The sequence below is a fragment of the Prunus avium genome, chromosome 3 (assembly GCF_965620075.1).
Source record: "Prunus avium chromosome 3, drPruAviu1.hap1.1, whole genome shotgun sequence".
In the NCBI taxonomy this organism is placed as follows: Eukaryota; Viridiplantae; Streptophyta; class Magnoliopsida; order Rosales; family Rosaceae; genus Prunus; species Prunus avium.
The window spans coordinates 5541013-5613101 of NC_142286.1; the positions used below are offsets into that span (position 1 = coordinate 5541013).

General features: G+C 39.4%; 3 protein-coding genes across 10 annotated transcripts in view; 1 reads left to right on the plus strand and 2 right to left on the minus strand.

Moving 5' to 3' along the window:
* The window catches only part of LOC148295500 (glucan endo-1,3-beta-glucosidase 2-like), a 12868-nt gene extending 3612 nt beyond the window's left edge, over positions 1-9256 (plus strand). The window contains exons 5-8 of the mRNA XM_088250496.1: positions 5324-5332; positions 8690-8715; positions 8857-9088; positions 9186-9256. Coding sequence (XP_088106622.1) covers positions 5324-5332; positions 8690-8715; positions 8857-9088; positions 9186-9256 — 338 coding nt within the window. The remainder of the gene's footprint in view (positions 1-5323; positions 5333-8689; positions 8716-8856; positions 9089-9185) is intronic.
* Positions 9257-14958: 5702 nt separating this feature from the next.
* On the minus strand, positions 14959-15763 carry LOC148295501 (uncharacterized). Its single transcript, XM_088250497.1, has 3 exons — positions 15683-15763; positions 15163-15609; positions 14959-15132 (listed from the first exon to the last, which is right to left on the minus strand). Exons 1-3 carry the CDS (start codon positions 15761-15763, stop codon positions 14959-14961), a joined length of 702 nt encoding a protein of 233 aa, XP_088106623.1.
* Positions 15764-31596: 15833 nt separating this feature from the next.
* LOC110760712 (uncharacterized) lies at positions 31597-54128 on the minus strand. Of its 8 annotated transcripts, XR_015834342.1 has the most exons (12): positions 53710-54127; positions 53351-53420; positions 52705-52975; positions 52487-52598; positions 52250-52343; positions 51625-51731; positions 51376-51529; positions 51138-51281; positions 50939-51013; positions 50229-50344; positions 33144-33539; positions 31605-31908 (listed from the first exon to the last, which is right to left on the minus strand). XR_015834342.1 is itself a non-coding variant. In XM_088249914.1 (10 exons), the coding sequence occupies exons 7-10, from the start codon at positions 51228-51230 to the stop codon at positions 33290-33292; spliced, it is 534 nt and encodes a 177-aa protein (XP_088106040.1). In that variant the 5' UTR covers positions 51231-51281; positions 51376-51529; positions 52250-52343; positions 52487-52598; positions 52705-52975; positions 53351-53420; positions 53710-54125; the 3' UTR covers positions 32669-33289. The 8 variants fall into 8 exon arrangements, 4 of the variants coding, with proteins under 4 accessions (XP_088106040.1, XP_088106041.1, XP_088106042.1 ...); XR_015834344.1 differs by lacking the exon at positions 51625-51731 and having other exon boundaries at positions 31597-31908; positions 51138-51243; positions 51396-51529; positions 53710-54128; XR_015834343.1 differs by lacking the exon at positions 51625-51731 and having other exon boundaries at positions 31598-31908; positions 51138-51243; positions 53710-54128.
* Positions 54129-72089: the final 17961 nt, after the last annotated feature.

The window sequence follows — 72089 nt, forward strand, 5'->3', positions numbered from 1 at the left end:
CGTGTCGATGAGTGTGGCCTGTTTGGCCTACGTCCGGAGACGTGTCGATGAGTGTGGCCCGTTTGGCCTACGTCCGGAGACGTGTCAATGAGAGTGGCCTGTTTGGCCTACGTCCGGAGACGTGTCGATCAGTGTGGCCCGTTTGGCCTACGTCCGGAGACGTGTCGATGAGAGTGACCCGTTTGGCCTACGTCCGGAGACGTGTCGATGAGTGTGGCCCGTTTGGCCTACGTCCGGAGACGTGTCGATGAGAGTGGCCCGTTTGGCCTACGTCCGTAGACGTGTCGATGAGAGTGACCCGTTTGGCCTACGTCCGGAGACGTGTCGATCAGTGTGGCCCGTTTGGCCTACGTCCGGAGACGTGTCGATGAGAATGACCCGTTTGGCCTACGTCCAGAGACGTGTCGATGAGAGTGGCCCGTTTGTCCTACGTCCGGAGACATGTCGATCAGTGTGGCCCGTTTGGCCTACGTCCGGAGACGTGTCGATGAGAGTGGCCCGCTTGGCCTACGTCCGGAGACGTGTCGATGAGAGTGACCCGTTTAGCCTACGTCCGGAGACGTGTCGATGAGAGTGGCCCGTTTGGCCTACGTCCGAAGACGTGTCGATTGCATTTGTGAACACTCCATTAGAGAGAAAAGCTTGAACTTGTATTGATGTATGCATGACTTCATTTCTTTATTGAATAAAAGAGATGAGTTGCTGGGGTAACATCAAAAGTAACTTGTCTTCAATTGAGGTAAGGGAGGCTTGGTCGCCTGCTTGGTGCCGAGCTGATAGGCGAGGAGCTTCGCGGATAGTACCTCCGGAGATGATGGGCATTTTATTGTCTTGGAATTTCCTTCTCTTAAAAGATGATGCCAGGATCGTTTTCCATGACTAGGTAGCTGGTGACAGCTTGGGAGGCAAAAGTCGCTTGCTTGATCCTTCTCTGTTGCTCACGGGTGGTCAACTCGGGCTCTTAGAGTCAGGATCGTGCTGATCCGTATGACTTTTTTTGTGGAGGCTCGTTGGCAGTTACGTCACGATCCTTGATTTGCTAGACGACCCCCCTTGCGATGAATTCCATGCAAGCGAAAAAATGAGCTTCTCCACTTTCAGATAGCGAGTCTCTGCACCGAGGAGAGCTTTTTAAGTGTAGAATACAGGATGTTGTGCCCCCAGCTCTTCTCGGATGAGAGCTAAGCTGACAGCTGAGTCAGACACCGCTAGGTAGATGTACAAGTCTTTGCCTGGTATCGGTTTTGAGAGCATGGGAGGTGAAGTGAGGTAAGTCTTCAGATTCTGAAAAGCTACTTCGCACTCCTCATCCCACTTGTCTCTTTGTCCTTTTTTCAAAGCTTTGAAAAATGGTCTGCACTTGTCGGTAGATCTCGAGAGGAATCGGTTGAGGGCTGCTGCTCTGCCCGTCAGACTTTGTATTTCCTTCATTGTGGAAGGTGACTTCATCTCGAGAATGGCCTTGATTTGTCGTGGGTGTGCCTCGATACCTCGTTGCGTGACTAGGTATCCCAAGAATCGACCGGAGGATACACCAAATGTGCATTTACTTGGGTTCAACTTCATGCGGTACTGGCGTAGCACGCTGAATGCCTCGGTGAGGTTTTTGATGTGATCTGCATGTTTTGGGGCTTTGACCAGCATGTCGTCCACGTAGACTTCCATAGTCTTGCCGATCTGCTCCTTGAAGATTTTATTCACGAGCCTTTGGTATGTTGCTCCGGCGTTCTTTAGCCCAAAGGGCATGACCTTGTAGCAGTATGTCCCTCTCTCGATGATGAAAGAGGTTTTCGCTTTGTCATCCTCGTGCATCATGATTTGATTGTAGCCGGAGTAGGAGTCCATGAAACTGAGCAGCTGATTGCCGGAAATGGAATCCACGAGTTGGTCGACTCTCGGCAATGGGAAGTTGTCTTTTGGACATGCCTTGTTGAGGTCAGTGTAGTCGACGCAAACTCTCCATTTGCCCTTTTCTTGTTTCGCTACCAGAACAACGTTGGCCAACCACTTCGAGTAGGAGACCTCTTCAATGAAGCCGGCTGCTAGAAGTTTGTCGATCTCGGCTTCAATGATTGCGACCCGCTCTTCTGTGCCACTGGCTTGCTGGCAGGGTTGACGTGGAGGCGATGGCAGATGATGTTTGGGTCGATGCCTGGCATGTTTGACGGCGACCATGCGAACATGTCCTTGTTGTTCTGGAGGAAGGTGGTCAGCTCCGCCTTCTCATCTGCGCTTAGGCGCGAGCCGATCCGCGCTTTTCTGTATGGCTGGTCAGGATCCAAGGGTATTAGCTCGACGTCCTCTTCGGGTTTCCATCCTTCTTCAGGAGAGACCTCCGGACGGATTTCCTCGACTTGGTCCTGATGCTTTGATTGCTATAAGGGGATAGCTATTCCCTTCCCCTTCCCCTTCTGGCTTGCTCGGTTGCTAGGAACGGGGTCTGGCTGTTCTGCTCCCTCCAGGTCTGCTTGATTCACAGGGAGGAACTGTGTTGGCTTGCTTTTCTTCAGCCCTTGAGCTGAGCATTTCCTCGCCATTGCCTGGTCGCTGTTGATCTGGCCGACACCGCCCCCAGGAATTGGGTAGCGGATTTTCTGATGAGTGGCGGAGGTGATGGTGTTGATCTTACCAATCCATGGTCTGCCCAGGATGCCATTGTAGGGTGAGACTTCATCAATAACCATGAATGTTTGTGAGCTGATTACATGCAGGGAGTAGACATCGAGATCTATTGTGCCCACAGTAACCGTCGTTGCGTCATTGAAGCCGGTCAGCGACCTGGTTGATTTGTTGATCTTTGCTTCCAAGCCCATCTGCTGGATGACAGTCAACTGCAGGATATTGGCTGCGCTGCCTTCGTCTACATGGATTCGGTCGACCATGGCCTGAGCGATTTGAATGCTGACGACAAGGGCGTCGTTGTGTGGCATGTCGAGGCCGATCAAATCTTTCTTCTTGAAGCCGATCACTGGGTCGTCTTCCGCCGGTGGAAGGTCGGTCGAGACTTGGGAGACCACCGTGGCCTGCTTGATCTTCCTCTTCTTCTCTTTGCTGGTTAGCCCAGACTCTTCGGAGTCGGCTAGGATCGTGTTAATCCTTATGACTTTCTGAGATGGCTCCTTAGCGATGTCGCGATCCTCCGCTGGATGGCCTGCTTCGCAATGAATTCCGTGCAGTGTCCTTCCCTCACGAGTTCTTCAAGGTGCGTTTTCCAAGCAAAGCAGTTGTTTGTGGTGTGCCCGTGCGCCCCATGGAAGGTGCAATATTTTCTGGTATCCCTTTTGTCCGGATCTCCCTTCAAGGGTGGCGACCTTCTTACCCAAGGTTTGTCCTTCACTTGGGCCAAGATCTGGTTTATGGGGATGGAGAACTTAGTGTAGTTCTCTCCTACCGTGGCACCCTCCTTTGGGTGTGACCTGCGCTTGTTGTTGTGCCTCAAAAGAGGTTTCTTTTAAAAGTTATAAACTCGCAAGCGCACGAATCGAATATAACATAAGCGTGTAAGACCGAGATCGTACCCAAGGGATTGCGTGTAAAGATAGAAAACCAATTATACCCAAGTTAATTTCATTGCCAACCTAGTTGATTCAAATGGTGATTTGTTTGTTCATAAAGAAAATTAAATAAGGCATAAAACAAATATGGAAATGACAATAAACTGAAATTAAGATTTACATTTATAAGAAAAATAACTAAGGTATTAGAATCCACACCATTATTCCATAAGATCCTAATTATTTATCTTTCAATTCCCATGGAGTAGCAATCTAGAAATCAATCTACTGCTTTCTCAAGATTTATCAATTAAGCTTGTAATTTATATCATAAGTAAATTTTCCTTCCCTTCATAAGTACAAATTCTAAGCATAATATGTAAACAAAATTATTTAACTACAAAGGATCAAAGTTTCCTAAGCATCCTATGTGAAAAAGTTCATTTGAATAACAAAATATCAAAGAAATTTGTAAATTAGAAATAAAAACCAAGGGTGAATTAATAGATTAATCCAAACTCTTAACTACCACAAATACATGTTATATGTCACAATACATGATAGAAGTGGTGAAAAGAAGATTAATCTATTAATCACGTGAAGTGAAAATTATAATCATTGAACACCACAATATTTGAGAATTGATAATAAAAACTAGAACTTTATTTAATAATGGTATTTCATCCAACCTTAGTTAGGTAATTTAAATAGACATAATTAATATTTAAAACAAAACAAAGAAACTAATATACATAAATTAAATGAGAACTAGGAAAGGAAGAACAAGTTTAAAAGAGTTATTAGCTCTTGGTTCTTTCCTTTCCATCATTGTTCTCTCTCTTCCTCACTCTTTCTCTCTTTGCCGTGTATCTCTCTTGAATTTCTCCACGCACTCTCTGAGAACAATCTGAAAATATATATAGCCTACAAGTGCCAACAAGTGCTGGCTGCCACCTCCATTTGTTTCCAAAGTGGTAATTCAATTCCAACTTGAATTGGTTTCCACCTTCCAACTCCATCACGTGAGTCCAACCAAGTTTGGCAGCCAACTTTTAATTCTTTAATGAGTTCTATCTTTATGAAAGATTGGGGTGGCAAAGTATCTACAAATATCTCATAACCTGAAGATATCTTGACAGTTGTTCCAGCAACTCCTTTGCTGCAACTATTTTTCTCACTTCACATTGCATCATTGGTGAGCTGTTGTAACATGCAGATCAGTTGGATAGGCTACACTTGTTCAATGGAGCTCAAATTTGGATATATTCTAGTCAACATCCATTGGAACAAGTTTCATGAAGATCTTCACCTCATTCGAGCAACGGAGCATGCTGATCCAAGGCCAAGATGGTGACCTACGAAAATGAACAAAAACAGAATTCATTCTAACCAAAGTAAAACTTATTAAAACACAAAAAAGAAGTAAAAAGCTATAAAATGTCAAGAACTAACTCAAAATATTGGGTGAATAACATGATAAATCATGTGTCAAAATGAACCTAACACTTGTCCTTGTTTCTGTTGCTGAACTCGTCGTTCTTTTGGCCTGCCCTCTTGGTTGGTTGATCTTCCTGCTTAGTAGACTTCTTTGCGGTGATTCGATCGTCATCCCAGAGCGCATAACGTTCCGCGATTGCGAAGACCTCTGCCAGAGTCTGGCTGGGAGCGATAGTCAGCTCGCGGTATAAGTCGTGTTCAGCTGGAAGGCCCTTCTTGAAAGCAGAGGACGCGATCCGATCGTCACATCCTACGATGTTGGCCTTTTCTGCTTTGAATCTCTTGATGTAATCTCGAAGGGATTCGTCGGACTTCTTGCTTAGGTTGAACAGGTGGTCGGGGTTCTTCTTGATTGTCCGGTAAGACGTGTATTCTTTCGCGAAGACGTATGCCAACTCCTTGAAGCTGCTGATCGACCCAGATGGTAGGGTGTGGAACCAGTCCTGAGCTGCTCCCCGCAGGGTCATCACAAACACCTTGCACATTAACGCGTCGTCGGCTTTGTGGAGGATCATGACATTTTTGAAGTGTTTTAGGTGGCTCTCGGGATCGGAGTCTCCCTTGAAGGGTGTAAACGAAGGCGTCGAGAACCGCTTTGGGGGAGCTGCCTGCTCAATTTCGACGGTGAAAGGTGTGGAGTTTGCTTGATCCATCTCCTTGCGCAGGGCATCTTCGAAGTTCCTGCCAGTTTTCAAGTCTCGTAGTTGGTCACTCACAAGCTTCTTGATGTCCTCTGTACGCATTGCTGGTTGGACACGTCGGCGACCCTCGCGATTTGGACGACGCTGATTGACCTCCTCATTGATCCGCAAGGTTCGAGCTTCTTGGCTGTGTTGCCTAGGCGGCGTGTTGGTAGACTGCGCTTGCGAGTGATTCTCCGCAGCTTGTCGACGAGAATCGGTCCTTCGAGAGTGAGCAGCGGAGCGCCTTTCCTCGCGGTTCTCACCGTGAAGGTTGTCAGGTTGACCTCCTTGGGAGCCTAGCCTTTGAAGAATGTTCCTCGACGAGTGAACAACAGAGCGCCTTTCTTCACGGTCCTCATTGTGATGGTCGTCAGGCTGATCTCTCTGGGAGCCTAGCCCTCGAGGAGCACTCCTTTGCGGGCCTAGGCGGTCGCGGACGTGGAGTCGTGGGCCCTGCCTTCCTCGCACGTCGCTCTGAGTGTGGCTTGCGGATGCTTGCGACATGTTGGCGAGCTGATCACGTTGTTGTCCCTCTCCTTGTCTGCTCATGCCTGCTTGACCTGCTCGGCGCCCGTCGATCTGCATGTTGGCGCAGTCGTCCATCCTTCTCTCTTCGCCCAGTGGTCCAAGGCCAAGGTTTCGAGCTAGATTGATTTGGTTGAGAAGCTGCCTCATCAAATTGCTTTGGTCGTCCATTCTCAGAGCTAGCTGGTCAACTCTCAAATTGAGGTCTGCTTGACTTCGTGGATCGGGAGGAGAGAAGTGTGTGGAGCCCAACTGCATACGGGCTAGGGTTTCATTGGAGGTGTACGCGGGAGCGTGCGTCAAGCAAGGAGGGAATGGAGGGAATGGATAGAGTTGCTCCAAGATCGGGCCTAAGTCGGCGGTGGTGACGAGTCCACTTTGATGGGAGGTTCCAGCATGCTCGGCGGTGGTACCATGAGGATGGCTAAATCCGGCCAAGGGGCCTTGGGTGGCTGCGGTGACCGGCGCGGTGGTGAGAGGTGGTGGCGCCACCATGTCGATCGCGGGATCATGGGTGGAGTGGCTTTGGGCCGTCGCGGATTGAGCCATGGCGGCGGCCTTGCCTCTCGTCATCTTGCTTCCAACCATGGTTGTTTGGAAGGCTTCGGTGGATTGGAAAATAGGAGGAACGGATTCCTTGAGCACGCGTTGAGTATAACTCGTGCTCTTAATGAAAGCACCAATTTGTGGGAGCAAATTTCCTCCCGCGGGAATATTCGTCTAAAGATTCCTTCGTCTTCTCCGCCTCTCTTTCTCCCTGCAAAACGAATAACAATAAGAGGACCACACCCGGGGGGTGTTGGCCAAAGGCCCTCCGATGCCTAAGTCAGTTCAATCGATCTGAAGAGAAACGATAGCTAAAATAGGGTACAGAGTTATATGTGTTTATGGGGTAAACCGGGCGGCCGGAGCCTTATGTAAAAGAGGGAGAGAAAGGAGGTGGCTAGGGTTTCTGAGAGATAATTTCTGTAGAGTTTCAGTAGGAGTTTAGACGTACCTCAACCCTTGTATGTGGCCATCCTTTTATAGAGTGTTTGTGCTTAATAAATCACGGCCATAAGCTGGCCGAAGGAACCCTTTCTCTCGGCCCTGGCACTTGTTCTTAAAACTGAAACGCGGCGTTTCGCCAGGGTACTTCGCCTTTCTAAAGACAAAAGAAGAAATGCTAAGGCATGATCATCTCAGCCTTAAGTGCAGGCCGAGGTCGAGGCCGGGCAAATTCACGGCCAGAGGCATTAAAAGCAAATCATCACGTGACAACAGGGTCCCAGGCTTCATTTAATGAAGTAGTGCCTGTTTAATGCAGCAAACCCACTGGCCACAAAGGAGCATTTAATGCACGAGGGAAGGTGGGAAGTGATTGAAGTCAGGATTTGGTGATGAGGATCAGAGTGATTAGACGTGGACATTCTCACAAAGAATTCTGACAGCTTGAGATATTGGTTCACCAGCTATCCAGGCCATAAATGCGTCTCCACGGCCAGAAGCTCAGAACCCACGATCAGGAGCGGCGGCAGAGATTCACCAGGATTTCTGGGGTCACACCACCATACTTCACGATCCCAAATGTCGATTGGACTGCCCACTTGCTCTAATCAAGCTCCACCATGCAGATTTTCAGCCTCGATTACTCCTCCAGGGACCCTTCCTATAAATACAAGGCTCGAGCTACATTCAAAGGGTTCAACACCAAAACAAAGCCTCCCACGGAGCAACTTATTTTTTCCTATAATGCACTTTCAATATCTTTACTTGCTTTCCTAGGAGTAGCGTTAGGTTGTAAGGAAAATCCATTCATCAATATATCATACGACCCTTGATTTTCAAGGCGCCGGAGCACCATCCTTGTTGTTCGTTCACTCACCTCATATATCACACGACCGCCGCTCCTTGAGCAGCGCGCCGGAGCACCGCCCAAAACCCACCACCAACACCATCCTCTCTCGGCTACAATCGTTTGATTAAGAAGACGAGTTCAAACAGGCACACCACTTATCCATCCAACACTCATCAACATCTCGACGCACGATAGACCGTGCTGGCACGCCCGCGCACAACCGCACCTCATCCAAAAGCAGGAAACCGCGTGTCAACGCACATCCCCTCGGCCCGGAACTCTAGGCCGTGAGATTTGCGCGGCAGACATAGAGGTCTTGGGAGCTAGGGTTTCAGAGGAATAATTCCGTAGATGGAAGGGAATTATTCCTCCCCAATTTGGCGAAATTTGACTAATTAGGGATTTGATTTATTTGATTTAAATCAAATCCCTAATCAGGATAGCAATCAAATCAATACCTAATTTAATTAGGTAACTCCTCCATTAATTGAGAATATTCGTAGGAATCAAATCAATCCTCAACCTAATTAGGTAACATTCTATTTAATTGGGTAACCCCCAATTAAATTGAATAATTCCCAATTAGGTCAAATAATCCCCAAATGGAAGGAATTATTTGACCTAGGGTTATGAATTAATTCGATTCCCACAAGGACCTCCACAGCCACAGAAAAAGGAGGTAACTCAAATCAATTTCTCCCTCACAATAGTATAATTTAAACCAAGATTTCAAATCATCTTAATTATATCAAAATCATTCGAAATGCTTAATTAAACTTAATTAATTACTATTATGCTGTGTTGGGTTTGCCCCTTGCAGGATACTTGGTGTGTGCCTAAGTCAGGAACCCCAAACTCTGCATTACAGAACATCATAATCTTCACTTATGGAATATTAAAAGAATGCAGTGAAATACAAGAACATGGTTCATGCTACTTTCCAAATACCCTCATAAACCATGCCTCATTTGCCATGAATCTTTACTATAAGACCGATGGACGCTACAATTGTGATTTCAATGGCGTTGGCCTTATCGTTGTCACTAATCCAAGTAAGCCAATGTGTTTGATATAATGCACTGCAAAATCTTATGTTTTCTTAACATGAATTTAGCTAACAAAGTGTGCTTATTCTTGTATATGTTGCAGGTTTTGGTGATTGTATCTATGTACGAGTCTGCCCAAAAGGAAGATGCATCAGAATAATAAGTTTATTGTAATGTAATTTCCATCTGATGGATGATGGAGAAGGTCCATTTTCTTGTGTTATCTAATCTAACAAATTGAGACTGTGGACTATAGCTTGCCTAGGTCTGATGGGTTTGTGTTGAGTTAGCTTTGTATGAGACAAGCTTATGTAAGATTCGGTTTGACTTGACCTAATAATGAGTATTTAAAAACAAGATATAAATATATAAAACAAAATTTAAAGGTAAACATGTAACAAAGAATCTGAGTACATAAACAAATGGAAGCATCATAAATATTAGGGAAATATAGTCTCTTCGATATAAAAGGCAACATAGGATAGTTAAAGTAGGAGTTAAGAACAAAGAATGAAAGCTAAAAAATAAATAGAAAATTTGGCATAAGTCCAATAATGAGGAGAGATTTTGGGTGCAATCCACGCAGAAATTGTTGTTGATCCAAGTCCTTTGACCTTTGCGCTACATAAGATTACATGCCTATTTCAATTTATTGATATTTACTTTTTTTTTTTTTTTTTTTTTTTTTTGTTCTAGTTATGCACCTAAAACATAAATAAGGTAAATTATGAATTCCTAAAACTGGTAAGTTATTGATTTGTGTTTGTACCATATCTGACCCTCCGCTCATACAACGACACGTGGATCTTAGAAACTCACCCAAGTGCCCAAGGCTCCGAACAATCAGCGTCGGCTACCGATGATATTGTCTCAAGTGGGCAAAAGGTCGCTACAGGCCCAACATAGACTACAATCGGTATCTCCTACCGATTCTGCAGAATCAACCTCGAAGCACTCGCCCGAAATATCTAAGGACTCGTGTCGACCTCATAGGGCCCTCCCACGAGTCCCACATCGAAATTAAGTACTAAGAGCATACAAAATGCCCTCTATAAATAGGCCCCTTCACCACAATACAGGGGTAAGACTTTCCAGCTTGACCTTTGCACTCATCTCTATCTGTTCAGTTTTAGTGCCAACAGATTGGCGCCGTCTGTGGGAAACGCTTATCGATTAACCCATATCTCAAACAAAGAAAACCCTGAGACCAAAAAATGAATCCATCTTCGGTCCTCCCTGCCAATGGCCCTATTCTCGGCATCGATGGCGAGCCCAACCTCGTTCCTCTGCTCCACACACCGCGAACAGATCCCCCTGCTCAGCCAAACACTCTGGAGGCTCGCATGGAGACTCTACAGCACGACATGGCCAGAATGCAGGAGCACAACAATATCCTCGCCTCTAAACTGGATGACAGCCAGAGGCAATTGCACGATCAGCAAACACACTCCACCCAGCTGCAGAACGGCTTGGAACAGACCATGCATCCACGGCAGGAGAAGTCTTTTAAAAGCATACGAAAACCCAACGCTTAGGATAAGGAGAAGCGGCATGCATCGGACAAACCACCGAATCGGCAGATCAATATGATTAGTGGGGGGACACCCATCGCCGAAACTAGCAACCGATCTGTCAAAGATTATGTCCGTGCCGTTCGGTACCCCCAGATCCTCAGCGTAGATGAAGGCCGCAACAACAAGGTCCAGCGAATCGGTTGGGAACCTATTACCTTTTCTGAAGAAGAAGAGCGTGGCATCATCTTCCCCCATTCTGACCCCATGATTATACGAGCCGACATTTCAGACTTCGACGTAGGCCGAATCCTCATCGACACAGGCAGTTCGGTCAACGTCCTCTTTGCCGATGCTTTCGAGGCCCTCGGCATAGACCCTCAGTACCTAAATAAGGATATCACCCCCCTCTTAAGCTTCTCTGGTGACGTGGTTGAACCTATCGGCAGTGTTCAGCTCCCATTCGCTGTCGGCGCTATCCCCAGACGAACGATCATCTACACCCATTTTCTAGTAGTCGATTGTCCAACGGCATACAACTCCATCATCGGCAGGACATCACTCACCAAGATGAAGGCCATGCTGTCGCCACACATGCTCCTCCTCAAGTTCCCCACGCACGCTGGTGTTGGCCAAGTGCGAGGGGATCAGTTGAGTGCACGGACGTGTTACGTTGCAGCAACCAAGGAATCGGCACGAGCGACGCTTCGCGAAACATATTCAGTTTCTGCCAGAATGACTGTGCCGAACGGCAGGGGGACAGAAAAACCGGATGATCCCCGAGATGAGGCCGTCATCCCACAAGCACAACCCATTGAGGATCTAGAATCGGTCGCCCTCTCCGACGCACAGCCTGACCGACAAGTACAGATCGGCACCACCTTGAGTTCGGCACTACGGGCCGATTTCATTGCCTTCCTGCGCGCCAATACAGAGGTTTTCGCCTGGTCCTATGACGACATGCCTGGCATCGCCCCAAACGTCATCAGTCACAAGCTCAGCATTTGCCCCACTGCCATACCCATCAGACAGAAACGGCAGGCCTACGATGCCGAACGATACGAAGCGATGAGAATTGAGGTGGAGAAATTGCGCACAATCGGCTTCATCCAAGAAGTCGCCTACACAATTTGGCTGGCCAATTCGGTGCTGGTCAAAAAGTCGAGCGGTGCATGGCGAATGTGTCAGGACTATACCGATCTGAACAAGGCTTGCCCCAAAGACAGTTTTCCTTTGCCAAGGATCGATCAGATGGTAGACGCAACGGCAGGCCATGAACTTCTCAGCTTCATGGACGCATACTCAGGCTACAATCAGATATTCATGAGCCCTGCCGATCGCGAACATACGACATTCATCACCGACAAAGGACTTTACTGTTACAACGTTATGCCATTCGGCCTGAAGAACGCTGGGGCAACCTACCAGCGCTTGGTCAACAAAGTCTTCTCTGAACTCATCGGCACCTCGATGGAGGTTTATGTGGACGACATGCTGGTCAAGAGCAAAACGGCCGATTCTCACCTCCACAACCTCTCCCTCATGTTCAGCGTTCTAAAGAAATACAATATGCGGCTCAACCCAAGCAAATGTGCCTTCGGTGTCTCCTCAGGCAAATTCCTTGGCTTCATGATCAGCCAACGAGGCATTGAGGCCAACCCTGAAAAAATTAAGGCACCGCTCGACATGCAGATACCAAAGACGCAGAAGGATATCCAGAGCCTCACGGGGCGTGTTGCCGCCCTAGCCCGATTCATATCCAAGGCCACCGATCGGTGCGCTCCATTCTTTAAAGCCCTCAAAGGAAGCAAGCGGCAGATTTTCTGGACTGCCGAATGTGACCGCGCCTTCCAAGACCTCAAGGCCTATATGAGCAGGGCGCCCTTGTTATCCACCCCTCTTCCCGGCGAAGAATTAATTCTCTACCTATCGGTATTGGCCACGGCATTAAGTTCCGTACTCCTCCGCAAGCCGGACGGCATAGAGCTTCCAATTTTCTATACTAGCCACGCTCTACAGGATGCCAAGATTCGATACCCTGAGCTGGAAAAGCTTGCCTATGCTCTTGTTCTCTCAACACGCAAGCTTCGGCCATATTTTCAGGCTCACAGTCTTACCATTCTCACCAATCAGCCCCTACGCCAAATACTGCAAAAACCAGAAACATCAGGTCGGCTAGTGAAATGGGCCATTGAACTCAGCGAATTCAACATCCACTATCACCCTCGGCCTGCCGAGAAGAGTCAAGCCGTAGCTGATTTCATCTCTGAAATGACCACATCTGAAGGATCCAATCCACACGACGCCGTTCCGAAATCGGCCGCGCCAGTCGCCCATCCGACCGAAGGAACGTTTAACCCTTCAATTCCCCTGTGGACTCTCTATGTGGACGGCTCATCCAATCGACAAGGCAGTGGGGCCGGCTTAGTGCTCAAAGCCCCTGATCAAACGATCATCGAGTATGCCATCCGATTCCAATTCCAAACTTCCAACAACGAAGCCGAATATGAAGCTATCTTGGTAGGCCTTCGGCTCGCCAAGGGAATGGGCACTCGACAACTGAAGATATGCAGCGACTCACAACTTATCGTCAATCAGGTGTTGACTGAATTCGAAGCCAAAGATACTTCGATGGCTGCCTACTTGGCGCATGCCCGCCGATTGCTACACCACTTTGACGCGTATCAGGTCCAAAGGATCCCCATATCTGAGAACAGCCACGCCGATGCCCTGTCGCACCTGGCATCGGCAATTGACGACGACGTAGGTCGCCACGTGCCGATCGAAATCCTCGCTCGGCGCAGCACCACCGACGGCGAGGTACATGCCGTTCGGCAGGATTCAAGCTGGATGGATCCAATATATGCTTACCTCTTAAGCGGAACGCTGCCAGACGGCAAAACCGAGGCCAAGACTCTCTGTCGCCGATCGGCACGCTACTTAATCTTGAATCAGATTCTCTATCGGCGTGGCCATTCCTTACCATTGCTTCGGTGCATGACCCCGCAGCAGGGAAACTACGTCTTACGAGAGATTCACGAAGGAGCCTGCGGAGACCATTATGGGGCCCGATCTCTGGCATTCAATACCATTCGGCAGGGGTATTACTGGCCGATCCTCCATACCGATGCCACCGCACTCGTCCAGAAGTGCGATCAATGCCAGCGTTTCGGCTCAGTTCCAAAACTGCCTGCCGAACCACTCACTCCGATTGTTAGCCCATGGCCCTTCGCTCAATGGGGTTTAGACCTCATCGGCCCCATGCCCCAAGGAAAGGGACAGCTCAAGTACGCCATCGTCGCTGTCGACTACTTTACACGGTGGACCAAAGCCGAAGCTTTGGCAACAATCACCGCAGCCAGGGTCGAACATTTCGTCTGGAAGAATATTATTTGTCGGTTCGGCCTCCCGAACTCAATCATCACCGACAACGGTAAACAATTCGACTCCTCTCAGTTCCGGCACCTATGCCACCGATTCGGCATCAACTTGTTCTTCGCATCTCCGGCACACCCACAATCAAATGGCCAGGTAGAAGCCATCAACAAGATCATCAAGAGGACACTGAAGAAGAAGCTTGGGGCAGCTAAGGGAGCCTGGCCCGACTTGCTCCCGGAGGCGTTATGGGCCACCAACACCTTCTACCGACGATCGACTGGCGAAACACCGTTTTCTCTTGCTTTCGGTACCGAAGCTGTTGTCCCAGTCGAAATCAATGCACCCTCATGCCGAACGGCATCTTACACACCAGCGCAAAATGAGACACTACTTGCACTCAACCTTGACCTCGTTGACGAACACCGTTTCCAGGCTCAGAGGACCTCTCGCTACTACGACTCGCGCGTCAGACGCTGCCTACAAAAGTCTCTCTCGCCACCAAAGACTCCAACGACGGCACCCTTGGCCCTTCATGGGAAGGTCCTTATGAGTTCGTCACTGTCTGCCGATCGGGAACCTACCGATTGCGCGGCACCGATGGTCAAACCCTCGGCCACCCTTGGAATATAGAGCATCTCAAATACTACTACAACTGATCGCACCTTCGGTTATCACCTTCGGTCGTCACCTTCGTACAAGTGATCGCACCTTCGGCTGTCACCTTCGGTCATCACCTTTGTAATCGGTTTATTTCAATACAATCCCTACTCTATACATACGGCATTACTACATACGGCAATATTATGTCAAGGATATTCTACATACGGCATGCCCACATACAGAATTAAGGAACTTAGCATATTAAACCGAAGCAAAGTTAACATAGATAAAAAAAGGCCACATAAGGGCCATCTGTCTTTACACATTGCCATTCGGCGTGTTCAAAAATCGAATCCATTTAAAAATAAAACAACATCACTAAGGGGCTTAGGGTTCGGCATCAGCAGTTGCACCTTCAGGATCGGGATCGGCATTCACATCCTCGGCAACAGTCAAAGCTTTGGCGATCGGCACGCTTGCCGCGTTCGGTGCAGGATGGTTCTCTTCCTCCTCGCTGCTCGATTCGGTGTCATCGGCTTCCACGGGCTCGGCATCCTCGCCCTTGTAAGCCTCCACCATCTCTTCGGTCACCCCTTCTGGCAACGGCGGCGGGTCCCGGAGGAAGTTTAGGTTCAGCTTCTTGTCAGCATTATACCGTTTGAATCGGTAGACAAAGTCGTCACATTGCTCCATGACTTCTTTGTCCACCAGAAGCGTGAACTCCTTCGACGCTCGGTAGTTGGCAACGGCTTTCGCCTTCGTCTCTTCCAGCTCCTTGGCATGCGACCGTTCGGCCGCATCCATGGCCACCTCCACCGCTGCCTTGGCCTCATGAGCGTCCACCACCTCCAGCTCAGTCGCCGCCAGCTTCGACTCAAGCTCGGCAATCTTAGCAGCATTCTCCTCGGCGCGCCGATCCGCCTCCTGGAGCATCTTTCCGGCATCGGCGATCTTCGAACGGCCCTCCTCAAACCTCTTCTGGTACCGTTCGGCAGCATTCACAGCTCGCTTTGCGCAGAGCCACATTTTCATATCAGCCTGCAACACAAACCGACACATTAGTACATGCCGAATCAAAATACACTTGAAATTCAAATCTCTACGAACTTACTGCAGCCTGAAGCCGGAAGGCGCGTCCGGTCTGCTCACGCAATGTCTTCATCAACAACTGCTCGATCTCTGACAGCTCCATCTGAGCGCCATCGATCATGCAATCGATGAACGGCACCGCCTTCCGAGGGCAAGCTATGTTGACCGGCCCCTCCTCTCCCTCTCCTTCATCATCGGGAATCAGCACCGATGTCCCTTCATTCGGCCACCTTGGCCGCTTCGGCAACGGTGTTGCATCGAGGGCACCCTCGATCATCCTTTTGCCTGTCACTTGGAGGTGGACCTCCCGAACAGCCTTAGCTTCGGCCGCCCTCTTCTCGCGACGGCGATCAGCCACCGTCATCTCATCCGCCGAAGCCCCTCCAACAGCTCTTGCCGTCTTCTTCTTCTTCGGCCTGGGGGACTGCCCCTTCTTCTGCTTCGACGCCCCTTGCCCCTCCAGCCGGCGCCTGGTTGCCTCACTCATCGTCCTCCCACCTGCCACTGCAAAACACACGAAGTCAGAAAGGGAACGGTAGCTTTAGAAAGTAGCCAAGACCGACCCTGCCAAACGGCATCTCTTACTCTGCCTTTTTTCTTCTTCCTCTTCCTCCCTCACTCTTCGGTCGTGTTCGACCCTACCGATCAGACCAGCCTTGAACAAATTCTTGAAGTAGAGCAGCTCCTTAAAGAACCGATCTTCTTCGGCAATTTTCGTCCTCACCCTCTCGATTGCTTCAACCTCTCTGATCGGTGCAGCAAGCCGTTTCAAGGACACTGAAACAAAAACGCAAACGGTAAAAAAAAAACAACACACAACACTCCTGCCGAACGGCAGGCCTTCACCTACCGACTGTCTGGAAGGTTGTAGGGATCCGCCTCTCTACAATCACCCCCGGTGCCGATTCCCAGTCACCAGAGACAATGACCCTACGCTTACGCTAGGTCTTTTGGGAGCTCGGCAGCCCAACCACAAAGTGTCCACGCTGCCCTGCCGATAGACAGTTGCACTGAACCCACCCCCCTTGATCGGCACTCTTCGCCCTTGTCACACTGTACAACTGGGCCCACTGTTCGTAGCTCGGCTCTCCCTCGCCAGCCAGGCCGAACGCCGTGATCGTCCCCAGCAACGTAATCCAAAAGTTTGGATTATACTGCCCCGGTGCATACCCTATCACGGCCAAAATCTTCTGCACCGAATGTCTCAACGGCAGCCTAAGCCCATGCTTGAAGACATCGGTGAAGAAGACCACTCCCTTGTCATTGTCACTAAGCGACTCTAAGGGCTCCGGAATTCGCATCCCTACCGATTCCGGAATATTGTACTCCGCCTGAATCTTGGCCAATTCAGATTCAGTCAGTGTGTTCGGCTCTAAATGGTCTACTCCGAACACCAGTTCCGTCGGCCTCGCCATCGGAATCCGTTGCCTGCCACTGACTACCCTCAGCACCCCCTCCCCTGGCACAGCAACGGACACGCCACCAGCATCGGCCCCACGACCCGAAGTCGACGGCTCACTGCCTTGGGGCAATTCACGCGAAGTGCCACTAGCTTCGGTGCGCACTCCTGCCCCCTCCACTATCTCACAACTTGAAGGGCTCCCAGAATCGGCACTCTCACTCTCCTCGGACGAACTCCCCAAGGACGATTCGTCCTCATAGGCCCTCGGACTACGCCTACTCTCGGATTCGGTATCGGACATCTACAAACACAAATAAAGGGACACTAAGGGCCATGCTAGAATCAAAACTAATATTCTACCACCTAAACACCTATGTTCATGCTTGTTCATGCTTGTTCATACTTGTTTATGCTTTATTCAAACAAAAATTTATCGAATTCAACACTTTGATTCGTAAAAACTCAAAAACACGGCAACATACCTTGTTTCCACGGTGGTTCAAGTTCGCCGGAAATCGCCTCCGCCTTGTTCACGCTCGCCGGAAATCGCCTGCTCAGTCTTCGCACGGTTGCCGGAAATCGCCTCTCACAAGCTCTGATTGCTCTCAAAAATTCCAAGTATTCGACCTCTCGTCCCTTCCTCACATTTATAGGACGAACCTAGCATCGGGAAGCGAAGCGACGCATCGGGATACGAAATGACGCGACTCTTCACAGCCATGCCGACACGTGTCACGCATGCATGGGAGAGCCCAAACGTTGTCAGTTGAAACGTTTCCAATCCTCAGAGACGCTTCAACTTCAGGAACGTTGCAGCTCTAGCCACCTTCGAGCACAACACCATTAGCGAACGGCAGGCGCACATCGATGAGTTTTCACTCACCCTCGTGCCGAACGCTAGGCGCACATTGATGAGTTTTCCACTCACCTCTCGTGCCAAACGGCAGGCGCACATTGATGAGTTTTCACTCACCTCTCGTGCCAAACGGCAGGCGCACATTGATGAGTTTTCCACTCGCCTATCGTACCGAACGGCAAGTGCACATTGATGAGTTTTCCACTCACCTCTCGTACCAAACGGCAGGTGTTCCCAAACCCTGACCTACACTATCCTCTCGGGCCATTCGGTACCAAATGCCGTCTCTTTTCCAAGCTCACTCCCTCGGGCACTTGGGGGACTACATACCACCATCAGCAACAACGAGACCATCGAGTCCGGGTCAGAATGTCGAAGACAGATTCAAGTCCCCAACCGAGAAGCTTCTCAATCGGTAACTTGGGGGACTACTGTTTGTACCATATCTGACCCTCCGCTCATACAACGACACGTGGATCTTAGAAACTCACCCAAGTGCCCAAGGCTCCGAACAATCAGCGTCGGCTACCGATGATATTGTCTCAAGTGGGCAAAAGGTCGCTACAGGCCCAACATAGACTACAATCAGTATCTCCTACCGATTCTGTAGAATCAACCTCGAAGCACCCGCCCAAAATATCTAAGGACTCGTGTCGACCTCATAGGGCCCTCCCACGAGTCCCACATCGAAATTAAGTACTAAGAGCATACAAAATGCCCTCTATAAATAGGCCCCTTCACTACAATACAAGGGTAAGACTTTCCAGCTTGACCTTTATACTTATATATTGTCAACAGCGAGGGCTCTTAGAAAACAAACTCACTTTAGCATCGGAGGGTCTTAGGCTGGTTCCACACCGGTTCCATAGACCTCACGAGCCTCAACTCTCTTCTATTCAGGATCTGCATCCAAGAACAAGAAGAATCTGCATCTATCACTCAATCGATCTGCTAGATCGTCCTCACCACTTGTAAGTTGCACTCATCTCTATCTGTTCAGTTTTAGTGCCAACAATTTGTAAGATATTAATTATCATATTTGATTTGAATTTAATTGCAAGTCTATTTATTGAATTATGAAATTTTCCCGAGGTATACCGACGTCAAAATTTGTAATAAGAGTTCATAAAAACTTCATACCTTAACAATAGGTAAGGTACCTATGCATACACCTCGTATGCAGTATGCAGGTAATTAAACCCATAAATTACCTATGGTCCAGGTAATTAAATCCATAAATTACCTCTAGTCTAGGTAGTTATACCCTCTAGCCCAGCTAATTGAACTCATATAATATCTTGGTATGGATCTTTAAACTCAACTGAGATAAAAATCCATACAAAATTTCTTTGGAAAAAAAAAAAAAAAACACACTATTTCATGGAAGACATGTACGTATGTATACAAATATGAACCTCTAGAAAAAACTACTTAAGAAAACTACTCAAGAAAAAAACACTTACCTATAAGGCATGTACATATATACCTGTATGTATTAACATTATTTACCTATATGTCAGGTACATAATTTAATGTGGGTGCTTGTCTGATCGATTGGTATAATATGTGAGTCTTTACTTTTTATTGATTAAATTGTATTTTATCTATATATTAGGAATATTATCAAGGAAAAAAAATTCAAAATTCAAAATTTGGAATTCAATTTCAAGGAAATAATGCATTAAATTTAGATTTTCAATGTGTTTTCCTTATTTACCTTAAAGGGTAAAATCGACACAACAAAAAAGTAATAAATGTCAAAGGACCTACATCTAAAACAAAAAACACGAGACTAGACCCAATGACAGCTAATCGTTTTGGACCTAGATCTAAGAACCCCAAAAATAAACTCTGGCAATCAAACAAGTATTTTTTTCAAGTCTCGGCAATCAAACAAGTAGGTTTCACAGAAACGTGGTTTGTTATGGCTAATCTACTCCCCTAGTTTGACGAATGATGTATTGTGTTTTGTCCCTGCTGTATGTTCTTCATTTACAGAGAGATTGTGGAATATTAGTTTCATAGTATTTTGTCAGTTTTATTTATTTATTATTTCATTGTCTTCTTCTGGGTAGTTAAAGATGCTCATTATACCTGAACTTTTACAGGGGTGCTCATTATATGAATGATGTAATAAAAATCACAATGCAAAAACAGATATGATTGTTATTTTTTTAATAGAGGAAGATCATTATACCTCAACTTTTACAAAAGCCTCTCCGCCCATTCCTTGCTCAAGGGTATTTTGATGATATAGGAGTGTAAAATGTGATTCTATTAAGGATGTCACATCCTTTTTGTAATATGTTGTAGATTATGAATATATAGTGGGAATGTGGAATGAAATTATAGTGGGAATGTCGAGTTTTTGTATTGCCATTGTATTGCTCCCCTATTGCATTTGTATTGTCATCGTATTTTCATTGTAGTGTTGTGGTATTGCCTAGTTATTGCACTTATATTTGTTTCTTATCACCTGTTTTTTCAAGTCTGTCTTGTGAATGAATTTATAAGGATATTTTGTAAAAGAAAACGCTTGATTGTATAAGGTTATTTTGTAAAGGAAAATACTAGATCATTATTCATTATCATATTAAATAAGGTACAACATGCATCATATATGTATCTCTTCAATATGATTGATTCGTGTTCAGCTATTGGTGTAAGAATGTGATTCCATTATTGCTTTTTATTGATTATCTATTAGTGTAAGAATGTGATTCCATTAAGGACTGTTGAAATAAATAAAAAATTCATTGACATCAAATTAAACTCTAGCCTAAGTTTAAAGAAGTTGGGCTCATAGCTAAAATGGTCTTGTGGACTTATTGCTAAATTGGTTTAGGCCCAAAATGAATTAATATTAATATATTGAAAGCACTAACATAATGTGCTTCAAGTACGTGACTATGGAGTGTGGAGTTGAGGGGCTGACTGAAAATGGGAAGTTACTCCCACATATGGTATCCACACAATACGTGAACCCATAACTGGCTCCACTCCTTTCAGTTTCTCTGGGTTTATAAAAAGGGACCATTGGTGAGCAAAAGGGGGAGAGAGAAAAAGAAAGGGGAGAAAACAAAAGGCAAAAAATGCAGAGGAGAGAAACATAGAAGGGCTACATAGAAGAAAAATAACAAAACTGCTGCAGAAACAGGCAAAGAAGACATGAAGCTCTGTCACAATACCATTGAGTATCCTTTTCTGTACAACTAACTTGCAGGCAAAAAATGTGTGTGAGGCCATTGTACAGAATCCTGAAAATTCCTCCATGTTTGATATTAAGAAATGTCTGATATCCAGAGAGGTCTCGGCAATGGAAAATGTAAACAAATCCTCTCAAATTGGCAGTAATCGTGATATTTACACAAAGAGCTCTCGCAAGGATCTCTCTGTTGTGAGGGTACATATGCGTTTCTACAAGAGCCCCACAGTGTTGATCTTCTCAAATTGGTAATGATTGCTATTTACACAGAGAGCTCCCGCAAGGTCCTCTCTGTTGTGAATGTACAGATGGGCTTCCGCAAGAACCCCATTGTACTGAGTGCTATGAATACCTTACGAGTGTCAATAGGCACGTCGTGGTACTCGGAGAAGACCTTGCGAGTGTTCTTGAGTACCAAAAATAGAAAATGGCATGTTATATCCTAATCCACCTTCAGTACAATGAAATTCCATATATGCAAATTGGAGAAAAAAGATATGGCAAAACGTGCTACAAACGGAGAAAATCAACAACTTTGTTTTAGTCTCACCCATATGCATAAACAAAAGAAAATATAAAAGAAGATATTAAAAGATATGCAGATACTGCTGATTGCCAGAAAGTTTACAAAAGCTGATGACTCACATCCACGTCTTGTGCTCCAAAATTTGCCAACAAAGAAAAATCCCAAGCCAGATGGCCCACGCAAGTTGCTAAGACAACACTCCTCTGCAGCAATTTGCAAATATCATAAAAAGTTCTCACTTTCTTGATGGCAAGACATGAGGCAAATGAGACCAAACAAAGTCAGCATCTCAATAGGCGGTATGATAGCTCTCCCAAAAGATCTCAGTTTGCAAATGGAAATATGCAATCAAATCATAAAGAAAAGAATGCACCAAAGCATCAACAAGCAAAAAGCAAAAGGAAAAGATGGCTCGCCAATTTCAAGCCAAGAAGCCTCCACCTCCTGCCATGCCCAAGATTGAAGAAGAAAGCAACAAAAAAAAGGGGTTGGAAGACCAGGAAGAGACTAGCAAAAGCAAGGAAAAAGAAAAGCAAGAAAAAAAAAGAAAAAAAAAAGTAGCATATAAAGAGTAACAATCTCTGTACTTTTTTTGATAAACAGGCATGCCTCTTTTTTTTTTTTTTTTTTGGTCAAGCGATGCCTCTTTAAGTCCCAAGACTTTGAACTAATAGTTTAATGGGCTATATGGTCTAACTCTGACAGAAAGGAGCAAAGGAAAAGACTAACCTTGTTTTGATTTCTCTTTGGTTTTGGTGTCTCCAACTCAAGGCTCTGCATCGATTTTGGCTAATGGGTAACTGAAGATATATGGTTTGGTTCAGTTTGAATTAATTTGAACTACTCCAAATACATATGGGAGTGACTTAGTTTGAATTGATCTCTATTACTCCAAATAGATATCGGTTTTTGGTTTCAATTGGCAGCTAGATCTCAAACCTTTCTGACGTGGACTTTTGTTTATGGGTAGGGGTGGGCACGGTTTGGTTTGGACCGGTTTTTGCCTCAAATTAGAACCGATCTGGTACTATTCATCTGGTTGGGTTCGGTTCAGTTTTAATTTAAAAAAATTCAAAAACTGTCCGGTTCTGGTTGAACTGAACCGGATTATAAAAATTATTTTTTAATATAATTTTCAATTGAAATTTTATTTTTTTAACTTGAAAATTAACAAATTATTTAATTTCATATAAAAATAAATATTAAAGCTAGAAAAGAGAGATATTTTGAAATTGAACTTGGATAAATATTAGTTATGAGATTAAAAATATAGCATTGAATATAAATAAATATTGAAATTATATAATTTTTAATTTGAACGGTTCGCCGGTCTGATTTTTGAAGACATAGAACAGGAACCAAAATTGGTCCAAACTGGTCCGGTTCGTTTTTGACCGATTGTTGACTTTTTGGTCAACTCGATTTTTTTCCAGTTTGGTTCGATGCGGTTCGGCTCAGATTTTCGGTTCGCCAGTTTGAATGCCCACCCCTATTTATGGGCCAACTAATGGAAATGTCGAGGCCTAGAAACAAATTGATGAGTTGACAAAACAAATTACCCAATAACTCTCAAAAGCCCAAAATATTTGATGGGTGGTCCAAATAAATTATGTGGTTAATGGATCAATTTTTAAATCCTCAAAACCATATGTGAGTAAATTAATGGGCTCATTAAAATGCCTGTTAATTTTCTTTGGACATTGACAATAAAAAATGGTACAAAATCATTCCAAATTTTCTCATGGGTCATCTACCAGTGCAAATTTCAATGAGATCAAATTCAAATCTCTCAAACACAAATTCTTTTAAGGGGTCCTTCACTCTTTGAATCAAATTCTCTAAGGAACTATGTCTGGTTTGATTCTGCCAAGCATACGTAGGCAATTTGGAAATTCAATCCAGATACAACCACAAGTATACAAACAGAATCCCTGGTTTACCTTAACCAAATTCGCCCCAAACACTTTTCCAATCACAAAATCAAATTGAATCCTTGATCCAACCACATTCATTTTTCACACCATAAAATTCTTTCAATGGGTCATCCACTCTTTGAAAGCCCTTGTTAAAAATATATATTCAAGAGAAATACAAAATCATTAAAATGCCTGTTAGTTTTCTTTAATTACTTTATTACATTTTTTTTATCTAACAAGGACGTCGCGTCCTTTTTATAAATCAAATTCATAGTTGCTTCCCTAGCAACAAATTATATTAATTAAGAAAACCAACCCAAAATCAAGGCCCCACTCCATTGCAATACAAAAGCAATATGAAAGCAATAAACAAGCAATAGACACGCAATACAAAAGCAATAAAAATACAATAAACAAGTTGGGCGAGGCTTTTCTTTTCCTTGTGCAATCTGAAAAGAAAAGGGGAAAGAAACAGAAATTGTCAAGACAAAACTACATAAAGAAACATAAAGTGATTATATCAGACATTTGTTCGGTTCACAATTGTATATCATTTTGTACCCTTCTAGCTTATGATTTCGTTATGTTTTTGAGTTAACCTTGTGCTTTTAACCTCTTTTGTGTTTGTCATTTAGTTCATGGAGCTCTAGGTATCACTTGAGACTTTTGAAGTAAAATGGTGAAAACAATGTGTAAAAACTGAAGACTGAGTTACAAATTCATTTCGGACATATCTTTTTCATATGTGCTTGGATTGGGCCAATTCACGTGTGCTTGGAAAGAAGACATTCTGAACTTGAAGATGGACAGCTCAAGCTCATCAATTGATTAATCCAAGCCCAATCCGTGAGCCCATCAAAAGACACATCATTCTGACTTGCAGATGAGCTCATTGCTTGCTTGGTCATGACTGACATGAGGATGAGCTATTGGTTTCTGGATGGAAGCTTGGTCATGCTGACATGAGGATGAGCTATGGCTGCTGGTGGAATTTTTTGGTGAAGTGCAGCAACCAATTTAGATTTTATAATACAAGTGTTGTATGCATTAGCCATATTGAATTCAGATTTGTCACTCCCCGGCAACGGCGCCAAAAACTTGTTGTTTAATTATGTTAACTCACAAGTGTACAAGCCAATCAGTAGTATAGCAAGACAAGAACGAGGTCGTACCCACGAGGACTGAAAAGTTAAAATTAGTTATGTACTTAGATTACCAAATTCAAGAAGTTAGGAAGTTAAGTCTAAAACAAAATTTAAAGCAAGAGTGAGTTTGAAAACAAATGCAGCAAGATTAAAATGAACTTTGAAGTGAGAATGCTTGTGATTATAGAAAGAAATGAACAAACTGAAATTGCAAAGGAAAGCAAGTAAACAAAAGTAACAAAGAGTGGTTTTGAAGGTTAAAACACAGGTTTGGAGACTAGGGCATTCGATTCACCATAACAATTCAATTCTGGGTTATAAAGATTCAAGTGACAAGTCTAATTCAGATTCAAAGATTGATTCTAGCTAATGTATGATTAAGCCATGGTGTTTGGTCCTAACCTTGTATTCCTAATTCCCTAATTTGATCATTTGTTGTCTAACCTAAAATTAAGCATTAGGAATCCATTAAGCATAGAAGAACATTTTAAACAACCAAGTATGTATCTAATCCAGATTGTCGAATTCACATACACACTCTTCCTATTCATAGTTCAATTTGAATTAAAGCATGGTGTCTACTCTTAATTCAAACCAAGATATACAAATCTGAATGGTAGCTAGGCATTCCGATCAGCATATAGGCAAGTAGGCGAAATGAATAAGAACATGAATCATGAATCAAACTTGAAACTTGAAATTTATAAACCCAGAATATTCATGTTAGGTTACATCAAAGCCCTAGTTATGGATTTAGTTACTCATAATGGAAAAGAGACTTGAACAGAAATGAGAAAACATAATGAATGCAATAAGAGTAGAAAAACCCCTTTTCTGAAGTTCTTGTGGTGTCCAAGGCTTCTCCAAGTGCTTCTCCACGTCTAATTCTTCTCCAAGAGCTTTCTCATGTCTAGACGGATGTATGAAGGATATGGAGGTGATTTGGGATGAGTTTGAGTGAGTGGTGATGGCTGAGAAAGATGAAATTCGTAGGGAAATAGAAGAGAGGTTTGCTGGAGTTGTTTTGGTGATTTGAGGCTGTTTAGAGCTTTTGGTTGATTGCTGGAGTGTTTGGGATTGTGAGAGTGTTTGAGGATAATTTCTGAATGTGTTTGGGAAAATGATGGAGGTGTTTGAGGGAGGATGGAGTGAAGGATGGCTGAATTGTGGGGTTGTGAATCCCAGGCTTGCACCAAAATCAAAAGATCCTGGCAGCTTTGACATTCCTATTAACATTGGAGACAAGAAGGTTGGAAGAGCCATGTTGGACTTGGGAGCAGGCATCAGTGTAATGCCATATTCAGTTTATCAAGAGCTTGGTTTAGAAGAGATGAAGAAGACTTCAATTCGTCTTGAACTAGCTGATCATTCTATCAAATATCCAAAAGGTATTGTAGAAGATATTCTAGTTCAAGTTAATACACTAATTCTTGTTTGTGCCTAATAAATCACGGCCATGAGCTGGCCGCGGGAACCCCTTTTCTCGGCCCCGGCCCTTGCTCGTAAAAACCAAAACGCAGCGTTTCGCCAGGGTAGTTCGCCCTCCTGAAGACAAAAGAAGAAATGTCAAGGCATGATCATCTCGGCCTCAAGCGCAGGCCGAGGCCGAGGCTAGGCAAATTCCGGCCAAAGCATTAAAGGCAAATCATCACCTGACAACAGGGTCCCAGGCTTCATTTAATGAAGTAGTGCCTGTTTAATGCAGCAAACCCACTGGCCACAAATAAGCATTTAATGCATGAGGGAAGGTGGGAAGTGACTGGAGTCAGGATTTGGTGAGGCGAATCAGAGTGATTAGACGTGGACATTCTCACAAGGAATTCTGACAGCTTGAGATATTGGTTCACCAGCTATCCAGGCCATAAATGCGTCTCCACGGCCAGAAGCTCATAACCCACGATCAAGAACGGCGGCCGAGATTCACCAGGATTTATGGGGTCACACCACCATACTTCACGATCCCAAATGTCGATTAGACTGCCCACTTGCTCTAATCAGGCTCCACCATGCAGATTTTCAGCCTCGATTACTCCTCCAGGGACTCTCCCTATAAATACAAGGCTCAAGCTACATTCAAAGGGTTCAACACCAAAACAAAGCCTCCCACGGAGCAACTTATTTTTTCCTGTAATGCACTTTCAATATCTTTACTTGCTTTTCTAGGAGTAGTGTTAGGTTGTAAGGAAAATTCATTCATCAATATATCATACGACCCTTGACTTTCAAGGCGCCGGAGCACCATCCTTGTTGTTCGTTCACTCACCCCATATATCACACAACTGCCGCTCCCTGAGCAGCGCGCCGGAGCATCGCCCAAAAGCCACCACCAACACCATCACTCAACGGCCTTGTAGTTCACGCCGTGAACCTAACGGCCGAGACCAGTTCCTCTCTCGGCTACAATCGTTTGATTAGAAGACGAGTTCAAACAGGCGCACCACTTACCCATCCAATACTCATCAAACATCTCGACGCATGGTAGACCGTGCTGGCACTCCCGCGCACAAACGCATCGGACCCAAAAGCAGGAAACCGCGTGTCAACGCACGTCCCCTCGGCCCGGAAACCCAGGGCGTGAGATTTGCGCGGCAGACAATTCTTCCTGTTGATTTTGTAGTGATGGATATAGAGGACAATCCAAATGGAGATCGTGTTGATCCCATTCTTTTAGGACGACCATTCATGGCCACAACAAACACAATTATCAATATGAAAGATGGCACCCTCCATGACTGTGTTGGGTGAAACTGCTGAATTTAAAGTGTTTGATCCTCCATCTCAACCTTCTATCTCTCTTGATACTTGTTTTTCAATTGATGTTGTGAATGATGAAGTTTCTTCCAAGAGTTTGCAGAAACAGCCCACTGATGCTATAGAAGTTGTCATTGCACAAGCAGAGGAAGAACAAGTTGAACCAAAGTTCCAAGAAGTGGTAGCTGCCCTAGAAGTGTTCCATCCATTTCCACCAATTTCTGGGTTACCACTTGAGCCCCTTGATCCATGCTCTATGAAAGTGGAACCATCCAATGGCATGTTCAAAGTTACACCCCTTGCACACTTGAAGAAAAAGAAAAGGAAAAGGAAGAGGAGAAGAAGTTGGGTGAACTATCTTGAGATGATTGATCCGAAACCCCCCAACTCATCATAAGCTGATTGCATAATGTCTTGCCAAGACATTAACTAAGGCGCTTCTTGGGAGGCAACCCATGTGTTCAAGAAGAAGGTGTTTGTTAGCGGTCGACCTAATCGCATCAAGGGGGAGTTTTTCTCTAAACCTTCTTCTTAACTTTTCCCTTTATCATTTGCATGTTCTCAATCATCTTTTCTATGCTTTAACATTGAGGACAATGTTCAATTCAGGTCTGGGGGGAAGGTTTGCAATTTTCGTTCATTTATGTTTTCAGTTTTCTTTCATTGTGTTCTTCAGTTTTTGTTCATTTTTTTTTAGAAGGTCGTGCAATCAATATTATGGAGCTGCCATTGAGGTTTTCATATCAGAATTTTTGCATTTCACAAAGCTTTTGCTCTTAGAATTCTGGTGGCTAAAGTACCATGCTCAAATTCTTGAAGGAGAATAGTGGAGACTACCCTAGTGAGCCATATCGAGCCTAATTGCTTTCTTGAGAGGGTTTAAAGTGTTCTATTTCTCATCCATACTTATTTTCTTCAATTCACTCTAATTGATCTCATTGTTCCATTTTGATTGAATACTAAGGATGATTCTCTTTTGCAGATATCATGTGCTTGCTCTCATTCATGAATGAACTCATTGAAGTGATGCTAGGCTATGTGTGCATAACCATTCTATGTGCTTTCTTTTCACCCAACCTATATGTGTGTTCCATCAGGCCTCTTGAAGCCAAACACTTCAAGCCTTTTCTTTTATCACCCTCATCATTTTCCCTACCTTTGTATCTCAATCTGAGATACTTAACCTCTTGTAGCCATACCCTATAACTTAGAAATATACCAAGGTGTGCCAAGATAAAGTTTGAAGCAAGGAAGTTGCTATCGTGTACCTAAATGAAAATTGGTGTGAGTCTGTGCAATAAAGTTAAAGAGTTGCAGATCAAATCAGCAAAGATGAAAGTGTTTCAATATGATCTAAGTGTGAAAAATAAAGTCCATGCCAGGTGATACCATGAAGTTTGCAGCCATGCCAATCTAAATCAATGATACCTTGCAGATCAATGAAGAATGCAACCTTGGTATGTTCTTAAGTTACTTGTTTTTCCTTCCAATTCTTCCATTTCCCATAACCTTAGCCTTTCATTACAACCTTGGAAAGACCTAGCTGATCTTTGAGGATGTATTCATGGGTGCTGGTAAGTATGTGTGTATCTCTATTCTTAGTATTTGATTCCTTTCATGAGATGTAACCAAAACTTGTGCTTCTATTTCTTACACTCGCTTATGCTTTCTTGAGAGAATTAAACCTTAGGTTCCGAGTGATTGAGTGTTATCTGTGAGAATTAGAGTCGAAGCATGTTCTCTATTCAAGGTTTGAGTGTGCTTGCTTTGAAGCCGTGTGCCTTTGAGCTATAGCTTCCACTTGTACACACTGATTGATCACCTATCTTGGCAACTCTATGGTGTTGGAGGTATGACTAAAGTTTTCTTTCATTTTCATTAGTTGATTTCAAAGTTTGTTTTTCTAACCACTTTGTTTTGTAGAGTCAGTAAAGCGTTTATGGGTATCGTTTCTGTTAAACCCTTAGGAGACACAACCCCTCCTACTAGGGATGCCTAGAGGTTTAAAAGCTTGTTGCATATGCTCAATGCAATCGAGTTACCTGCGGAAGTGGTTTACTTAACTTCTTGTTTTTGTTTTGTTTTGTTTTGCTCGAGGACTAGCAAAATCTAGGTCTGGGGGTATTTGTTCGGTTCACAATTGTATATCATTTTGTACCCTTCTAGCTTATGATTTCGTTATGTTTTTTAGTTAACCTTGTGCTTTTAACCTCTTTTGTGTTTGTCATTCAGTTCAGGGAGCTCTAGGTATCACTTGAGACTTTTGAAGTAAAATGGTGAAAACAATGTGTAAAAACTGAAGACTGAGTTACAAATTCATTTCGGACATATCTTTTTCATCTGTGCTTGGATTGGGCCAATTCACGTGTGCTTGGAAAGAAGACATTCTGAACCTGAAGATGGACAGCTCAAGCTCATCAATTGATTAATCCAAGCCCAATCCGTGAGCTCATCAAAAGACACATCATTCTGACTTGCAGATGAGCTCATTGCTTGCTTGGTCATGACTGACATGAGGATGAGCTATTGGTTTCTGGATGGAAGCTTGGTCATGCTGACATGAGGATGAGCTATGGCTGCTGGTGGGATTTATTGGTGAAGTGCAGCAACCAATTCAGATTTTATAATACAAGTGTTGTATGCATTAGCCATATTGAATTCAGATTTGTCACTCCCCTCTCCCTATAAATACCGCTTCAATTCCAAATTCAAGGTGTGCAAGCCTGGGATTCACAACCCCACAATTCAGCCATCCTTCACTCCATCCTCCCTCAAACACTTCCATCATTTTCCCAAACACATTCAGAAATTATCCTCAAACACTCTCACAATCCCAAACACTCCAGCAATCAACCAAAAGCTCTAAACAGCCTCAAATCACCAAAACAACTCCAGCAAACCTCTCTTCTATTTCCCTACGAATTTCATCTTTCTCAGCCATCACCACTCACTCAAACTCATCCCAAATCACCTCCATATCCTTCATACATCCGTCTAGACGTGAGAAAGCTCTTGGAGAAGCATTAGACGTGGAGAAGCACTTGGAGAAGCCTTGGACACCACAAGAACTTCAGAAAAGGGGTTTTTCTACTCTTATTGCATTCATTATGTTTTCTCATTTCTGTTCAAGTCTCTTTTCCATTATGAGTAACTAAATCCATAACTAGGGCTTTGATGTAACCTAACATGAATATTCTGGGTTTATAAATTTCAAGTTTCAAGTTTGATTCATGATTCATGTTCTTATTCATTTCGCCTACTTGCCTATATGCTGATCGGAATGCCTAGCTACCATTCAGATTTGTATATCTTGGTTTGAATTAAGAGTAGACACCATGCTTTAATTCAAATTGAACTATGAATAGGAAGAGTGTGTATGTGAATTCGACAATCTGGATTAGATACATACTTGGTTGTTTAAAATGTTCTTCTATGCTTAATGGATTCCTAATGCTTAATTTTAGGTTAGACAACAAATGATCAAATTAGGGAATTAGGAATACAAGGTTAGGACCAAACACCATGGCTTAATCATACATTAGCTAGAATCAATCTTTGAATCTGAATTAGACTTGTCACTTGAATCTTTATAACCCAGAATTGAATTGTTATGGTGAATCGAATGCCCTAGTCTCCAAACCTGTGTTTTAACCTTCAAAACCACTCTTTGTTACTTTTGTTTACTTGCTTTCCTTTGCAATTTCAGTTTGTTCATTTCTTTCTATAATCACAAGCATTCTCACTTCAAAGTTCATTTTAATCTTGCTGCATTTGTTTTCAAACTCACTCTTGCTTTAAATTCTGTTTTAGACTTAACTTCCTAACTTCTTGAATTTGGTAATCTAAGTACATAACTAATTTTAACTTCTCAGTCCTCGTGGGTACGACCTCGTTCGTTCTTGTCTTTCTATACTACTGATTGGCTTGTACACTTGCGAGTTAACATAATTAAACAACAACATTACCCCTTACATTTTTCCTGCCAATGATATACATACCCTGTGAAATTGGAGACAATCTTGACATTGAAAATAGCAGAGGCATGCATCATTTTGCAAACTCAATGATGAGATTGGGATATGATGCATATTTCACATTTTCCACCCTATTATAATGGAAATTTAAATTATATATACAAAATTCTTTACTGATAATGATAACCACCCCAAGCTAAGGACGGCTCGGCATAAATTAATACAACTTCAGTCAGACTATGGCATTATATATATCCCTTGAAATACAATATACAAATTGCTGGCTCAAAGAAGAGTAACAAAATTTTGATTCCAAATCCAGCATTTCAGTACAACGCTGGAGGAAGTTTCAACAAATTGAAGACTATAAGTCTGCGTCCATCTTGAGATGAAATTCTTTCCACCATCTTGGAGGCCTGACATAATGCTTTTGACAGTCACCCACCCTTCTCTAAAAAAAGTTCGTCTTTCCTCTGTAGGAAAAAAGAAAGAAAATTGGGTGATGGGTGGTGAATCCGCTTTTTGATAGACTTTTTTTCGAGCAATTGTGGCCGAGAGAGGAACAATCCTCAGCCGTAGGTTATAAACCTCAACTACAAGGCTTTTGGACCGGATTGATGGTTGAGTATGTCATTTAAAGCAAGAACCAAAACAATCCACAAGCAAAGGCATGCTAGTGCCGAGGGCAGAATGATCATTAGTACAATTGGGTGATGGGTGGTGAATGCACTTTTTGACATTGAATTTTTAAAACAATTGTGACCGAGAGAGGAATAATCATCGACCATAGATATACATGGGCATATATAATTTGTAGGACATTAGAAATTAAAAGTTATTAACTTTTAGGGGAAAAAAACATAAGTCAAACATTTTTTGAAAAATATTAGCTCATGATAAGAAAAGAAAAAAAATCAAATAAGAGATCAAAACAAGAACTTCAAGAGCATTGCAACAAGTCAAAACATGAACTTCAAAAAATACAAGACATGAACTTCGAGAATTCAAAGCATGAACTTTAAGAAATCAAAACATGAACTTCAAGAATTCAAAAACATGAAGTTCAAGAATTAAAAACATGAATTTTAAGAAATCAAAACATAAACTTCAAGAATTCAAAACATGAATTTCAAGAGCATTGAAACAAGTCAAAACATGAACTTCAAAAAATCAAGACATGAACTTTAAAACATGAACTTCAAGAATTCAAAACACGAACTCCAAATACGAGATATAGTAAAGGAAACATATCAGAGGACATGCATATGTGATCAGAGAAAATTAAGCAAGGCAAGATAGCTGTAACAGAGGTACTTATATGTCGATTACAAATAATAAACTTAAAGATTAACATGCAATCATCACATCACTCTTAAAATATAAATTCTCGCTTCTTTCCGAAATCACAGAACGAAGAAGCAAATATAAACAAAAAACGAAGAAGCAACATAACATAAACAACAACATCATCATATTTAATAGAACGAAGTATAAAGAAAGAACAAAACAGAACAGAGCGCCAAGAGAGAACAAAAAACCCCAATTATCTGTACTACGTGCTCCCTACTACTTTCTCCTTACCAAGCAAGAAATTAAAAATACATAAATCACAAAATGAACGGGAAGAACAAAGATAAAGGAGAGAGAGATAGAGAGATTGAAGGAAAAGAAATTAACAAAGTTTGGAAAACTTTGAGTTCGGAGTTACCTGAGGCAGTTGAGAAATTCAACCAGACTTTGAGTTCTGATGTCCCTGAGATTTTTGAGAAATTAAGTCAATCTATCCAATTCATAGAGAATTGAAAAACGACGACTATTGTAGCTGTTTTGGAGGCTGTCGCGATTAGCTTGTTGTCATTTGGTATGACAGCAGCGTCCTGTTTTAATATTGCTAAAGCACATACTGCAAGTGAACAGAGGCTGTGGCTGCGGCAGCGAGAGCAAGCCAAGCAGCCCCTTCCGCTCCATGACTGCTTGGGCTCCTCGAAGGGGGAACAATTGTGGCTGCGGCTGCGGCAACGATAGCGAGAGCTGTAGCGGTGGCAAGCCAAGTAGCCCTGGAGTAGTCCCTTGAGGAGGCACCCACTGTAGGACGTTAGAGCTTCTGCAACATTGCAACAATTCAAAACATGAACTTCAAGAATTCAAAACATGAACTTCAAGATTTCAAAACATGAACTTCAAGAGCATTGAAACAAGTCAAAACATGAACTTCAAAAAATCAAGACATCAACTTTAAGAATTCATAACATGAACTTCAAGAATTCAAAACATTAACTTCAACAGCATTGAAACAAGTCAAAACATGAACTTCAAAAAACCAAAACATGAACTTCAAGAATTCAAACCAGGAACTTCAAAGAGCATTGAAACAAGTCAAAATATGAACTTCAAAAATTCAAAGCATGAACTTTAAGAAATCAAAACATGAACTTCAAAAAATAAAAACATGAACACCAAGAATTCAAAAATGAATTTCAAAAAATCAAAACATGAACTTCAAGAAATCAAAACATGAACTTTAAGAATTGAAAACATAAACTTCAAGAGCATTGAAACAAGTCAAAACATGAACTTCAAAAAATCAAAACATGAACATCAAGAGCATTAAAAAAAAGTAAAAAAACAAAACAAAATCAAAACATGAACTTTAAGAATTCAAAACATAAAAAATAAACCAAATAAAAGAGAGATAGTAAAGGAAACATACCAAAGGACATGCATACGTGATAAGAGCAAATTAAACAAGGCAAGACAGTCGTAACAAAGGTACTTATATGTCGATTACAAATAATAAACACAAAGATTAACATGCAAACATCACATCACTTTTAAAATATAAATTCTCGCTTCTTTCCGAAACCACATAACGAAGAAGCAAACATAAACACATAACGAAAAAATAACATAACATAAACAACAACAACATCATATTTAATCGACCGAAGCATGAAGAAATAACAAAACTGAATAGAGCACCCAGAGAGAAGAAAAAACCCCAATTATCCATACTATGTGCTCCCTATGGCTTGCTCCTTACCAAGCAAGAAATTAAAAATATATAAACCACAAAATGATCTCATGAGATTTATCTTACTAACCGACTATATCCATGGCTAGGAGTCTAATAAAGAGAGATCACATAAGTCCAAGACATATCGCAATTTGTGTGAAGCTCCCAAAAGTACCCCTTACATGTCGATTATGCTTTAATATAGGTACTTATATGTCGATTTCAAATAATAAACTTAAAGATTATTATGCAATCATCACATTACCCAAAATATAAATTCTCGCTTCTTTCCGAAACCACAGAATGAAGAAGCAAATGTAAACACATAACGAAGAAGCAACATAACATAAACAACAGCAACATCATATTTAATCGATCGAAGCATGAAGAAAGAACAAAACAGAACAGAGCACCCAGAGAGAAGAAAAAACCCCAATTATCCCTACTATGTGCTTCCTATAGCTTGCTTCATACCATACAAGAAATTAAAAATATGTAAACCACAAAATGAATGGAAAGAACAAAGATAAAGGAAAAAGAGAGAGATTGAAGGGAAATAAATGAACAAAATTTGGAAAACTTTGAGTTATGAGTTACTTGAGGCGGTTGAGAAATTCAACCACGCGAGTTCTAACGTCCCTGAGATGTTTGAGAAATTCAGTCTATCTATCCAATTCATAGAGAATTGAAAAACGACGACTATTGTAGCTGTTTTAAGGGTTGTCACGATTAGCTTGTTGTCGTTCGATGTAACGGCAGCGTCCTGTTTTAATATTGCATGTTAATCTTTAAGTTTAATATTTGTAATCAATTATGTTCTAACATAGGTACTTATATGTCGATTACAAATAATAAACTTAAAGATTATCATGCAATCATCACATCACTCAAAGTATAAATTATCGCTTCTTTCCGAAACCACAGAACGAAGAAGCAAACATAAACAAATAACGAAGAAGCAACATAACATAAATAACAACAACATTATATATTTCATCGCTTCTTTCTTCATGCTTCGATCAATTAAATATATAATGTTGCTGTTTATGTTATGTTGCTTCTTCGTTCTGTGGTTTAGGAAAGAAGCGAGAATTTATACTTCGAGTGATGTGATGATTGCAAGTTAATCTTTAAGTTTATTATTTGTAATCGATTATGCTTTAACATAGGTACTTATATGTCGATTACAAATAATAAACTTAAAGATTATCATGCAATCATCACATCACTCAAAGTATAAATTCTCGCTTCTTTCCGAAACCACAGAATGAAGAAGCAAACATAAACACATAACGAAAAAGCAATATAACATAAACAACAACATTATATATTTCATCGATCGAAGCATGAAGAAAGAACAAAACAGAACAGAGCACCCAGAGAGAAGAAAAAAACCCCAATTATCCCTACTATGTCCTCCCTACGGCTTGCTACTTACCAAACAAGAAATTAAAAATATATAAACCACAAAATGAACCGAAAAACAAAGATAAAGGAAAAAGAGAGAGATTGAAGGGAAATAAATGAACAAAATTTGAAAAACTTTGAGTTATGAGTTACTTGAGGCGGTTGAGAAATTCTGTCTGTCTATCCAATTCGTAGAGAATTGAAAAACGACGACTATTGTAGTTTTTTCAGGGGTTGTCGTGATTAGCTTGTTGTCGTTCGGTGTAACGGCAGCGTCCTGTTTTAATATTGCATGTTAATCTTTAAGTTTATTATTTGTAATCGATTATTCTCTAACATAGGTACTTATATGTCGATTACGATTACAAATAATAAACTTAAAGATTATCATGCAATCATCACATCACTCGAAGTATAAATTCTCGCTTCTTTCCGAAACCACAGAACGAAGAAGCAACATAACATAAACAGCAACATTATATATTTAATTGATCGAAGCATGAAGAAAGAACAAAATAGAACAGAGCACCCAGAGAGAAGAAAAAAACCCCAATTATCCCTACTATGTCCTCCCTACGGCTTGCTACTTATCAAACAAGAAATTAAAAATATATAAACCACAAAATGAACCGAAAAAACAAAGATAAAGGAAAAAGAGAGAGATTGAAGGGAAATAAATGAACAAAATTTGAAAAACTTTGAGTTATGAGTTACTTGAGGCGGTTGAGAAATTCTGTCTGTCTGTCCAATTCGTAGAGAATTGAAAAACGACGACTATTGTAGTTGTTTCAGTGGTTGTCGTGATTAGCTTGTTGTCGTTCAGTGTAACGGCAGCGTCCTGTTTTAATATTGCATGTTAATCTTTAAGTTTATTATTTGTAATCGATTATGCTCTAACATAGGTACTTATATGTCGATTACAAATAATAAACTTAAACATTATCATGCAATCATCACATCACTCAAAGTATAAATTCTCGCTTCTTTCCGAAACCACAGAACAAAGAAGCAAACATAAACACATAACGAAGAAGCAACATAACATAAACAGCAATATTGTATATTTAATCGATCGAAGCATGAAGAAAGAACAAAACAGAACAGAGCACCCAGAGAGAAGAAAAAAAAACGAAGAAAAAAAAACCTCAATTATCCCTACTATGTGCTCCCTACGGCTTGCTACTTACCTAGCAAGAAATTAAAAATATATAAACCACAAAATGAACCGAAAGAACAAAGATAGAGGAAAGAGAAAGGGATTGAAAGGAAATAAATAAACAAAATTTGGAAAATTTTGAGTTATGTGTTACTTGAGGCGGTTGAGAAATTCAACTAAGCTTTGTGTTCTAACGTCCCTGAGATGTTTGATAAATTCAGTCAGTCTATCCAATTCATAGAGAATTGAAAAACGACGACTATTGTAGCTATTTTGAGGGCTGTTGCGATTAGCTTGTTGTCGTTCGGTGTAACGGCAGCGTCCTGTTTTAATATTGCATGTTAATCTTTAAGTTTCTTATTTGTAATCGATTATGCTCTAACATAGGTACTTATATGTCGATTACAAATAATAAACTTAAAGATTATCATGCAATCATCACATCACTCAAAGTATAAATTCCCGTTTCTTTCCGAAACCACAGAACGAAGAACCAAACATAAACACATAACGAAGAAGCAACATAACATAAAAAACAACATTATATATTTAATCGATCGAAGCATGAGGAAAGAAAAAAAACAGAACAGAGCACCCAAAGAGAAGAAAAAAACCCCAATTATCCCTACTATGTGCTCCCTACGGCTTGCTCCTTACCTAGCAAGAAATTAAAAATATATAAACCACAAAATGAACCGAAAGAACAAAGATAAAGGGAAAAGAAATGGATTGAAAGGAAATAAATGAACAAAATTTGGAAAATTTTGAGTTATGTATTACTTGAGGCAGTTGAGAAATTCAACCAAGCTTTGAGTTCTAACGTCCCTAAGATGTTTGAGAAATTCAGTCAGTCTATCCAATTCATAGAGAATTGAAAAACGACGACTATTGTAGCTATTTTGAGGGCTGTCGCGATTAGCTTATTGTCGTTCGGTGTAACGGCAGCGTCCTGTTTTAATATTGCATGTTAATCTTTAAGTTTATTATTTGTAATCGGTTGTGCTCTAACATAGGTACTTATATGTCGATTACAAATATTAAACTTAAAGATTATCATGCAATCATTACATCACTCAAAGTATAAATTCTCATTTCTTTCCGAAACCACAGAACGAAGAAGCAACATAACATAAACAACATTATATATTTAATCGATCGAAGCATGAAGAAATAACAAAATAGAACAGAGCACCCAGAGAGAAGAAAAAACCCCAATTATCCCTACTATGTACTCCCTACGGCTTGCTCCTTACCTAACTAGAAATTAAAAATATATAAACCACAAAATGAACCGAAAGAACAAAGATAAAGGAAAAAGAAAGGGATTGAAAGGAAATAAATGAACAAAATTTGGAAAATTTTGAGTTATGTGTTACTTGAGGCGGTTGAGAAATTCAACCAAGCTTTGAGTTCTGACGTCCCTGAGATGTTTTAGAAATTCAGTCAGTTTGTCCAATTCATAGAAAATTGAAAAATGACGACTATTGTAGCTATTTTGAGGGCTGTCGCAATTAGCTTGTTGTCGTTTGGTGTGACGGTAGCATCCTGTTTTAATATTGCATGTTAATCTTTAGGTTTACTATTTGTAATCGATTATGCTTTAACATAGGTACTTATATATCTATTACAAATAATAAACTTAAAGATTATCATGCAATCATCACATAACTCAAAATATAAATTCTCGCTTCTTTCCGAAACCACAAAATGAAGAAGCAAACATAAACACATAACGAATAAGCAACAGAATATAAACAACAACAACATCATATTTAATCGATCGAAGCATGAAGAAAGAACAAAACATAATAGAGCACCCAAAGAGAAGAAAAAACTCCAATTATCCCTACTATGTGCTCCCCAACTGCTTGCTTCTTACCAAGCAGGAAATTACAAACATATAAGCCACAAAATAAACAGAAAGAAAATAGATAAAGGAAAAAAAGAGAGATTGAAGTGAAAGAAATGAACAAACTTTGGAAAATTTTGAGTTATGAGTTACTTGAGACGGTTGAGAAATTCAACCAGGCTTTGAGTTCTAACGTCCCTGAGATGTTTGAGAAATTCAGTCTGTCTATCCAATTCATAGAGAATTGAAAAACGACGACTATTGTAGCTGTTTTAGGGGTTGTCGCGATTAGCTTGTTATCGTTCGATGTGACGGCAGCATCCTGTTTTAATATTGCATATTGATCTTTAAGTTTATTGTTTGTAATCGACATATCAGTCTGTGGTTTAACAGAGGTACTTATATGTCGATTACAAACAATAAACTTAAAGATGAATATGCAATCATCACATCACTCTTAAAATATAATTGATTCTTTCCAAAACCACAGAACGAAGAAGCAAACATAAACACATAACGAAGAAACAACATAACATAAATAACAACATCATCATATTTAATAGGTCGAAGCATGAAGAACGAACAAAACAGAATAAAGTACCTAGAGAGAACAAAAAACCTCATTATCCCTACTATATGCTCTCTACTGATTTCTTCGTACCAAGCAAGAAATTAAAAATATGTAAACCACAACATGAACGGAAAGAACAAAGATAAAGGAAAAAGAGAGATATTGAAGGGAAATAAATGAACAAAATTTGGAAAACTTTGAGTTATGAGTTACTTGAGGCAATTGAGAAATTCAACCAGGCTTTGAGTTCTAAGTCCCTGAGATGTTTTAGAAATTCAGTGAGTCTGTCCATTTCATAGAGAATTGAAAAACGATGACTATTGTAGCTATTTTGACGGCTGTCGCGATTAGCTTGTTTTCGTTTGGTGCGATGGCAGCATCCTGTTTTAATATTGCATGTTAATCTTTAAGTTTATTATTTGTAATCGATTATGCTTTAACATATCACTCAAAATATAAATTCTCGCTTCTTTTTGAAACTATAGAACGAATAAGCAAACATAAACACATAACGAAGAAGCAACATAACATAAACAACAACAACATCATATTTAATCGATCGAAGCATGAAGAAAGAGCAAAACAGAATAGAGCACCCAGAGAGAAGAAAGAACAAAACAGAATAGAGCACCCGAAAAAACATGGGTGTCCATAGACGAAAATTGGGTGTTAACAAACCACTCAAAACAACATTAAAACATTTTAGGAGCAAAAGGTGGGTGTACGGCCCATTAGACTGGACCAAAGCCCAATAAAAATTTTCCAACAAACCTGGCATCTTAATTGTGAAAATTTTCCAACAAACCTGACATTCATCAATTCATACTTCTACATGGCTCTCTATTATAGAAACCAAACCACTTCAATCTACCTAGAATTTGATACAACAACTATATCACTCTCATAATCAGGCCATTGATGAGAGTGGAAGCAAGTCCTTAAACAAATGTTACAAATGCACTAAATGATTCCATTAAAATTCAAACCACTACAATTTACATAGAGTTTGATACCCAATGTCTATCATTCATAATGCCATTGATGATTGAACATTATTACTAAATGCAACGCGCACCAAATGATTCCATTGAAATGACAAAAATGAAAAGTTAGCAAAGTATAGATAATCATCTTAAAAATAACATTCACTGAAACCTTAAGTTTTTGTACCACATGATTTTCAAAATTTTAACGTTATTGAAATTGAAATACATGGTTAGAGAAATCGAAATCAAGCTCACCTGAATAACTGAGAGTAGAGAAGCGCAAGAAATCCAAACTTATCTAGCTGATTCCAGAAAGAGATTGAAGGAGAGACAAAGGCGTAGAGGGATAGAAATGGCCTCGCTGAGAAAAGATTTCCTTTATTCTGATGACATTTCGAAGTTTGTATTCCTAAAACCTTGTGTATTCTTCTGTTAAGATCATCGATTGGTGCTGCATTACTTTCCTCTGCAATTTACATATAGTTTGATACCCAATGCAGAGCTTCCTTTGATGAATGAACATTATTACTAAATGCAAAGCACACCAAATGATTCCATTGAAAATCACCACTTAAATCTTCCATTCCCAGTGTGACATGACAAAAACGAAAAATTAGCAAAGTATAGACAATCATCTTAAAAACAACATTCCCTGAAACCTTAAGCTTCAGTACCGGATGATTTTCAAAATTTTAACATTATTTTGCATCTTGTACACCAATAATTTGAACCTTATAGCAACTTTTAATAAACAGATCAAAATTCCCCAATCTGCCTGAATCGTATTCTATCATAGCCAATGTTTTCAAAGGTGAGGCGTATAGGCAAGGCGTTTTTAGTAGCGCTATGCGAGGTGTAAGCCTTGAAGCATTGAGGCGTAAGTCTTTTGAATATTAATTTATTTTAATAAGATGAAGAGGATTCAGGGACGGATCCAGGATTTCAAAATGGGGTGTGCTAGATTTTAGGTTTGGCTAAACCTTATAGGGGGGCTTATGGAATTAATCATAATATTATATAAATTTATTTAAGGACATATCATTTTTATTTTATTTATTTAAAAAGTCCAATTTTAGACCAACAATGTCAGCAACAATTGATTATTTATGCTTAAAATTAACATTAGTTGACAACGCACAACTCATACTGCAGCTTATTTAGTATATGTCTTGTATACTAACAATAAGAAAAGAAAAACACTTGACTGGGCTATAGCTCAGTTTGTACATACTGCAGGTCCGTCCCTGAGAGGATTCTTGAAATTGATGGAGATTATTTGGTAAGGGTAGAAATTAGGATTGTACTATACAATATATATATAATTCCATGTAATAATATATTAATTTAGACCCAAAAAAAAAAAAGAGTAAGGAGAAAAGCTACAGTCGGCTGGAGATATAAAAGGCAAGAAGATATTAATTCTCCTTGCCTTAAGTTTATTACAATAAAAGGAAGGAAAAAAAACAGAAACTTGCGTTTTTTTATTTTTCAAAACACTCCAAGTGAAACGACGTCGTTTCACTTTAAGTTTTTTTTTAAACACTTCAATCGAAACGACGTCGTTTTATTACAATAAACCGAAAAACACATAACACGCGAGTCGTCTTCCTCGCAGAGCCGCAGCCAATTTGCAGAGTCTCAAAATTTCTTCCGGTTCAGAGTGTCCAGATCTGTCCGCCTCGCTCCGCCTTGCAACGCCTCCTCACGCCTTGGAATTTCCCAATATCCCATCAAACCCAGAAAAAAACTGTTTTATTTTCCCCACACAAACTCATAAAACGGAGGAGAAAATTACCACACATTCCATCAAACCTCAGAATAAAACATTATACTATCGAATAAAAAATCAAATCCCCAAAAGAAGAAGAATTTCAATACCTCGTGTTTACAAATTTGACTTTTATTCTCCAGACGCTTCAACACAAACTCAGAAACTTCCTTGTCTTCGTCCCAAGTGGCCCCCAGGTAGACAACACGCAAATGATCCACAACGGCCTCAACTTTTATCGCCAATAGAATGCCAATGAAATCCCTATAGGGTCCACCCTCGGATTGACGTTACACTCGAAATTGTATCGGAGCGGTGGAGCAAACCCAAATTTCGGGTTTTCTTCTGATGACATTTCAAAGTTTGTATTCCTACAACCTTGTGTATTCTTCTGTTAAGATCAATGGCTGGTGCTGCATTACTTTCAACTTAAGAGACAGCAGAAATAGCCTCTTGAGCAGTGTCCCGCAAAGCTGTGCATGCATCTCTTTTCACAGGATCCGACTGTCCCTTATAGTGAAATAACTCGCGCACTGCCACTTAATTTCTTTGCATTTCCCTCCTAAACTCCGCACCATACTTTCCTACAGCATATTTTATTAACCTCAGAGCCTGCAGGAAATTTGAGCATAATGGTGAAAATTTGCAAGAAACCTGGCATTCATCAACTCTACTTCTACATGGCTCTCTGTTATAGAAACCAAACCACTGCAATCTGCATAGAATTCGATACAACAAGTCTATCACGCTCATAATGACGCCATTGATGAGTGGAAGCCATTACTTAAAGCAATGTTACAAATGCAGTAAATGCTTCCATTGAAACTATAAAGGCAGATCTTTAAGATCATCATGAATGTCAAACTATAATATCTATGAAAGAGAGAATATGAAGTAATTAAAATATTATGGTTCGCTTACAAAATATTAAAGTAATTAAAATAGAAATGCAAAATTGAGCTGGGAAATTGGATTATTTGGATTTGCGTTGAGAAATCGAAGAATTGGATTTGATTTCGAAGAGAATTAGGGTTTTCCAAAGAGAGATTGTTAAAGATATAGAAGGGAATGTGGAAGAAGAAGCGGAAGAGTTTATCGGCGATGTCGCGACGTTGCGCGAATTTGATGTGCGCCTAAAATGGCGAGCACAAGAGGAGTGGATGGGCCTTTTTTTGGCCACTTGTCTTTTTTTCTTTATTTATTTATTTTTTGTTCAATGGGCCTTTTTTTGGATTAGTTAGCAAGCTGAGACTTTGTTTTCGAATGCGTTGGTACTTAACTTTGTGATAAAAATTCTAATGGTGAAGATCTTATTATTTTTCATATTAATCTTCATCTTCATCTTCCTTGCTTAAATTTAACGGGAGCCTGATTTTCGTCTATTAGTTTTATTCATTTATCGTTTTGATTTTCTGCTTTCCGTTCTTAATGTTGGATCCACATACTTGTTTTGTTTTTTGGGAAATATGTTTCTATTTGATGTTCTGACTTCGTTCAACCAAAAAATAAATAAATAAAGAAAACCAATTTTCCAATTTGAATTTTCAAGCAACATGCACTATAAATCTCAAGGTCATGAGTCCTATAGTCATTCATGTCATCTTAGTTTTTCAAAATTGATGATTTGTCATCTAAGTTTAACACCATCTAATTTTTATCCATTTTAAAAGGTATTTTAGTCTTTCCATTTTGAAGGAAAAAAAAATAAAGGAAAAAGAGATCTCTCTCTTCCTTTCCATATTTTAAAATACCATTTTCACTTCTTTTGAGTGTTGGAGTATGCACAGTCACTCCATCACTTAATATTTAGCAAAACAAATTGTGAGGATGATGTATGTCAACATAGAAGGGTTTTACGATTACAAAGTATTTGAGATTTTGGTCAAACTTTATCATTCTTAGGGGTGTATTCAATCCATACTTATAATGACTTTTTTTTTAAGTGAGTGACTTTCATAGAGTTAAAGATTTTTAATGACTATTATAGAGTTTATAAAGGTAAGTGACAAACTTGTAATGACTTTTATCATGAGTTGTATAGAGTTTTATCTACTTTTTATAATTATTTTATGATTATAAAACTCTTTGATTTCAAACTGCCACACGCCAACTCCCTTCTCTTCTTTATCTGTATCCCTCTCTCTTCCTCATCATTCCCTCAATCCAAACTCTGCTCCTTATTTTAAAACACTGGAAAATCTGAATATCAGAGCTCAATCCCTATCATAATATTGAAAAATAGTCATAACCATAGCCATCCAAGACTCTTGAATTTTTTAGCTGAAAATCTAAAAAATCTACTACGACGACATTGTTTGTCGCTGTAGCTTGGTCCAATTTCGAAACCAATTCCGGTCACATTCTGCGAGAAAATAACATTTTCTTAGCTGAAAGGCTGCTACTACGAGAAAAGGTAGTTCCTTGCTGAAAATAATCGTCGCTAACGCCACATTTTGTTGTAGTGTGGTGACCGTGAGACACAATGGAGAAAGTAAAGTAAATATAAGTAGTAGAGGAAAAATTGATAGGTCAAAAGAATCTCATTCATAGTAGGTAAAATTCGGTAGGTGCACATGGATTCGAAACTTGCAGAACTTGGAACTGAAAATGCTGATCTGACACAAGTACATACTACATTATTTTGTGAAAGAAATGACAAAATTCTTTTCCAATGTGACCTTTTTCAGGGGGAGGTCAGGCAATGTTGGAGTTTTACTTTCACAAGTTTGTAAAGTTTTCGAGGAAAGATGGAATTGCCTTGATTAATGAATGATTTGAAAGCACATGCAAGTCGATGTCAATAATTAAAAATAACTACATAACATCAATAAATAGATTATCCTCGATTTGATGAGAAACACTAAGGAGGGAAAAAAGTTCAGGTACTTGGTTTTTCTTTGTGGGGAAATGATTTCAGATCTCCTTCCTTTCTTTAAGATTTTTGTGTCTCACATATTGAAGAGAACTCCCATATTGGTTTGAGGGGAATTTTTATGGAGTGAAGAGAGTTCACCCAGGAAAGAAGATGGAGTATGTGGGTGAGTGGCCTTTGGTGACAACGATGATGCAGAGTGAAGATAGGAGAGAGACAAAAAACTTTTAAAAATTTAAAACGTTTTGTTGAAGAGTTTAAAGTCATTAGGAAATTAGCAAGACTTTTGGTGTTAACAATTAGGCTTAAAAGTATATAAAAGTCATTTACTTAACAAACTCTTTAAAAGTTATTAATTTTTTGGATACCACCAAACTTTTAAAGACTCTTTAGAAGTCACAATTGAATACCACTATACTTTGATAAACTCTTTAAATATCTTAATTGAATACCCTCAGACTTTTTAATTCTGTGAAAGTCTTTAATTTTCTATAAAAGTATTGATTGAATACACCCCCCTAGTTTTTTTTTAAATTTTTTTTTGTTGACAAAATTGGCAGTTGTGTAGTCTTTGGATATAATTAATGAGGTGATTGACTCTCAAAAACGTATTGCATGGTTGGTGTTTTAAATTGTATAGTTACAAGTTGCCCTACTCTTTGATTATTACTTTCTTAAATTATATGGTAAAGTGAATATATGCCTGAGATATGCTCATTTGTGTTTACTTGAAGGAAAGAAAAAATAATAGTATTTTTTAATTGGAAATACCCATTGTAATAGTGTTGGTTTTTTTGTTTTTTTGGGGGTCAAATGAATGAACATGTCATTACCATAGAGTGTTATATAAAAGCCCAACACAAAAGTCAAAAAAATAAAACAAGGATTCAACCAAACAAAATAAAAGCCCAATCCTAAATACAAAAAGGCCCAAAACAACCAAAAGACCCCAAAATAGTTGAACAGCCAAATCTTGGGTTTCAAATCTCCATAATATCTTTAAAATAAAGGAATTTAGATTTCACCCTCAGATAAGATTTGTTTTTTCAAAAAAAGAAAAAATTAATGTTGTACAGACTGAGGTAATTAGCTAGCAGTTGACCGAAAAAAAAAGGGGAAATTAGGCTAGCTAACTTTTACATAGGAAGGCAGGGTGTACAATGAGTTTGTCTTGGGGCCCACCCAAATTAAAATTCACAGCACCGTTGGCATACAATATGTATATTGAAAATGGGTGAGTTGGTCGAATGTTGTTTTGGAATGGGTGCGTAAAGTGCTTTCGTAAGGAGCAATGGTTGTGTTAATTATTATATTTATGTTCTGAAATTACTATGTTTATAACATTCCTAAAATACGCCCAATTTTCTTAAAATATCCTTTAATTGACATCGAAAAATATGGATAGATGAAATCTATGCCTGTCATGTAGGTAATTAATGAAAAGTTTGATGGTGAAGTTAACGCTGGAATCATATTGCAAATAATTAAAAAGATTAAGGTACTTGATTGTTAAAATTGAGAGTGCACGGGCAAACATACCTTAAGGGTGAGAGTTTAGGATACTAAATTGAGATTAACCTTAGAATTAGAGTAACAAATTAGTTTGATAAAGATTTTTAATGTAAATCTTAGCTGAATTAATATTTGATGAAAGGGTCAAAATTTGGCTGCAAAGAAGCAACCCCTGAAAATGGAATCCTTTTATGATAATTGCTTAAAAGTATTAGAGTATGTGATATTAGGGAAACAGTTTACATATTTAGTATCAGTTAATATGAAAACATAAATAAATAAAAGATTTAACTTTCAAATTACCAGCATCTATTATGAAACTACACTAAACAAACACGTTTTGTTCAACTAAAAAATAAAAATTGGTACAGTCAACCATGCTGGGCTAGCCCATCAAAACAAAGCTATTGGTCAACTTGGGCTTGACTTTGCAAACTGTTGACTAGTTAACATGGCGGGTTGAGTTGGGTTGAGCACAATATCTTTTGCAGAAATAAATAGTTTGAAAGTGTTTGATTTTCTGTTACAAAGAGGGCTAAACCCAGAGAACAACTAAACATAAATCAATCTATGCCTTAAAAGGTCATCCTTGTAATCTTGAAGTACACCAGTAATACTACCACAGAGTCAGCAGCAAAGTTAACCTCCCTGTAAATATGAAAGATGTTGCAGTCCTAGGAACTCTTCCAACACGCTCTGCGCTTATTAAGTTTTAAATCCCGTGCAATTCAAGGTCACATTACAAATTATGTCAAATTTCTTCTAATTTCGTCCAAAATACCCTTTCACACAATTAAAACCACAAGGATAAAAGTGGAAAATCCGGCAAACTAGAGAGACCAAAAATGATTTTGCCTTCACTTGTTATTAGGCAATATCACATGTGGCCTAAATTCAAGTCCCGCTACCGACAATTCCCCTCAGTATTCCATGGCTTTGGGATGGGGTACAAATTATCATCGCTCTTATAATCCTTGTATAAATATCAACAAAAGGCATGCATATATGGTGGAAAAAACAGAAGGAAAAAAAAAACAAGAAAGAAAGATTGGAGCCTGTTGCACTAACATATAATTCTGAGCACTAAAAAGAGAAGTGAATCAAATATACATCTAGCTTCTAGCTAAAGAAATAGCACAACGATTCATTCAGCCCTTGCAAAAAAAAACTATCAATAAGCAAGCATTGCACTTGCAAGTTGCAAGTTTCTTAAATAGAAACACAAAATCAGGAGTCTTTTACTAATTGGGGTTACATCTCATAATTCTATTTCACATAACCACAGAATTTTCTCCTCGGACTCGAGCCATGTACAAGTGAAAGTTTTTGTCACCCCTAGAAAGTTTATCCCTTTTTTAGCTCTTCTTCTCTCAACTGTGGGTTATTTTTTTTTTTTTGAAACTTAGCGATATATTGCATTCATTGATCAGGCACAGAGGCCTTTAGCCAAAAAGGCCAGTACAGAGGCCGTAAAGACCAGAACAAGAGCCGTAAAGGCCATAGCAATAACAGAAATTGATACCCATTTAGGGTTGATACAATTGTTGTGGAAGAGCAGAAACCACATAAGGTTTTCCAGATTGAGCGGGGAACAAGCCCCATCCTGGCCGCGCAAGGCCGGAGAAATAGCGGTAAGGAAGACCGCGAGCCCAGAAAGATCAGGCATAGAACACCAACACGCCATAAGCAGCTGAACTACAAATGCAACCAGCACCAGAGCCTCTTACAAGTAAAAACTAGAAGAGATTGAAACATAACACCAAAAATGGGTTAAGAACAAGCAGCACAAAAGGCTGTAGAAATCCGCACAGCAACGCTTAGTCACCCTGTTTGTCACCGAATCACAGATCTGAAGAAGATTCCAGCAAATCTGCAAAAGAAACAAACAAAGCGAAAAACAAACGGCCGGCGAAAGCAACCGCGGCAACCACAGGGGAAAACCACCTAAGCCACCGAAATACCAGAGCAATCCCCGGATAAGCTAGATCCAGAAAATATCTACCGGATATGCCAAGCAGCAGAGCAACAAAACCACCCAAACCCACCTGCGAGAATGAGATAAAGGCCCAAAGACAAAGCAAAAGAAAAGGTAGAGGAAGAAGGCTCAAAGAGGGAGGGAAGAAGTGGACGGAAAGCAAGGGAAGGAAAGGAGAGGGGGGGCAAGAGGAGAGTGGGGGGGGTGGGACAGAGACGGGAGAGAGGGGAAGGGAGGGGGGAGAGGAAAAGGGAAACACCCACCCCCAAAGGGGGTGGCGGCTGAAGCTGCAAACCTTGGGTTTTCTTTCCAAAGGAGAGAGGGAGAGCGGCTAGGGTTTTTCAACTTTTTTTATTCACCCACCTCTTTACATAACTGTGGGTTATTTTTTGTATGCTTATACTGCGATTTTCGAGCTTGATTGGCTGCTTGTTGTAACTTGTTATACCACCCCATTCTCATAGCTTGTGGTCTTTTATTTGAGCAATGTGAGAAAATGCGTCCAGTATCTATGCCAAGATTGATTGATAGATATGTGGTGAATCTCCAATCCTTACATATTACATGATTCTCTTTGTTATCAAATGTTTATAGTCCAAAACTGAAATGCTGCTGCACAAATTCTTTGGCTCAAAGACTAGATATGAAATGATAACGACATTGTGAAATTTCTTGAAACCTAACCACAAATGAAAATTCTTCTGACCGAAATTAACACTAGGTTAATTTCTACAGTTAATGGGCCAATTTTTTGCTTAATTAACTGAGACCCAACCACCCCTAGAGCTATTTCAATGTCTAAAAAGAACCAATTGATGCTTCCGCGGCTAGGCCCTTGGGACAGAAGCCAGTCTCGAACATTGACTAGCGCATGGTCAACCATCACTTCGGACAAAAGGGTCCGATGCTACAGTGCCCCACGCTACAGTACGTCACTTTGGACAGATTTGTGTCCAAAGCTTCAGTAAATCACTTCGGACATAAAGTGTCCTACGCTACAGTAAAAACCAATTAATGTAATAATAACAAAATTAAATGGGTTGTAATTACAGCTCGTGAAATTTCTTGAAACCTAACCACAAATAAAAATTGTTCGGACCAAAATTAACACATTATAATTTCTATAGTTAATGGGCCAATGAACAAAAACGTAGCAAAAGATTGTATAAAGAACTATTGGCCCAATTTGCTACAGCGAGGATAAAAACAACAGACCAACAAACAAATTGATCACCTGTGGAAGGCACCAAAATTTATTAGTGAGATGTCATTAAAATTAATAAATTTGAAGAATGAAATCCCTTCTTCACTTAAAAAAAGAAGTTCTGAATTTCAGTAGAATCCCTATTTTTCACATTCTACAACATAACCTGTTCTCTTTTGACATATTAGTTTCAAAATTTTCAAAAATTAAGTTGAAATACCTAGAAATTCATCCTGGTCAAAAGTTCGAAAGTTTTTAACCACTAGTGATTTAATTAAGACGACAAGGAATTTTATGTCTAAAATACTAGAGCCACTCTAGATAAGAAATTACTGCTTTCATAGATTGAACGGTCATCGAGTAAAACGCTTTTATCGGATATCAGGTTCGTAAAAATAAGTTTGGTATGTCAACTCCCACAATCAAGAAAATAAAAGGTGAAAACAAGCCATATATGGAAGAACTATAGAAGACAATTACCCAATGGACAGCCATGCAAAACTGACTTTGCCTTCGCCCTGATACGCCCAGGAAGAATTTCTGATAGGAGGAGACTGGGCACTGGACCAGCTCCAAGAGAAATCATCAAGACAAACCTGCATAAACCATTTGATAATAAAGAGTCGACATTTACAAATCCAAAACAGCTCCTATGCATATTTGCTTTAGTATTTCAGAGTCATGTAAAGATAGCATGGGGAACTGTAAATGTGCAGGCACAATGAATTAAATTAATAAACTGAATAGTTTATGCTGAAATTGTGTATAGCATTATTATATGATATTTCACTCAATCATGTCAAACTTTTATATATATCATGTGGAATTAGGTTTGAATCTAGAAAAAAGAATGGCTTACCAACATGCATTCATGTTTATATTTTTAATCATCCCAGGGAAAGACCCATTTCAAAGATTCCAAAACTATTCAATGTGCTGCCAATGCCATAACCTAGCATTGTTTTCTTCTTTATTTTATCTTTACATATTATAACATAGTTTTCTGTCTTTTCTAAAACAAGAAGGTTATATAACATCAGTTTTCTAGTTTATTTAATGCAAACAAAAAGGAAAAACCTAAGTAGGAGTAAATGCGACAGATACCACACAACAGACATAACTGACAGTTCTGATACCAATATTTCAGCTCAAAAGTTTGCATCAAATAGTCAGTGTTTTTAGGAGCCTACCATGCCAGAAAAACTTCCAAGAAGAAGCACCTTTCTTCCAAGCATATCCTTCAAGATCATTGCAACAACATGACCCTAGAATAGCATAAAGAAACCGACCAAAAGATAAAAATAATAGTACAATGAATACATGAGGAAACAAATAAGCATAATCTAAAAGATGCACAAATAAAATGCTTGAGAGTAAACCCAACCATACCAGATAGATTCGCAATCCCAACACATATGTTTGCCAGATCTGAAGGCGCCCCAAAGCTTTTAGAGACAGTCGAAGAAAAATAGAATACAGCATTTATGCCTGATAGCTGTTGTAAAGCAAAAATGGTAGACCCAATGAAAACCACTGCAAAATATGGAGGCGATAAGGTAATCATGCAGAAGGAAGCACATATGTCAAATCTAAATAAATCATATATTAATGTGAATTAAAAATATACTTTTGAAATGTCGGCCATACAGTAGCTGTGAGAACTTTACTGCCTCAAGTTCATCCCCTCTGTCAGACTTTGACAATTCTGCTATTGCAAATTTAACATGTGCTGCTCCTAAGAGTTTCTCAAATTCAGCTTCAGCTTCAGTGCCTCTTCCTCTCTGAACCAAGTCAGGAAAAACTGTTAGCATCAATGTTGATATATAGCCTTCAATGGGTCAAAAATAGAATGAAACGCATTATATCTGACTCATACCTAGAATTAGCAGTTTGACAAATTATCACAGCTCTTATAATCCTTGTATAATATCACCAAAAGGCATGCGTATATGGGAGAAAAAAACAAGAAAGAAAGATTGAAGCCTGTTGCACCAACATATAATTCTGAGCACTAACATCCAACATTTCCGATAAAAGAGAAAATGAACCTTCTCTCTACTGGAAACAATAGAGAAAGCGAAGGAAAAATAAAAGAAGAAATTAAAAGAATTACCCTTTAAGTCAGAACTGGATTACGAAACGCAATTATCAATCAGATCACTCCAGATTTAGATACAAACTGGATTAGGAGATGACATACATGATAACCAAATGAATTATACTAGACAACAGGTACATTCATACCAAATATACATACATACATACATACATATATATATATATATATATACATACATATAAAATATATTAATTCCTTAGACAGCAGTAAATAACAAACTTTTTACTTAGTATTTACATATCAAAATCCAATGCCCCTAAAGCTGCAGAGATCTCAACCAATTCAAGCCAACAAATAGGAAAAGTTATATTGAACTGAACACAAGACACTAACTTGACCAACTGTTTTAAAGATTGGTGATTAAGAAATGAGAGCACAAAACCTTGAAAAGCTACTGAGGACTCTCTGCACCCAACTCCATGCAAACAGCAAGTACAGCAGCAGGAACAGTAGATACCAAAAAACAAACCCGCCACCTAAGCATCAATCATGTTGAAAGAAAATAGTGCTTTAGATAACTGTTGGAAAATAAATAAGATGTGTAACATAAGAAATAATAGATGAAAACTTGAAATAAAAAGTTTTCGAGAATATTGTGATCCCATGAGATTTATCTTACCAACCCACTATATCCTTGGCTGGGAGTCCAAAAAGAGAGATCCCATAAGTCCAAGACATGTCGCAATTTGTGTGAAGCTCCCAAAAGTTCCCCTTACAAATGCTGGTGAAATCTGCTCAAGTGAACAGAGCATGCTTAAATATTTAAGAAGATCAAATGGAGCCTAAGCAATTTCAATTGACAGTTGCTGAGAAAACAACAAAGATAATTTCTTATACCTCTGACACATAGATTGCAGCAACAGGTGTATTCCTACAATCTTGTGTATTCTTCTGTTAAGATCAACGGCTGGTGCTGCATTACTTTCCTCTTAAGAGACAGCAGAAATAGCCTCTTGAGCAGTGTCCCGCAAAGCCGTGCATCTCCTTTCACAGGATCCGGCTGTCCCTTATAGTGAAATAACTCGCACACTGCCACTGAATTTCTTTGCATTTCCCTCCTGAACTCCGCACCAGACTTTCCTACAGCATATTTTATTAACCTCAGAGCCTGCAGAAAATTTGAGCATAATGGTGAAAATTTGCAAGAAGCCTGGCATTCATCAACTCTACTTCTACATGGCTCTTTGTTATAGAAACCAAACCACTGCAATCTACATAGAATTTGATACAACAAGTCTATCACGCTCATAATGACGCCATTGATGAGTGGAAGCCATTACTTAAAGCAATGTTACAAATGCAGTAAATGCTTCCATTGAAACTATAAAGGCAGATCTTTAAGATCATCATGAATGTCAAACTATAATATCTATGAAAGAGAGAACAGTATTTATGAAGTAATTAAAATATTATGGTTTGCTTACAAAATATTAAAGTAATTAAAATCGAAATGCGAAATTGAGTTGGGAAATAAAACAAACACCTGAAAATGTGAAGCAACTGTGGGAAATCAGAGTCTCCTGGGAACAGAGCCTGCCTCCTCACCATCACGGCTGCAATTCCAAAATCAAATAATAGCATAATCACTCAAATTAATATTGTCATCAGAAATTAAAAAGATAGAACCTGCAATGAAACTTTGAGAGTACCCAGACGAATTGAAAAGTTTAAGAGAGTTTTGGTTTTGGTAAATAGAGTTGGGAGAAACTAAGATCTTAGGGCATGAATTGGGAGAGAATCAGAATCAAAGTAGAAATCAAACCCTAACTCAAAATCGAACTCAAATTTGAATTCAAAATTGAAACTGAAATACATGGTTAGAGAAATCGAAATGAAGCTCACCTGAATAACTGAGAGCAGAGAAGCACAAGAAATTCAAACTTATCTAGCGGATTCCAGAAAGAGATTGAAGAAGAGACAAAGGCGTAGAACGATAGAATTAGCCGCGCTTAGAAAAGATTTCTTCTCTTCTGATGACATTTCAAAGTTTGTATTCCCAAAACCTTGTGTATTCTTCTGTTAAGATCATCGGCTGGTGCTGCATTAGTTTCCTCTGCAAAGATAGCAGAATCCCTGTAGGGTTCGAAATTGGATCAGAGCCGTGGAGAAAACCCAAATTTCGGGTCAGATATGCATGAATTGGATAGGATTGAAGCCGCGGAGTGATGGATTATTTGGATTTGCTAAAACATAGAGAATATTGAGAGTAGAGAGTGGAAAGTGTAGAGAGAATGAGAGTTGTAGAATATTTTCTGATTTTCACTTATGTTTCATTACTTACAATCAACACATATATATACAAATTCCTAAGACATTAGTCAAGCCCCCCAAGTTAGGCAACCAACCAAGTTAGGCAACCAACCTAGTCAAGCCCCCCAAATATTGTAGGTGCCAAACATTAATTGACTACATAATTAACACATTAATTGACTACATAATTAACACATTAATTGACTACATAATTAACACTCCCCCTCAAGTTGATGCATAGATATCACCAATGCCCAACTTGCCAAGAGAGTTGTGGAAAGCTATAACAAGAGACTTCCTTCATTAATATGTCTGCATCAAGCTTCTTCTTAATAAAATGTCGATCCACTTCAACATGCCCCCTCACGTGGGACCACTACATGGTGGGCCACACGTGGAGCAAAGGCCACATTGAAGTTAATCATTTCGGTCTGTCGGTGGCAACACCAAATCCAAGTGCAGCCGGTTGGTCGGTAGATCACATAAACCATGCGAACAAGGCAAAGGCAAAGCAAAGAACACAGTAAGGACACAGAAACCCTGTGAACACGGCAAGGACACAGAAAACCTGTGAACACAGCAAAGGTAAGGTAAAGGACACAGAAACCCTGTGAACACGGCAAGGACACAGAAACCCTGTGAACACGGCAAAGGACACAACCAAACCCTAAAATAGGGAAAGGCACGTCAAGGTAAAACCAAACCCTAAAAAGAAAGGGTAAGGCAAGGTAAGGCAAATAAAGGCCAAGCAAAGGCAAGGTGGCAAGGCATGGCAAAGAAAGCCCAGATAGGGCAACAAAACCTTAAAGATAAGGTAAGGCACGACAAAGGCAAGGGCAAGGCAAACCAAACCCAAGCAAAGGCAAATGCAACCAAACCCTAAAAAATAGGATAAGGCAAGGTACGGAAAGTCAAGAGCAAAGGTAAGGTCAATGTTGTGTAGATTTAGCTGCACCAAAATGGATTCAGCTGCATCCTCAACTTGTGATACTCGCAAGTGCACGATCCGTTTGTAGTTTAGCGTATGTAAGTGCGAGGTCGATTCCACAGGGATTGGTGATTGAATGATCCAATTCAGTTTTCCTACACAAAACAAAAACAAAAACAAAGAACATGAAAGAAGGAAGAAAATAAGAAAGTAACTCAAGCAAATAAGTTCCCAAGTTCAATTTAGATTAATGGATTGATTCTAGCTAAAGTATGATTAAGCCATGGTGTGTGGTCATAACCTTGTGTTCCTAATTCCCTAATTTGATCATTTGTTGTCTAACCTAAAATTAAGCATTAGGAACCCATTAAGCATAGAAGAACATTTTAAACAACCAAGTATGTATCTAATCCCTGTTGTCGAATGTCCATACATACTCTTCCTATTCATAGTTCAATTCGAATTAAAGCATGGTGTATACTCTTAATTCAAACCAAGATAGCTAACATGCAAGCCTAAATGGTGATCAATCATTCAAACTAGCATATTAACTTATAAGCATAATGAATAAGAACAAAAACCATAATTGAAACTTGGAAACTAATTAAACTTGAATACTTAAGAAAGAATGTACATTACAAGAAAAATAAATTACAACTAAGAAAACATTAAAGAAAGCTAGAATTGAGAACTAGAAAGGAAAACTAAGAGAACTTGAGGGAGAGAAGGGAGGGGAGCTCTAGAGAAGTGTTTGAGAGCTCCCCCCCTTGGGGTGTGTTTACAAGCTTGGGAAACCTCACTATATATAGGCCTAAGGAAGCTGAAAATCTGAATTAAGTATGGCTAATGCATACAACACTTGTTTTATAAAATCTGAAATGGTTGATGCACTTCACTAATGCATACAACACTTCCATTATAAAATCTGAAATGGTTGATGCACTTCACTAATAAATCCCACCAGCAGCCCTAGCTCATCTTCATGTCACCATGACCAAGCTTCCAACCAGAAATAATAGCTCATCCTGAGGTCAGCATGACCAGCAACTTCAAGGGCTTACGAATTGGGCTTCCCTTAAGCAAATTAAGACTTTAAGCACTCAAACTTGAAGTTCAGAATGTCTTCTTTCCAGCCATATATCATTTGGGCCAATCCAAGGTCGGAGGAGGAAGTTAAGGCCAAAACAAATTGCTAACTCATTTTGCGCGCTGATAAAATCCATCCTGAGCATGGCTCTGTGTTTGCTAGGTAACAGACTCCATATTTATCCAATGGGGCTGAATTTTGGATATGTTATATTACACACCCATTGGAACAAGTTTCATGAAGAATGTGGCCTCATCCGAGCTATGTAGGTTGCTGAAACAAAGCTTGCAATATGACCTACGAAACTGGACTGGCAGGGGGCTGTAGCCAAAATGAGTTTGTCTTTAAGCTCTTCATCCATTCATCCAAATTAGGCCTTAACATGCTTGAATTGCATGAATTATGCTCTCTAAAGCCATCATTATTACCTAAAGCTCAATGAACTGAAAGATAAACAAAAAGGATTAAAAGCACAAGTTTAACTCAAAAACATAACCAAATCATAAGCTAGAAGGGTACAAAATGATATACAATTATGAACCGATCAAATACCCCCAAACCTAGATTTTGCTAGTCCTCGAGCAAAACAACACAAAACAAAGTTAAAAACAAAACAAGAAGTTAACTAGACCACTTTCGTAGGTAACTCGATTGCATTGAGCGAATGCAACAAGCCTTTAAACCTCTAGGCATCCCTAGTAGGAGGAGTTGTGTCTCCTGAGGGTTTAACAGATACGATACCCACAAACGTTTTTCTAACTCTACAAAACAAAATGGTTAGAAAACTTATTAGATTTGTTAGTCCTTAAGCAAAACCAAAAACAAAAACAAACATAAATACATTAACAAAAACAAAAAAAATAAAACAAAAAGAAAAACAATTAAAAAAATAAAAAGAACTCAAAACAATCTTTCCGAACATTTTCTGAAGTGAAATGACTCATGCACATGACTCAAAAGTTTTTAACAATAAAAGCTCAATTTTGGACATTATTCACAAAGCGGCAAAGTTCAAAACATAATATGCTCAAAGTGTGGTAGTGTGATAGCCAAATGCAACAAATTCCCCAATCTTAGTTTTCACATAATTTCAAAAATCATACAAAGCACAAATTCAACTTCAAATCTCACCAAAATTGTCCTCTCACAAATGAATCACTCGGAAGAGGGCTACAATGCAACACTCAGTTATAAACATGAGATTAGAGTTAAACCATAAGGGACTTAACTCGCAATAGAAAGATGAAGAACTTGCATTAATATGATCTCAAGAAGGATGCCAAACACTTAAAAGTAGAAAAATAAATGCAATTCAACCACATGACATTTAAGATCAATTTAGGTCTTTAGCATAGGTTGTAATGGGGCCAAGGGTGTAAGGTGAGTAAGAAATGAAGGGTATGGATAAAACAAAGTCCAAGAAACTCAAAATATAAGAGCATAAAACAATTGTTTACAAGACTTCGAATCATCACGATTAGATTTTTTCTTTTACACGATCAAAACTCCTTATACCTTCATTTACAATTATTCATACTCCTTTCCTTGAATTGAACAAACACCAATTTATTTAGAAGGCCCAAAAATGAAACCCAAAAATGAAATTTCATTCAACCACCACTTAATCACAACTTTCTCTTTTCTTTCACCAATTGTGTGAATTTTTTTTTATTATTATTATTTTTTTTTGATGTAATATCCCTTCCCAAACTTAGCTTGAAAAACACATCCAAATTAGAGCTCATGAATTCCTTAGAAAGGTAAATATTTGTTTTTCGGGCTAAGGCGAGGAAATATAATTGGTAAAATGAAAGAAAAGGTTTACATGTAGGCTCAAAATGGTAAACAATGGAAAATCATGCTTAAGCATGCATAAGGTTAGCTTGAAAGGCACAAACGATCCAAAGAAGGCCTTAATATCACTTCTTAAAATGTCATGAAGTCAAATTGCATAAGAATGAATGACTTTTAAGTGATCAACCAAATCAATGAATAATGAGATCAAACAACAACTTTGATGACAAGAAAATAAGAGTATGTGTATAACACTCATGAATTGAAGTACAAGGCTCAAAAGCTCACTTTATATGGTTATATAAGTCTAATTTATGCTTGATACAATTCTTTGGGTCATGCAAATCCTTTAATTGGAAAATTATGAAACAAATGGCAAGTGCAAAGAAGGTTTCGAACATGTCATGCTAGAACGATGCCAAATTAATTAATTAATTAATTATTATTTTTTACAATAAAAATTTACAAGGAAAAAAATAAATAATAAATAAAATTCAATTTTTTATTTAAGTCATGCAACATTTATCACAATCTCATCAAATGTGTTCGGAAAGTGACTAAACAAAACAAGATTCAAAACAAGAAAGAAATTAAAATTTTTTTTTTAAAGAAAAACCAAGTTTACTTGCTAAACTCCAATACCCCCAAACCTAGAAATGAGCATTGTCCTCAATGTTTAAAAATTAGCCACAAACAATGTCATAACAACAAATGAAAGGTATTAAAGCAAATTAAAAAAAAAATCACAAAATCACAAAAGAAAACAAAAACAAAATAATTATAAAATAAAAATTACAACACAACCAAACAAACAAACAAAAAAAATGAAACAGTAAACCCTAATCACACAATTCCGAAACCCAAAAAAATTTTGAAGCCCAAAGCCCACAATTTTGAAACACAAACCACGGTGAATTTAACCCACTTTGAAACCCAAACTAAAGTGAAACCCGACCCACAATTTGTTTTCATTTCCGGCTTTTTATTATTATTTAGTTTTGTAAAAACAAACTATCGAACCGTGATTAGCAACACAAAGAGCGGGATTTTAACATGGGTCATGATGTCTCGGTTCAGTGTAAGGGACCAACAGACAGGGTGAGACACGTGTCGACACATAGAGGCGCCGCAGACTCCACAAGCAAAAATTACGGGCTCATGGAAAGGCGCGAAGACTTTACTGAACGCGTTCGTTCAGAAAAGACACGTCGTGATAAATGAGTTGGGTATGGTTGGAAGGCGAGAAGGTTGTGGGACTCAAGGAATGCTGGAGATTCAGAAAATGCTCAGATGCTGCAATGGCTAGGGTTTGTCAAAGACTAAGTCTATAAGAAAGGGTGAAAAAAAAAAAACGCAAACTCAGAAACACACAAAAGAGAAAAGAAAGAAAGAAGAAAAGAGAGTGAGAAATCAAATGGCCTCTAACTACCCATTTTCGTTGGATCTCAACCTAGCTCCACCGACTCAGACACGAGGCCAAGCAGCGGCACCAGTATGGATGCCCTACTTTGCTTCCGCACGGGGGCCTGTGACAGTAACTGACTCAATACTCCTGGACAACGATGTTGCCATTGGAGTGGCTAGAAATCTGGTGACTCCTAAAGATATACGTGTTCTGGGGACAAGGGATGACAACCGGGTCGTGAGCGATGCCCTGGCACTGAGCGTGCAGAGTACGGCAACAGTCGCAAGTTTGGGTCATCGCCTACTTGCGAAGTCCCATGAGGTAGAGGTGCTGAAAGCTCAGTTGGCGGCGGAGCGAAGTATGGTTGAAGATTGTCAAAGTGCTATAAAGAGCTTAAAAAGGGAGAGGTCAAGGATAGTGGAGGTGAATCGACACCAGCTAGAAGTATTGCGGGACGAGAATAAAAACCTATCAAAGATGGTAGAGTTGTATTCTCGCGACATGCGAAAGCAGCTGGAGGACCTAGACCGACCGGGTAAACGCAAACAAGCAGATCGCGAGAGTAGTTACGCTCAAGCTAAGATTGCGATCTTTGGGAGCTCAAGTGATGAGCCCCAAGAAGCTGTGCGTGAAGCCCCGGAAGAGGACAGCCAGAAGGCCAAACTCAAAGCTCCAATGGTCGAGACACCAAGCACCGAGAAGAAATGATTTCCTACTGCATTATTGTTGTTTTTATTTTATTTTGTTGTTTTTGTATTTTCGTTATTTTGTTTTGAAAATAAAATAGTAAAGTTGCAGAAGAAAAAAAAAAAAAAAAGAAAAAAAAAAAAAAAGAAAAAAAAAGAAAACGGAAATGAAAGCACACTTCCCAAACTAAAATAAAATAAAGATGACAGCCGAAAGGAAAAAGCAAAAACACAAAGCTCTAGAAAATGAAAGTAACGGGCAAAAACATAAAACACCAGAAAACACGGAAAAAAGAAAAGTAAAGTGAAAGTAAAGGTGCTCCCCCTTGAAGCGATTAGGTCGAGCATGCCCGGGAAATCCGAAATGGTGTTGGCTTTCTCTCATCAGCGTATGTCTATTTAAACCACACCTCTGCAAGCGGATGATACCCAGCATTTCTTCCTGCAAACTCAAGGAAAAACATCAAAAAATTCAGAAGCAAAACAAATGGCATCCTCATGCACTCACCTTGATGATCTCAACCTTGAGCTCTCACTTGCACCACCGAATGCCCAGACAAGGGCTCCTCCAAACACTGTCTTTCCAAACTCTACATATCATCACGGTACGGCCTCAAACTTTACTGAGATAATACCGAACTTTTCTGAGGCAATGCCGAACAGAGCAGCGCTGCTGGGAGGCATGATTGGTAACAAGCTCACACCGACAGATCATCTGCATGTGGCACAGAGGTCTGACAAGGCAGCGGTGGAGGAGTCCCATAATTTAACTGTACTCCATGCGGTCTCGGCTACCAATTTGGGCATGCGATTGCTGGCGAGAACACGGGAGTGTGCCGCAATGAGCGAGGAAATAGCTTCCTTGAAGGCTATGGTGGCAGACTTGCAGAAGCGGCTCTATTGTGCCAATCAGCACGTGGAAGCACTGCAGAGAAAAAATGAGGACCATGTTGAGCTGCTGCAGATTCTGCAAGTAAGAGAAAACAGAGGCATGCCATGAAGATGAAGATGAAGATGAAGAAGTTGTTTTTATTTTTAATTGTTTTTATTTTTGTTTTGTTTTGTTTTCTTTTTGTTTTTTTTTTTGTTTTTTGTTTTTATGCAATGTTTGAAATAAAAAAATAAAAAAAATAAAAAAAAAATTGTTTTAACACTCAGAAATAAACTAACTAACCATACCACGTAAATAAATAAATAAACTAACATAACAAAACAAAAACAAAAACAGAAACAAAACAAAAACAAAGACTCAACAGAAAAGAAAACAAAGAAAATAAAGAAAACTTAATTTAAAAAAACACACAATATACAAGCAACTCACGGATGACCAGTTAAGGGCCTCAGAAAACACAGCCAGGGGATCCGGGAAGGTTGGAGGGGTCACAATGGTCCCGCTTAAAACCCAAACTTCTTAGACACCGAAGGTGTCGCCTAAAGAACTCCTAGACACTGTATTAACGGAAGTGCTCATTGAGGTTACCATAAGTCGGCTCATATGAAAAATCTTTTTTTTTTATTTTAAAATTTTTAAGATAAGAAATAAAAACAAATTAAGATAAAATGGAACAACAAACCATAAACGAAAATGAACTAAGTACCCTAAACAAATTCAAACAAACAACATAAATTGTTGTACTAAAAGAAACAAACCAATAAACCAAAGAAAAACACAAACAGCACTTTCTATCACCCGTTTATCACCATTTGGACAGATTCGTTTCTCTGTTTTTCAGCTTCGACCTGTGTTCAGTTTTTAGGCTATAACTTTCCAACCGTAAGTCCAAATTTCACGTTCTTTATATGGTTGGATTCAGCACAGAAAAACAAAGAACTCAACGCGGACCAAAAGGTAAAAACAATGACGGAAATAAACATAATTCAAAGAAGAGAAAGGATTGAAATGCTCCCCTTGAAGCGATTAGGTCGAATGTGATGCACTTGGAGGTCGCGACTTCTCCCATTGCTCCACACTTCCCATTCTTATGATTGAGGTTGCCATCTCTCTCCATTTTTATTAAGCTATCATAAATTGCTAAAACAAACACACAAACTTGAAATGGAATTAAAAGGATTAGGAAATAAAAACTAAAATGAAAAGGAAAATCAACACACATCCAATTCCATGCTTCAAAGCAACAAGCACCAATGGTTTGTGTAAGCTGGGACTTAAACCCAGTTCTCTTGCTTGTTGGGCAATTGTCCTTTTCTGTTGGACTACAAACACAACTTGTCCATTAACGTCATTAACTTTAAAACTTGAAATTATCTAGAAAAACATGAAAATGAAAAATAAAAATAAAACAAGTAGGGAAAAGAAATAGAACCAAACTATGTTGCCAATCCCCGGCAACGGCGCCAAAAACTTGTTGTGTAGATTTAGCTGCACCAAAATGGATTCAGCTGCATCCTCAACTTGTGATACTCGCAAGTGCACGATCCGTTTGTAGTTTAGCGTATGTAAGTGCGAGGTCGATTCCACAGGGATTGGTGATTGAATGATCCAATTCAGTTTTCCTACACAAAACAAAAACAAAAACAAAGAACATGAAAGAAGGAAGAAAATAAGAAAGTAACTCAAGCAAATAAGTTCCCAAGTTCAATTTAGATTAATGGATTGATTCTAGCTAAAGTATGATTAAGCCATGGTGTGTGGTCATAACCTTGTGTTCCTAATTCCCTAATTTGATCATTTGTTGTCTAACCTAAAATTAAGCATTAGGAACCCATTAAGCATAGAAGAACATTTTAAACAACCAAGTATGTATCTAATCCCTGTTGTCGAATGTCCATACATACTCTTCCTATTCATAGTTCAATTCGAATTAAAGCATGGTGTATACTCTTAATTCAAACCAAGATAGCTAACATGCAAGCCTAAATGGTGATCAATCATTCAAACTAGCATATTAACTTATAAGCATAATGAATAAGAACAAAAACCATAATTGAAACTTGGAAACTAATTAAACTTGAATACTTAAGAAAGAATGTACATTACAAGAAAAATAAATTACAACTAAGAAAACATTAAAGAAATCTAGAATTGAGAACTAGAAAGGAAAACTAAGAGAATTTGAGGGAGAGAAGGGAGGGGAGCTCTAGAGAAGTGTTTGAGAGCTCCCCCCCTTGGGGTGTGTTTACAAGCTTGGGAAACCTCACTATATATAGGCCTAAGGAAGCTGAAAATCTGAATTAAGTATGGCTAATGCATACAACACTTGTTTTATAAAATCTGAAATGGTTGATGCACTTCACTAATGCATACAACACTTCCATTATAAAATCTGAAATGGTTGATGCACTTCACTAATAAATCCCACCAGCAGCCCTAGCTCATCTTCATGTCACCATGACCAAGCTTCCAACCAGAAATAATAGCTCATCCTGAGGTCAGCATGACCAGCAACTTCAAGGGCTTACGAATTGGGCTTCCCTTAAGCAAATTAAGACTTTAAGCACTCAAACTTGAAGTTCAGAATGTCTTCTTTCCAGCCATATATCATTTGGGCCAATCCAAGGTCGGAGGAGGAAGTTAAGGCCAAAACAAATTGCTAACTCATTTTGCGCGCTGATAAAATCCATCCTGAGCATGGCTCTGTGTTTGCTAGGTAACAGACTCCATATTTATCCAATGGGGCTGAATTTTGGATATGTTATATTACACACCCATTGGAACAACTTTCATGAAGAATGTGGCCTCATCCGAGCTATGTAGGTTGCTGAAACAAAGCTTGCAATATGACCTACGAAACTGGACTGGCAGGGGGCTGTAGCCAAAATGAGTTTGTCTTTAAGCTCTTCATCCATTCATCCAAATTAGGCCTTAACATGCTTGAATTGCATGAATTATGCTCTCTAAAGCCATCATTATTACCTAAAACTCAATGAACTGAAAGATAAACAAAAAGGATTAAAAGCACAAGTTTAACTCAAAAACATAACCAAATCATAAGCTAGAAGGGTACAAAATGATATACAATTATGAACCGATCAGTCAACGGGCATAACCACATCGGAAACACACCGGTAAAGGCAAGAACACGGTAGAAGCAACAACAACATTGTCCTCAACAAGAGACAACAACACTGGCAGCAGCAAGAGCAACACTAGCACCAGCAAGACAAGGCAGGGCAAACAACTGTGGCAGTAGCAACAGCAGAGGCAACTTCTCTTCACTCCCCCTCTCCCCCTGAAGAGAAGGGGTCGATGGAGCCATATGATCAGTGGCACTGGCACCAGTGAGAGAAATCTAAGACATTGGCACCAGCAAGAGCAATATAACTATCCCCAGCAACACTGTCCCCAACAAGAGTCATAACAGGTAGGAGCAACAATACTGTTAACAGCAAAGGGACACAAAAGGCAGCAGCAAAGGATATAGTAAGCAACAACAACAATACTAGCAACGTCACAAATACTTCCATTATTGCAGACACAACTTCTCTTCACTCCTCCTCTCCCCCTGAAGAGAAGGGGTTGTCAGAACCATAAGAGCAGTGGCACTTGAGAAACAGAAGCTGACTGAAGCTCAGATGTAGAAGAATCAGTCATGGCAGATAGGTAACTGAATTGCAGGCAGCGGAATAGATGAGCAGCAGTGTCACTCCCCCTCAAATCCGACGACGTATGAGAGTCGAGATTTGGAGAAAGCAACACCGGTAATGACAATAAAGTTGCAGCACCCAAATAAAGTTGCATCTATCTCCCCCTCAAATCTGACACTGGTAGAGGGTCGAGATTTGGAAGAAGAGAAAATGAAATAATAGTAAAGAGACTCAAACATGCCAGTCTCGTGGTAGAAACAAATGCAAGGAAATGTGGAATGGAGATGGGCATCCGACAACTGGAGAAAAGGAATAAAAGATGGAAAAGAGTCTGCAACCCAAAAAGAAAGAAGGATTAAAAATGAATGAAGGTGGATGACGTGTATGCACACATAGAGAGAAAGGGATGAATATTGTATAGATAGGGTAGGTGATGTGGACAAGTGTAAGAGGTGTTGAAACGGAAGAGGCATATGGTGCAAAACAAGTCCAATAAAATAAAGGGAAAAGGAAGCCAAGTTATTGGCGTGAAAGAGAAGAGGTAGCAAAGAAAAGATTTTCATATATATATATATATGGGTAGACAGAAAACTTTGATACCCACCAAAACATTAGGCACAAATGTGGTGTGCATGAGAACGAAGAGATGAGGAGAAAACACCCGTGGGTAACACAGAGAAAAGTGAAAGGCAACAAGGGAGAAGAAATATATCAGACAAAAATGGGATGGAAATAGAGTGGAAGAAATAATTTAAGGAAATAAAGGGGAATAAAGTAAGAAGTATGTGATAGGTGGTGAGAAAAGAAACCATAAATAAGAAAACACAAGATGTTGGCGTGAGAGAGAGAAATAGTCAAATTGGAAAGGAAAAAAAAGGTAGACAAGATAGAAATAAGACAAGAAAATAAAATACCCTTGGGCCAACAAGTTGGCAAAAGCAAATAAAATCAATAAAGAAAAGAAGAGCAAATAGGGAAGAGAAATCCCAATGAGAGAAACTCAAACACAGAGAAGAGCTTATACGGGAGCTAAACAATGAGAGGGGTTGGAAAGAGAGAGTTGAAAGGAGAGCTCGTTAGAGAGCAAAGAGATGATGCAAACACCAGAGTGGCTGTGCAAAGGGAACATCGGCAATAGTGTAGCTGGGCAGGACAGAGACAAGGCCGAGTAGGAAAAGGCTCAGCGAGCGGTGACGAGGCTCGCGGAGGAAAGGAAATGGCTCGGTGAGCGATGACGAGGCTCACGGAGGAAAGAGATCATGGTGATCAAGAGACGTACTGCCCATAGGAAACAAATTAGGCCATCGTGGCCAAGGGACTTATTGCCCATACAAATAAAGAGAGGAAATTTAACAGAAACAAGAGAATTTACAGCAACATGAAAAAAACGCCAACGACTCTCAATTTGATAGAGGATCTTAAGGATTAGCCATAGGCTCTGATACCATGCTAAAACATAGAGAATATTGAGAGTAGAGAGTGGAAAGTGTAGAGAGAATGAGAGTTGTAGAATATTTTCTGATTTTCACTTATGTTTCATTACTTACAATCAACACATATATATACAAATTCCTAAGACATTAGTCAAGCCCCCCAAGTTAGGCAACCAACCAAGTTAGGCAACCAACCTAGTCAAGCCCCCCAAATATTGTAGGTGCCAAACATAGTAGGTGCCAAACATTAATTGACTACATAATTAACACATTAATTGACTACATAATTAACACATTAATTGACTACATAATTAACACTCCCCCTCAAGTTGGTGCATAGATATCACCAATGCCCAACTTGCCAAGAGAGTTGTGGAAAGCTATAACAAGAGACTTCCTTCATTAATATGTCTGCATCAAGCTTCTTCTTAATAAAATGTCGATCCACTTCAACAGGATTTGCGTTGAGAAATTGAATAATTGGATTTGATTTCGAACATAACTAGGGTTTTTCAGAGAGATTGTTAAAGCTGTGGAAGGGAATGTGGAAGAAGAAGCATAAGAGAGTTTATTGGGGATGAGACAGGTCGCGACGTTGCGCGAATTTGATGTGCGCCTAAAATGGCGCGCACGAGAGCAGAGGATGGACGCCGTCGTTTTGGTTTAGTGATGTCAGCCCCATCATTATTCCCTCGTCATGTTGGGCTTTTTTTTAACACTGGTCAGCAGTCTAAGACTTTTTTTGAATGGGCTACACCCGTTGGTACTCACCATAGAATTTTGCCAACTTTGCGACGTGAGTTTTTTTTTATTATTTATTTATAATAATTGGGAAAATAATTAACTCTCTCCTCTTTAGCGTCTAAATTTGTATGAAAGACACCTTCAAGTGATTGCTTATTGAATTGGAAGAAGAAGAAACCTCCAATCATACTCAATATCGATATTAAACAAACTCTAGTTTTGTTCTGTCACGGTATAACAAGTTATAACTACTGTACAATACATATTGATCTTCTTTTAAAATGAATAAAAGTAAAAGTAAAGCGGTAATTAACGGTCTTAATTACCTACTTCTCACTAATTAGCATTTCGTGTAGTGGTAGTTGTGTTCATTTCGTTGGTACAAGTCTTGAAATCTAATCACGTTGATACGGGAACGATATATATATATATATATATATATGTGATTATTTTAAATTTAATACCTAATTCTAGTTAACGCCATTGCATGTAGAAATATGATGACAATTGTGTAAATCTCACTATGCTTTAGCTTTAATCTTCTGTGGTAACTCTTTACACCATCCTTTGTTTTGGAGTTTTTATAGTCATACGTTTTATTTTCCTAGCTAGCTAGTTCATTTTTTTAGTATTTAAATTGCAGATTTAAGTTTCGGTATTATTTTCTCATTAAAAGAAAAGGAAAAAAAAAAAGTTGTGGTATTATAGTCTAGCTAAAGAACTTATACTGTGGTCGTGGTGGTTTTCTTCAAAAACTTTCAACTTCTCAAATAGTACTTATGAATTAGACAAATTCGTCCACAATTTGTATTCCAATAACTCGTTTATCCATTTCAGAAAAATAATCGATTGTCCACAAAGTTGAGATTACAATCTATATAAAATGATACATTTATATATGAATTACCTTCAAAAGAAAAACATTAATATATATATATATATATATGAATGTATAGATTGTAATAATTTTATTTGAGAGATGCCCTTTAAGGTATCCTATAATATTTTTTTCCTATGATCCAAATCATCTATTTTTTAGGTCTTCATTCATAGATAACCCTCATAAAAAATTAGACAAATTGGAAACCGTTTAGATATCTAATTGTGTCTTACAATATCAATGAACACAGTACTTCAAGAAAGAACTAAAATTTCAATAATTTAATTAAGTAGTCAAATGATATCGGATTCAAATGATTTTTTGCAGAAATGATCTTCAAATGAATAACTACAAAATAGACGGTTTGGATTAATGAAATACTCGAACAATTCGGATTTATTTTTATTTTTCTGACTATTGTATTGAGCTTTTATATAACATTAACTTCAAGAAATCAAAACATGAACTTCAAAAATTCAAAATATGAGCTTTAAAAATTCAAAACATGAACTTCAATAAATCAAAACATGAACTTCAAGAATTCAAAACATGAATTTCAAAAGCATTGCAACAAGTCAAATCATGAACTTTAAAAAAGCAAAACATGAACTTCAAGAATTCAAAACATGAACTTAAACAAATCAAAACATGAACTTTAAGAATTCAAAACATGAACTTCAAAAAACCAAAACATGAACTTTAAGAATTCAAAACATAAACTTCAAGAATTTAAAACATAAACTTCAAGAGCATTGAAACAAGTCAAAACATGAACTTCAAGAATTCAAAACATAAACTTCAAGAGAATTAAAACAAGTCAAAATATGAACTTCAAAAAATCAAAACATGAACTTCAAGAATTCAAAACATGAATTTCAAAAAATCAAAATATATACTTCAAGAAATCAAAACATTTACTTCAAGAAATCAAAACATGAACTTCAAGAATTCAAAATATGAACTTCAAAAAATCAAAACATGAACTTCAAAAATCAAAACATGAACTTGAAGAATTCAAAACATAAACTTCAAGAGCATTTAAACAAGTCAAAACATGAACTTCAAAAATCAAAACATGAACTTTAAGAATTCAAAACATGAACTTCAAGAGCATTGAAACAAGTCAAAACATGAACTTAAAAAAAATCAAAACATGAACTTCAAGAATTCAAAAATCAAAACATGAACTTAAGGAGCATTGAAACAAGTCAAAACATACACTTCAAAAAATCAAAACATGAACTTCAAGAATTCAAAACATAAAAAATAAACCAAATAAGATAGAGGTAGTAAAGGAAACATACTAGAGGACATGCATATGTGATCAGAGAAAATTAAGAAAGGCAAGACAGTTGTAACAAAGGTACTTATATATTGATTACAAATAATAAACACAAAGATTAACATGCAATCATCACATCACTCTTAAAATATAATTCTCGCTTCTTTCTGAAACCACATATCGAAGATGCAAATATAAACACAAAACGAAATAGTAACATAACATAAACAACAACATCATCATATTTAATAGATTGAAGCATGAAGAAAGAACAAAACAGAACAAAAAAAACCCCAATTAAAGAAATAGATATCCCAATTACGTAAAAGGAACATGCCTATTTATTATTGTAGTTCTAGGTTATATGGTACATCTTGCAAGATAGCTGTTGCGAACATGCTCAGGGGAGGAGAACGACCACCACCACAGGAGGAGGAGGAGGAGAAGAAGGATGGGGTGCTTGGCCTGCCACCTCTGCCGCCTCCATCGCCTCTTCCATTTCCGCCATCTCTTCCTTTTCCTCCACTTGCGTGGTCACCGCCGCCACTTGAACTGTCGTTGCCGCTGCCGCCCTTTGCCTCTGTGCTATGACAATAAAAGCACAGGACACAGCCATCGCAATAGAGGATGCCACGCTAACCCCAACAGTATACAAAGCCATCGTCTTCCAATTATCCACAATTAGAAATCTCATGGATTTTCCCCACCAACTCAAGTAAATCACCACTGAGTGTCTTCCAAAACTGACACTCAGACTCATAATCATGAACTCCAAAATGTTCTGATAACTTAAACCTGGTGTTTCAGATTTAATTGTTTACTTCAATCAACTCTCCACAGAGTTTCTATTCTAAATTGTTGGCAAGTACCACTAAAATTACTTATGTTGACCTAATTTCTTCTTCTTCTGCTTTAAATTTCATTACATAAATTGATATCTTATATTGCATTAGCTAACTTATTTGAGTTTTCCAATCCTTTTAAATCTTATAGTCAAATACTATAATTCAACAAATTGTTCCTCCATGTAACATGGAAACAAAGAACTTTGACTAGATTGCCTCCTCCGCGACCTTTATGGTCATCGAATCAAAGGACATGATGCTAAACCCAACATTAACAAGGGACTTCCTTTTTCACTTGTCCATGAATTGGATAGCCCAGTTCATTTTCTCAACCATCTTAGGTAAGTAAGCACTCAATACTTTACAAGCCTTGTTCACCTCATCTAAAAGGCCTTGTATCAAGGCATGCTAGCACTGAGGCTAAAAATAGACGAAAGTACAATTGGGTGATGGGTGGTGAATATGCTCTTTGATAGACCATTTTTCGAGCCATTGTGGCCGAGAGATGAACAATCCTCGGCCATAGATTCTAAGCCTAAATTACAAGGCCTTTTGGACTGAATTGATGATTGAGTATGTTGTTGCGTAGATACAGCTGCACCAAAATGGATTCAGTTGCATCCTCAACTTGTGATACTCGCAAGTGCACGAGCCGTTTGGTAGTATAGCATATGTAAGTGCGAGGTCGATCCCACGAGGATTGGTGATTGAATGATTCAATTCATTTTCCCTACACAAAACAGAAATGAAAAAGAAGGGAAATAAATAAAACAAGGAAGAAAGAAAATAACTAACTCAAGCAGATAAGTTCCCAAGTTCAATTAGATTAACGGATTGATTCTAGCTAATGTATGATTAAGCCATGGTGTGTGGTCATAACCTTGTGTTCCTAATTCCCTAATTTGATCATTTGTTGTCTAATCTAAAATTAAGCATTAGGAACCCATTAAGCATAGAAGAACAATTTAAACAACCAAGCATGTATCTAATCCCTGTTGTCGAATGTCCATACATACTCTTCCTATTCATAGTTCAATTCGAATTAAAGTATGGTGTCTACTCTTAATTCAAACCAAGATAGCTAACATGCAAGCCTAAATGGTGATCAATCATTCAAACTAGCATATTAACTTATAAGCATAATGAATAAGAACAAAAATCATAATTGAAACTTGGAAACTAATCAAACTTGAGACTAAAGAAAAGAATTTACATAATGAAAAGTAAAGTGGAACTAAGAAAAACTTAAGGAAAATTTCAACACAAAAGATTTCATTACAACAATTGAAAACTAGAAAGAGAAACTAAGAGAATTTGAGGGAGAGAAGGGAAGGGAGCTCTAGAGAAGTGTTTGAGAGCTCCCCCCCTTGGGGTGTGTTTACAAGCTTAGAGAACTTCCCTATTTATAGGCCTAGGGGAAGTGAAAATCTGAATTCAATATGGCTAATGCATACAACACTTGTTTTATAAAATCTGAAATGGTTGATGCACTTGTATTAGAAAATCTAAATTGGGTGATGCACTTCACCAATAGATCCCACCAGCAGCCCTAGCTCATCTTCATGTCACCATGACCAAGCTTCCAACCAGAAATGATAGCTCATACCTAGCTCACCATGACCAAGCATCCAACCAGCACATGCTGAGGTCAGCATGACCAGCAACTTCAAGGGCTTACAACTTGGGCTTATCTTAATAAAATTAGGACTTTAAGCACTCGAAATTGAAGTTCAGAATGTCTTCTTTCCAGCCATATGTTATTTGGGCCAATCCAAGGTCGGAGGAAGAAGTTAAGGCCGAAACAAATTGCTAACTCATTTTCCGCGCTGATAAGATCCATCCTGAGCATGGTTCTGTGTTTGCTAGGTAACGGACTCCATATTTATCCAATGGGGCTGAATTTTGGATATGTTATAGTACACACCAATTGGAACAACTTTCATGAAGAATGTGGCCTCATTAGAGCTATGTAGGTTGTTGAAACAATGCTTGCAATATGACCTACGGAACTGGACTGGCAAGGGGCTGTAGCCAAAATGAGTTTGTCTTTAAGCTCTTCATCCATTCATCCAAATTAGGCCTTAACATGCTTGAATTGCATGAATTATGCTCTCTAAAGCCATCATTATTACCTAAAGCTCAATGAACTGAAAGATAAACACAAAAAGGATTAAAAGCACAAGTTTAACTCAAAAACATAACCAAATCATAAGTTAAAAGGGTACAAAATGATATGTAATTTATGCACCGATCAAATACCCCCAAACCTAGATTTTGCTAGTCCTCGAGCAAAACAAAAGGAAAACAAAGATAAAAACAAACAAGAAGTTAATTAAACCACTT

Bases quoted from the DNA above. Each gene is read 5' to 3' on its own strand.
- LOC110760712 (XM_088249914.1), bottom strand. From the start codon at position 51,230: ATGCTGTATTCTATTTTTCTTCGACTGTCTCTAAAAGCTTTGGGGCGC. The intron at 51,014-51,137 runs GTATGGTTGGGT...ATGCTATTCTAG, and splicing joins TGGGATTGCGAATCTATCTG to GGTCATGTTGTTGCAATGAT. The intron at 50,345-50,938 runs GTAGGCTCCTAA...TGGTTTATGCAG, and splicing joins TTGGAAGTTTTTCTGGCATG to GTTTGTCTTGATGATTTCTC.
- LOC148295501 (XM_088250497.1), bottom strand. From the start codon at position 15,763: ATGGAGCTGTCAGAGATCGAGCAGTTGTTGATGAAGACATTGCGTGAG. The intron at 15,610-15,682 runs GTAAGTTCGTAG...TTTGTGTTGCAG, and splicing joins CCTTCCGGCTTCAGGCTGCA to GCTGATATGAAAATGTGGCT. The intron at 15,133-15,162 runs GTGACCGAAGAG...GAGGCTTACAAG, and splicing joins CGCCGCCGTTGCCAGAAGGG to GGCGAGGATGCCGAGCCCGT.